Here is a 72089-nt window from a genome sequence, read left to right as displayed (position 1 = left end):
GCATCACACTACACTATGGTAGTGTCCTTTGTCTATATTTTGTGTTAATTTCAGCGGGCAAATGGAACTCCAACCTTTTAAAGGGGTACACACCATTATACAATTAGAAATGGTCTGGTTAGGAGAGCGATACCTGAGGTACTGGAGACCCATGGAAGCATCCTCATGTGCTACTGTATATGACCTATGTGGTGTCACTCATATGTTGAAAGTAAGGGCATTATTTGCACAAAAGTGGCGCACAAGTGTTTTTTTATATTGGTGTACAGCACTGGAGTTGCAGTCACACAGACTATAAAGAAGGGACGAATATAAGATTATATCCACGTTCTTGGAATTCTATTTATACTCGGTGAAGAGTGTGACACTGAGTGGATTATTGCACAATATATATACAGCACTGGATTTATGGTTACACAGCAGATAAAGAAAGGAAGAATATAAGGTGTATTCATGTTTTTTGGTACTTTATTCATTTACACCATGAAAGTGTGACACTAATTTGTATATTTGCACTGTTGATTATGTTAACTTATGTTTACTTATCTATGAGCGCTGATATATATTCAATTTGAGCACATTATGGTATTGTTTTGGTGTAAGATAAGTTTATCTGCCTTTCACTATAGCTATATGGCAGTGCGACACTGTTTATAGTCATCTATTGGCTTGTGCATGTGGGAACAGATAGGTGTCAGCAGCAGCTAGCACAATAATAATATATATTTTTTTTGTACAAATAGCCGTGCAGGAGTTTTATATTTATTATTTCATACAGATGTTACAACTCGGTCTTGTTTCCTCTGATGTCTGTGCTTTGCCTTGGTCAATCCGGTATTGAATGTAAGAATGGGGGGGGGGGGCTGGTTGTGTGCAGTAAAACCTCAGAGCTGATACTAATTGCTCTTTTGTCTGGTCTCTAGGGCATCTAGCTGGCCACTGCTGCTCAGTCAATAAGCACTGAGATAAAATCATGAATTCATCTCTATTGCTTACAGGAATGGTGGCTTCTCCCTGTTGTCTGTACAGTGTCATTCTCATTACTCTGTCATACTTGTTGCACATGAAAAATTGCAGAAGTATCGCTGGCAGTGATTTCGGCATGCAGCACTTGTTGAGTTGCCCCCGTGAGTATTGGCATCTATCAAAGCCCTACTCCAGGGGGCGTGGCCTGGACCGGCATGTGAGTAGCAGCTTTCTCACAGAGCTTGCGCAGGTTACCCTGATTTGATCCTGTTCCCGGCTTCACAGTGCTGTCTAAGGCCTCTTTCACACTGGGGCGGCGTCGGCGGTAAAGCAGCGGCGGTATTCGGCTGCTAGCGGGGCGGTTTTAACCCCCGCTAGCGGCCGAAAAGGGGTTAAAACCTCCTGCAAAGAGCCGCTGCAGCAGCGCTATGCCGGCGGTATAGCCGCGCTGCCCCATTGATTTCAATGGGCAGGAGCGGTGTAGGGGCGGTGTATACACCGCTCCTACACCGCTCCAAAGATGCGGCTAGCAGGACTTTTTTCAGCGTCCTGCCAGCGCACCGCTCCAGTGTGAAAGCCCTCGAGGCTTTCACATTGGAGAGACTGCAGCAGCTGTTTCAGGGCGATTTGCAGGCGCTATTTTTAGCGCTGTAACGCCTGCAAAGCGCCCCAGTGTGAAAGGGTCTAACGGATATAGGACTACTCCAGAACCTAGTGAGACCTCGCTGAGTTACCCAAACTGAATGAATCCATGATGGTATTGAGGGGAAAGAGCAAGGAAGAGGTGCAGCGTGCAGAGCTCCAAAATGGCGCTGCTGTGGGGCTCCAGCAGCGCACACAGCGTGGCGCCAATAAAACAAAAGAAACTGTGAGTAAACCTCCCAAAACCCCTAAGAATACCAGCAGAGACCCCCCCCCCACCCTAAAGACATCCGTTATTATGCCCAGAAGCTAGCAGGGTCCCTGAATATTACTGACCCAGCCGAGGAAGCGGGGGGTGAGCCTGAGGGGGAACTCATTACACAAGGCAATATCGAGGAAGGAGTTCCTGAGTGAACAGATGCAAACCTCATGGATGCACAGTCAGAAGAGCTGGAAGATGGCAGTGAGGATGAAGAGACTGAGCAGCCTACACTAGCTGAGATCCTGAGAGCTGTTAAGAAATGTAAAGCCTCAGTTAATACTTTGCAAGAACACTTTGGTGGGTTGAAGGTGGAAGTGTCTTGATAAGGTAGGATATACAAAAGATCAGAGAAAGAACCACTGCTGCTGAAAGCAGGATCAGTGACATAGAGGACAAGCTTCCCCCTCTGATAAGAGACTCACAAAATAACACCAGGATGGTTGCAGCTGTAGATCAACGTGCTGATGACCTCGAGAACAGAATGAGACATAATAATGTACGAATTGTGGGTCTCCCTGAGAAAATGGAGGGTAGAGACCCCACTGATTTTGTGGAAAGATGGTTGCTGGAGGTGTTTGGGAAGGAGGCATTTACATTCCTATATGAGGTGGAGAGAGCTCACAGAGTCCCCCTGCGGCCCCTTCCCCCAGGGCATCCCCCTCGTCCCATCCTAGCACGAATGCTACATTACAGAGATAGAGAGATCATCTTGCGTCTGGCCAGGGAAAGGCAAAATGTACAGTTTAATGGGACACGTATCTCCTTCTATACTGACTTTTCCTCGGATGTGTAGAAAAGAAGGCCCCGTTTCACTGAGGTTAAGAAATTACAGGCACCTTATGCTGTGCCCTACCTGGTGAGGCTCTGCATCACGGCAAGAGGCCAGGCCCATTTCTTTGAAAAAGCAGCCAATGCATCAGATTGGTTGGATACAAATGAGAATGCTTTTTGTCAGGCCAGGAGGCCGGCGGCTGAAGAGGATTGACCTGCTCCGGGCCTCCAGGTAGTACCGGCTCACAAGTGCCAGGGCAGTCCCCTGTTTAACTGCTGCCTCCCCTTTTTTTTTCTACATTCATGTTCAACGGATATCTGATGTGCTGGGAACAAGAGCTGATTTTTTTTTTGCTCTCTATCTCCCTACGGAGAGCGTGTGTGAAGCAAATTCCTACCCTGTAATTAATGTGTCACGAATTGCCCAATGTGGATCCCCGGCTGGTGGTTGTGATGCCAGCGGGAGACAGGACCTGTTGTCCTACTAACTTACCTGCTGTTCAATCCTGCATTGCAAGTCTTCCCCTGAGTGCCTTTGGGTTTGTGGCAGAGACCAGGGCATTACAACATCTGCATGCGGACATATCTAAGGCCGCAATTCAACAGATTGTACACAGAGTTTAGAGTGCCATTGCACTCAGCAGTTCAGATTGTTTGGAACTTTTCATGCAGTACAGTACAGAGATCACAACACTTAAGCACTCAGACATTATGTTTGTTTTGCCCTGTGCGGGCTACCCTTCACTGGGCCTGGAGAGGGGGAAGGGTTCTGGATTAATGAGGAATGTGGCATATTTTAAATGCTCAGATATGTATCTACCATGGCAGGGGGGGTAAATGTGCTAACCTCAAGCGCACAATCGTTTCCACATCTAAGAAAATATCTCCCTGCTATTTGTGCATTGCAAGAGACTTACCTCACCCCTGACTCCCTGCCTTGCCTCAAATTCAGGTGGGTGGGCAAGGCCTATCACTCCTCTCACACCTCCTTTTCCAGAGGGGTGAGTGTATTGATACATGGCTCACCATACTACCAGGAACTGGATAGTGTGATGGACACCGAGGGAGGATATGTCATTTCTATATTGCCGCCTGTTTTCTTTGAAATATATACTTGCTTTTGTATATATCCCACCTTCGTATAGTCATCAGGTCCTGCGGGCGGTGCTGGAATTTCAGTTGGGCCATCTGGATGTACCTATGTATGTCTTGGGAGACTTTAACTGTTACTTGGACCCCCATTTAGACAAACATCACCCGGTTGCGTCAGGGCGAGGCATATGCTGAACCGCCCTGAGAAAACTGGTCGAGGAGGTGGGCTGGTTAGATGTTTGGAGGAGTAGGAACCCTGGGAAATGTCAGTTTTCATGCTATTCAAAATCACATGTCCTTGTCACGCATTGACCTATGCCTCTGTTCAGATACAGCTGTCCGATCGGTGGCAGAGATAAACTATGCGCTGAGGGGGATATCAGATCACTCTCCACTGATTCTTGGTCTGGAGGTCTGTCCCCCCTCGACACTACTTAGAAGCTTAGAAGCCCTGGAAGCTAAATGCCTTCTGGCTCAATCTTCTACTGTCTCAGGCCCAGATAGCACAGAAAATTACTGATTTTTGGTGTGATCAGGCAGGGTACCCAGATATGGGGGTGGCATGGGAGACATTCAAGGCCTTTCTTAGGGGGCTGTTTATTAGAGAAGTGAATGCATTCAAAGGGGCGTCTAACGCACAAAGGGATGGAGTGGAGCGATTGGTGCATGACCTGGAGATCAAGTTTGTCGCTACCCCCACTGAGGATCGTAGGGACGCATGGTTATCTGCTCAAGAAGCGCTGAGCTGGCTCACCTCCTCTGCGGCTGTGCGGAAACGCTTCCTCAGCAAACTTGCCTTTTACGAGGAGGGTGAATATACTGGTCGCCTTTTAGTTAAAATTTCTCATTCTCAACAGACATCAACATCCATCGGTGCCTTAAGGGCATCTGATAGAAAGGTGACCAATTCCCCGGATAACATTATGATGATTCTTAGTTCATGTTACTCTGATTTATACCGTTCTCAGCAAAATTACACTAACGACTCCCTACATGCATATCTTGAAGAGGTAGAGCTACCTACTCTGTCAGACACGGCTAGACAACAACTGGATGCTCCTCTGACTCTAGAGGAGCTACAGAAAGCGGCCAGAATGTTCCCCAACTCCAAGGCGCCGAAGGGGATGGTATCCTAGCAGAGGTGTATAAGCAATATGGTGAATAGCTATTGCCTAGACTGTTGGGGGTGTTTAATGAAGCCAAAACAACTGGGTGCCTTCCTCCCTCTATGAATATATGAATAAAGCCATTATAGTCTTACTACTAAAACCTGGCAAGGACCCCTTAGACCCAGCTCATATAGGGCCAATATCCCTTCTGCAATCAGATGTGAAAATACTGGCTAAGGTTCTAGCCCTGAAACTGAACAAGGTTATATCTTCCATAATTCATTCGGATCAAGCTGGGTTCATGCCTCAGAAATCTACGGCCATAAATTTACGCAGGTTATTTGTCAATCTACAATCCACTTCCGATAATATGGGGGACAGGGCCCTACTCTCTTGATGCTCACAAGGCCTTTGACAGTATCGAATGGTCCTATTTATGGGCCATCCTGCACAAATTTGGGTTTGGGTCAGACTACATAACCTGGGTACAACTATTATACAGCTCTCCGAAGGCAGACATTAGAGAGTTAGGGAGTGTATCCCAGTACTTTAACCTATTTAGGGGCACCAGACAGGGATGCCCCTTGTCACCTCTACTGTTCACTCTGGCCATAGAACCGCTGGCTGCCCATATTCGCGCTAATGCAGACATCAGGGGCTTTCAGTACGGAGAGCTCCATGAAAAATGTATGCTTTAAGCAGACGACACCATGCTCTTTTTGGGAGACACGTCAAAGTCCCTGGAGGAAGCTATGGAGGTTTTCCGGATGTTTGGCCGATATTCAGGTTTAGTGATCAATTGGACCAAGTCTTCTCTCGTGCTCCTAGATAAGAAATCGGGGCTGCAGGTGACAACTCCCCTACTAGACATCCTTGTTTCCTCGGAGTTCAGGTATTTGGGCATACAGGTTACGTCTAACCCTCTAGAATATATCACTTTAAATCTGTCTCCTTTATTGAATCGCTGCAGGGATTGGGTAAAGGTGTAGTCTAGATTGAAACTATACCCGGTGGGTAGGATAAATTTGATCAAGATGATCTTGATGCCACAGCTTCTGTATATACTCCACAACTCCCCCATGGTGGTCCCACTAAGGCAATTTAGAGGTATTAATTCCATTTTCAGGTCCCTTATTTGGCTAAACTCAACAGCAAGAGTAAAATTAGAACATGTTACAGCGTCCTAAGGAGGCGGGTGGGATGGCACTTCCAAATCCATGGCTGTACTATCTGGCTTCCCAACTCCAACACATAGCTAGGGTTCTGAGCCCTCCTAGTGCTCCGGTGCTGAATTTGGTGGACCCTACGGCGCACCTTCTCCGGTTCACAACTGGGGGGGGGGGAGGTGGCGGAGGGCCTGGAGGCGCTGAGGTTTTCCAAATCAAATAAGCTATTTCCTACTTACAACTTGATGCAGAAAATGTGGAACAAAGCTAGAGCTTTACAACAAGTAGAGGGTTTCACCAGGTATAGCCCCATCTGGGGAAACAAGCGATACTTGGAGTTGGAGAAACTACAATACGGTACGAGATGGCAACTTTACGGGATCACACACATGACTCAAATATTTACAGACGGAATTTAGACTCCTTGCCTCCATGCAGTTCTATTGTTTCCAACGCGCGGTTAAGGCCCAATTGGACAGTGAGGCGTGGACCACACCCATTTTCAATTACATGAGGGAAGTAACCTCATATAAAGGCTTAATTTCATGCAGCTACTCTATGCTACTTAACAAATTCCTTCCTGACAGCACAGCAGGGATCATATCCAAGTGGGAGAAGGATATAGGAGCCTTTGAGGAGGACCAATGGGAAGAAGCTCTTTCGGCAGTTCGCATATGCTCCTTAAATGTGGCCCAAAGGTTGCCCCATTTATATATACTCCTGCGAGTCCATTACACGCCAGCTAGACTGGTGAGACTGGGTGTGCGAGATGATCCTTCCTGTACAAGGTGTATGAGGGACCAGGGTGACTTGATCTACATACTATGGAGGTGCTCTAAATTGCATATCTACTGGAAGGAGGTGCTGGAAACCATTACCTGGGTATTTCGGGTACAGCTTATTGGACACCCTAAACTGTGCTTGCTGGGAATTATAGACAATATCCCTAAGGAGGAACCCTCTAGACTAGCGATAGCTCTCTTCCAGGCTACGAAAATGATCTTGAGACACTGGAAATCAGTAGAACCGCCCCACGGTAAAGGAGTGGCTGAATCAAATGGGTGACACTATTAGGCTGGAAAAATACATTTATCAACACAGGGGGAGTGTGAAAAAACTTGACAAAATCTGGGCGCAATGGCTAGACGTTCCTGGATTGGCTCCGGTTGATCTAATTATGGACCAATTACTTCTGTAGAGGGGAGGTGACAGGCACTGTAGGGTGTATGGCACCCGGGATATCCACTTTTCATAGAAGGCCTCTGTTCAAATGGTTTATTTTTGTCCGATCCAAGAAATGTAATGCTGTACTGAGTAGAAATTATTTGTTGCTACATACCAACGTTTTGAAGGTGTAAGTTTAATATGTACAAGATTTTGCAAAATGTACTGCTTATTTTCATCTATTGTTCTTTCAATAAAACTCTATTTGATTTAAAAAAAAAAAAACCCTACTCCAGGCATTTTTTTAAAGCCCAGCCCTGGGGAAAAAAATTATATTATCCTGCTCAAGCTATGTAGGAAAAGGGTAATAATAAGTATGCAGTGCTGGTGTATAGTAAGAAAATCATTAATAATTACAAGCCAGCTCCCCTGGATTTCCGGGTGCTGTAGGCATGAGAGCAGTAGCTAATGGCATTTAAGGGCTCCAGTCACATCACACCCCTTCCTCACTTCATGCCCATTCACAAACAGTCTTGTGTTATTTTTCACATAATATGAGGGGTTATGGGATTGGAGGATGAGTGAGGAAGGTTGGTATGCACATGATTTCTTGTCCTCCAATTACAAAATGCCTTGTATTTTCTAGATAAAAAAAACTTAACTAAACATTCTTTAAGATTTCTTGGCTGTTGCTTGGCAACTCAAAGTTTTAGCTCCCTTCATAAATTTTCTATAAGACTAAGGTCTGAAGACTGGCTAGGCCATTCCATGACGTTAATGTGCTTCATTTGAGCCACTCCTTTGTTGCCTTGGCAATATGTTTTGGGTCATTGTTTTGCTGGAAGATCCATCCACGACCTATCTTCAGTGTTCTGGCTGAGGGATAAAAGGTTCTCATCCAAGATTTTACAATACATGGCCCTATGCATTAGCCCCTCAATGCAGCAAAGTCGGCCTGTACCTTTAGCAGAGAAACAGCCCCAAAGCATAATGTTTCTACCTTCGTGCTTGACTGTAGGGATGGTGTTCTTAGGGTCATAATCAGAATTTTTCTTCCTCAAAACATGGCGTGTCGAGTTAATGCCACCGAGCTAAATTTTGGTCTCATCTGACCACAGCACTCTCCCAATCCTTCTCTGAATCATTTAGATGTTCATTGGTAAACTTCAGACTGGCCTGTACATGTGCCTTTTTGAGGAGGGGGGCCTTATGGATGCTGCAGGATTTCAATCCATTGCGGCATATTGTGTTACCAATGGTTTGTTTGGGGACTGTGGCCCCAACTGCCTTGAGATCATTCACATGCTCCTCCCATGCAGTTCTTGGCTGATCCCTCACTTTTCTCATGAGGCAAGATCTTGCATGGAGCTCCAGACCGAGGGCGATTGATGGTTATTTTGTATTTCTTCCATTTGCAAATAATCACTCCAACAGTTGTCTCCTTCTCACCAAGCTTCTTGCTGATGGTCTTGCAGCCCATTCCAGCCTTGTGCAGTTCTACAATCTTGTCCCTGGCATCCTTTGACAGCTCTCTGTTCTTGCCCATGATGGTGAGGTTCTCTGTCCACAGAAAGAGATTCTGTGGACAGGTGTCTTCTATACACATAACAAGTTGTCCTTAGGAGCACCTTCTTAAATTGACAGGACTAATCTGTGTACCACATGAGCACATACACTAGCCAGTCTGTGGGAGCCAGAATTATTGTTGGTTGATAGGGGATCAATTACTTAATTTACTCACTGAACTGCAACTCAATTTATAACATTTGTATCATGTTTTTTTTTCTGAATTTGTGGTTGAAATTCTCTCTCTATCATTTAAAATACAATTTTGATAACAATTAAAGACCCTTCATTACAAGTGGGCAAACTTACAAAATCTACAAGGGATCAAATAATTATTTGTGCCAGCAGCAATACACACAGCATACTTATGTAGCCATGGTGTTGCAGCTAGTAACAAACAATCCGCCAAATCGCCCCACTGCCAGACTTCATGCATCCTTTCCAGAGACAACGAACAGTCTTTTGCAAGCTTTGTTTTTAGAGCCCTTTCACACGGTTTGCAGGCTCTATTGCGCTAATAATAGCGCCTGCAAACCGACCCGAAAGTGCCCCCGAGGGCTTTCACACTGGAGCGATGCGCTGGCAGGACGGTAAAAAAAGTCCTGCCAGCAGCATCTTCGGAGCGGTGAAGGAGCGGAGTGTATACCGCTCCTGCCCATTTAAATCTGTGGGACGGCGCGGCTATACCGCCGGCAAAGCGCCTCTGCAGAGGCGCTTTGCGGTCGTATTTAACCCTTTATCGGCAGCTAGCGGGGGGGAAAACGGCCCCGCTGGCGACCGCATACCGACGGTAAAACGCCGCTAATAATAGCGGCGTTTTACCACCGATGCCGCCCCAGTGTGAAAGGGCTCTTATTGTTTTATTGGGGGGTACAACTTGGATAGGGATGGGAATATGGGATGTCCATAGTTTAAGTCTTTGCCATCATATTTAAGGATTTAATATACTTTGATATTGTTAGAGACAGAAGCTAGAATGTGCATAGTACATTTGAAATGAATCTCCTGCTGCATCTCCATGCAGACTGTTGCTGCTCCTGCGGCTCAACCTCCGCAGACTACTATCTCTAATGCCGCGTACACGCGATCGGACTTTACGGTATACTTGGTCCGGCGTACTGATTTCGTCGGACAATTCGATCGTGTGTGGGCTCCAGTGGACTTTGTTTTCTCAAAAGTTTGACGGACTTAGATTTGAAACATGTTTCAAATCTATCCGACGGACTCGAGTCCGGTCGAAAAGTCTGCTCGTCTGTATGCTAGTCCGACTGACAAAAACCGACGCTAGGGCAGCTATTGGCTATGAACTTCCTTGTTTTAGTCCGGTCGTACGTCATCACGTATGAATCCGTCGGACTTTGGTTGATCGTGTGTAGGCAAGTCCGTTCATTCGGAAAGTCCGTCGTAAAGTCCGCTGGGCAAAGTATGCCGTAAAGTCCGGTCGTGTGTACGTGGCATAAGAGTTCTCCATCATCCACCATGTGTTTGATAGAGACACCACTTTTGACCATGTAAAAGCAGAGTTCTTAGATCTCTTTCACCTCCTGCCCATAACTTGTTTCCTCCTGTACACTTGGTTCCTCCTGAACAAACTTGAAGTTACTACTTGAAATATGACACATCCTCTTCTATTGAATAGTAGGGGCCCACTCTGAATAAGCCTCCGTACTGTGGCTCTGGTTGCTCGCTGCCACTAGGCCTGCAGAACCTCTCCCGGAGGCCTAGTAGGTTAAAAGCATATCTTCTAGGAAATATGGACTACTGTTCCCAGCCAGCCCAACTTGCAAAACATGGGCCCGCAGAACACATCGACTTGACACAGATCCCCACAGTCTCTTGTCTGATTCACAGACTCCTTGGCACTTCCAGCCCTTGGCACCTCCAGCCCTCCACTGTGGTAACACTCACTGACCTTCCCCTTCCAACAGCCCTGAGTCCTTGATGAGGAACTTTGACTGGACCATGCATACCGATAGCTTCACCTGCTCCTCTGCTCCAGGAGTTCCCTGCCATCCGACTGTGTGGTGGCAGAGACATTGCCAATGACCGTGTATAGGCAATGTTCCCTCACAGCTCTCCCGGGCCTTCTTCTGCGATCGGCGCACCCCCCCCCATATGGGATGGCCTCTTGCTGCTATCTAACATGCCATTCCTTACTTCACTCAGCCGACTTCTCCCCCCAGTGGCATATCACCTCAGCTTATATATGAGGCCCGCCCCTGCCAATACCAGTTGGGGATTGGTCAGGGCTCACATAAAAGCTAACTGCCACTCCAGTTCCAGGCCCAGCCCCTCTTCTGGAACATTCTCCTCAGAAGCAGGGGAGGCACCTCAGAACTGAAGTGCAGAGGGTCACACCCACTGCTACTCTGACCACTCCTAGCCCCCAGGTCAAAACAGACAGGCCTAGCATGCAGCATAACCCTGCCTAAATTTGCTTGTGCTGGAATAACCTAGTAAAAATACCTTACTAGCACCTACCTATTGGTAGAGGGTGCTACATTTCTTATTACCTCTTTCCTACACAGCTGGTGCAGGAATTACAATACATTTATTTCTCAGAGTTGGGCTTTAGTCTCTCAACTGTGGTTAAAAAAGCAACTCCTGTGCAATGCTAGCCTCCTCTCCAGTGCTATTCTGCATAGTAATCCATTTTTACCCCTAGATGTCCTCAGACTTCCGGGTTGAATACTGCCCAGTGTTCTACAACATACTGTAGAAGACCCAGGACATACTGTGAGACCAGGGTGTCAAGGACCCTTCCCCTGCAAAGGTATCATCATGGTGAATAGTCGTCACAGTGTAATGATGCAGAGAGGACCACTGAAGAGCGCTCCGTGTGTCAAGTCACCAGCCTAAAGTTTTTTTGTTCACAGCAGGAGCCAAAATATATGAATTTCCTTTCCTTAATGTGCATTTCAGAACTCTGTGATACATACAAAAGCAGGGCAACACAGTGGCTTACCTTAGGTTCACACTGTAGTGGGTCCAGGAATGCCTGTAAATCGCACACTTTCCCCAATCCACAAGCAAAAGGCATTTCTCTTCTGCAGAGGTGCAGGATGCCATTAATTCTTAATAGTACCCCACCTTTTTGGGTGCATGAAACCACGTGTGGCCACATTCTTAATAAAGGGTCGGGGAGTTTTTCCCTGCAGGTACAGCAGACCATTCAAATGAGTGGGTTGCTGTACCCACGCAAACGTGGCATGTGGGACCTGCACAGATGTGAACCTAGCCTTAGTGATTAGCACTTCTGCCTTTCAGCACTGGGGTTATCTGTTCAAATTCCAACCAGGAACTACCTGCATGGAGTTTGCATGTTCTGCATGTGCTTGCATGGGTTTCTTCCCACACTCCAAAGATATGCTGGTAGGTTAAAAAGCTCCTGCCTAAATTGTCCCTGGTATGTGTGAATGTATGTTTGTGAGGTAAGGACCTTAGATCACAGGGCTCCAAACTGTTCAGTATGAGGGCCTCATTATATATTCAACAAATATTTGTGGGCCCCAAAAAAACATTTTTTAAATGAATGAGTCCACTCTTTCATCAGGGACCCCATTGAAATCTTCCTTACATCAGTGTCCCCATCAGAGTCTTCCTCGCATCAGGGTCTCCCTTACATGAGATTCCCCTTTACATCAGGGTCCCCATCAGAAAAACGGAGACCATAGTAGGTAGCCTCTGCTGACCTAAATTCTCAATCTGTGCATTTTGAAGATGTGCCACTGACACTAGCTGTGGGCTGAATAAAATCTTATAGTAGGCCAAATATGGCCCACGTGCCATAGTTTGGAGACCCATGTCTTAAGCGGGCCATAGATGGTTCGAATCTCTGCTGGTTCAGCAGGGATCGGACGAGATTTGATCCATCTATGGGCAGGCTGATTGTACCCAAGTCAATCCATCGATCAACCTGGGTATAACCAGCATTTTAGATTTCTAGCATGTGATTTTTGCCAGTGGCTATTGCCGGTAGCAATAATCATTGTGTTCACCCCGCTGGGACGGTTCCCCCACTGGGAGAACACAATAGCTCCACAGGAGGGATTCCCCCCATCAACTCATGGTTGCAGGAAAGTAAATTGCATAATCTATGGCCTGCCTTAGATTGTAATCCACTTGAGTGCAGGGATTGATGTGACTCTATAATATATGTATTTTTGTGATAATGGTAGAAAGGACAAAGAGGGAGGGGGGGGGGGATCTCCCTAATGGGGGCACAGCAATAAAAGCATGACAGGTGCTCCTATCCCTCTTTAGTTCTACTATCAGCTTGTCATCACACGGGGCAACGCAATGCATGTGGTATGAATGGAGCCTTCTGTTCTGACTGCTGAGCTGAGTGTAAAGAGGACTTTTTATTCCTCAGTGTGTCATGTACCCCGGGAATGAAGCTTGCTTGCCCGTTGCATGGAGTCCTACATATTCTAATACTGTATGTACGGGGTCTCCCACATTATACCCGCAGCAGTCTATAGAGCCAGATATAACAAGCAGTCACTAGTCTCCATCTTACTCCACTCCCCCTATACCCAGCCCCTCCCCTTCTGGTCTGCTCAGGGTCTCCTTCTTCTGACGTAATACGTAGGCGACGAGCGTAGGAGTTCTCTTTTCCACGTGATTGACGAAGTGCAGCGAGTGAGGCCGGAATCATGGCGGACAAACCTGTAGTGCCCAGCGATTTATTTCCTCATATACTGCGCTTCCTGCGGGACAACCAGTTCATAGGCGCCGCCAAGGAGTTCAGCAAGGCCACAGGACTGGTAAGTGTTGGAGGGGATGGCTGGAACACGTGGTCACCTTCTCCTTTATGTACCCAGTCTGACACGCCACAGGTAACACATGGCACTGAGTGTGCTGCGATCATCATCTCCCCTGACATCACACAGCTCGGCTTACTAAGGCAGTGCTGGGCCTTTCTGTACTCCTACACAGGGAGCTTTTATAGGTAAAGGTGAATTCATGTTAATGTTTAGTTCTATTGGTCCATGTATGTGCCGTAGCTGTGGGATCCCCCTGGAAGCTGGAAATCCCCGTAGTAGACACAAGATGCTCCACTAGCTTCTGGGTCCTGTGCTAAATGGCTGGCCTGTTGTGTACCGCAGAACTCACCAGATCCCAGGCGCCATGGCGACTAAAAATTGCGTCCTGGGCTTCTGTCAGCCGCCCACATCCGCCTCCCACTCGCTGACCGCGCTATAGCTGAAAGATGGGCACGGCTGTCCAGTTCTGGGGGAGCATCTATTGATGTCCTTCCAGAACTCCCCTGTATGGTGTACATGTGCTCTGTGATTGAGGTAAAGGGCCAATCACAGCTGATCATATGTAAACAAATGCCAGTTATCTGCATTTCCATTCCTCAGCACTGTCACTGTGTGAGGAAAAGAAAGTCAATAACCGGTTATCCTGTGACCAGGGACATTTATACTGATAAAGTTCGGCCCCTTCCTCCTTAATCTGCCGCCGGGCCAATCACAAATTCGCGCATGCACAGTAGGGAGCTGAAAGGCTTCACTGCCGGGTTCCCTTACTTGGAATGGCGGCGGCTGCACCGACAGTCGATCCGAAGATCAGCTGGCATGCCAACATCGCAGGCTCCCTGGACAGGTAAGTGTCCACATAGTAAAAGTCAGCAGCTACAGTATTTGTAGCTGCTGACTTTTAATTATTATTTTTTCCCCAAGGCGAAAGTCTGCTTTAAAGCGGTTGTATACCCACTGAAATTTTTTTTTTTTTTCTTTTTTTTTTTTTTTTTTTTTTTTTTCCCCTGTAAAGCAAAAGGCATAATGAGCTAGTATGCACTGCATACTAGCTCATTATGAAATACCTTAGAACGAGGCGTCGGTATCTTACCTGGTCCACGCCGAGGGAGCTGTCATGTTGCCTCGGTGTGTCTTCCGGGTATCATGGTTCCAGTGCTGTGAGTGGCTGGAGCTGCGATGTCGTCACCCCCGCACATGCGTGTGGGAGATTTCTTACCCGGCAAGGTCCGGCAGTTGCCGGGCCTTCAGCCGAGAATCCCCTGTGCGCATGCGCCGCTACAGTCAGCGGCGCATAGCAAGGGGAATATCTCCTAAACTGTAAAGGTTTAGGAGATATTTTTTTTACCTACAAGTAAGCCTTATTATAGGCTTACCTGTAGGTAAAAGTTAAAAAAAAAACACTATACAACCACTTTAAACACCCTGCCACATTACTTTTCTATACCATTGAGGTAATTTTTCCTTCACTTCCTGTTCACTGCATGAACATGATCAGAAGTAAGAACGAATCTCCCAATGGAAGAGAGATTCTCCTCCTTGGGCTTATTCATACCATATCTGTTCAGATCATCCGTTACATAGATCAGCACAGGCTCAGAGAAAGGGCACATGGGAAAACAATTGTTCTATACGCCTTGTTAACGCCATAAAACTACAATGAGGTGAAGTTAAAAAATGGGGTTAAAAAAACTAAAATGAGCCCTTTTGTAGTACAAAAAGAGCACATCGCTACTGTAAATATTACTTTCACAATACTACAGTAAAAAAAATGAACCCCTTACAGTAGTGATTATGTTTTTTTTTTTTTTTTTGTACTATAAAGGGCTAATTTTAGTTTTTTTTTAACCTCATTAAGTTACTAAACGTCTTAGACCTGGTTCACATCTATGTGTTTTTTGGTGCTTTTTGCAGAAATGCACTACAGTTCATTTACATGGTTTCCTATGAGACACGTTCACATCTATGCTCTTTTCAGCTGCTGCGTTTTTGGAAAGGGTTCAACTTTTTTTTTTTTTTTTTACACAAAACGGTGCTTTTTTGGTTCAATATACTTCAATGGAGAAGCTGCAGAAAAGCATATAATGTGTTTTTGCAGCAATTTGTGTTTTTTAATCTGCCCAACAACAAATTGGGCAAAAAACCCCCCGCAAATCGCAGCAAAATCACATGCACAAAAATGAAAACGCACCGCAGAAACAGATCAAAAGCAAACTGCATAGGTGTGTGCTGAGCCTTATGCTGGTCACATGGATCAATTTTCAGACAAGAATATTCAGACAAAAAATCTTTGTACATTCGCTGAGTGAAAGAATGTTTGAAATTTTCACTTGTTTTTAACATTATGTTTTTTAAACTAATGTAATTTCTGAACGAAAACCACATACACTGTCTGAAAATTTCCAAACTTTCCCGTCACTGTGGTTGAAAACGAACGTCGATTTGACACCATTAACGATTAGAAAATCGAATGAACGTTCTTAAAATTACATTTTTTTTTTTTTTTTTTTTTTTTTTTTTTGAAGGAAGACATTGTTTGTTTTTTTTTCATAAAAACATTTGATCTGAGTCTGATTTTTACCAGATTTACCCTCTAATAGTATATATCCTCTAATAGTGTATATACAGTATCTCTCCTCTAATAGAGTATATACAGTATATCTCTTATGTCTGTTATTCTCAGAGTGGATTCGATATTTTGCTCCCTATCCATATAACAATAATCGGTCAACTAATCGATTATGAAAATAATCGTTAGTTGCAGCCCTATAAATAAGGTAAATGCTGCGATGCATTGTAATGGTGCATCCCGCTGTGCCTAAAGGGTAACCACTAACTGGTCCCCGGACAACCGAGACACTCGTGCACATCGGTGGATCATGATGGGGCTCAGGTAAGTATTCAGGGATCTGGGGGACTGCTGCACACAGGTTTTTTTACCTTCATGCATAGAATGCATGAAGGTAAAAAAACCTTGAGTCTTTAGAACCACTTTAATGTTTGGGTTTATATCTACAACCCCAATTCCCAAAAAGTTGGGACGCTGGTTAAATCTACATAGAAACAGAATGGAATGATTTGCAAATCTCCTAAACCCATATTTTATTCACAATAGAAAATATCAAATTTTTAACCACTTCAATACCTGAGGTTGGGTTCACACCTAATACTGATGCGGCTCACAGCGGGGATCCAGTGCGTCCCTGGTCTCCATTTCATGGACAAATCGGGCCAAATTTTTGCCTGAATTCGGCCCTGAAACTGAGCCAAAGCCACTCCGCAGCCACAACAGAGATATGTGGACCTGGCTCCATAGAGAGCCAGTCACAATCTCCTGTCATGCAAATTGGATGCGAAAATCCACATCCAATTCCCATAGGTGTGAACCCAGCCTAACACTTTCACCCCCTTCCTGCTCATGCCAATTTTCAGCTTTCAGCAATTAAATTACTTAAATTACTTAGTCATGCAACACTTTAGGCCCCTTTCACACTTGTGTAATTGGCAGTGCAAAGTCGAATGACAAGTCGTACCCCGTGAATTCCAATAAGTACCATTCATATCTGTGTGACTTCAAAATAGTCACTGCACTACAACCTTGTACCTTGGTCTGACTTTAATGCGAGTTGAGGTCTATAGACCTCATGATTGCACAGGCATTGCTTCAAGTTGCGGCAAAGTCGCGTCACGTTCAGGTTGCACAAGTGTGAAAGGGGCCTTACTCAAAATTTTTATAATGAAGACAGAACTTTCTTTTGGTGGTTTTTAAGCACCCCTGGGTTTTTGTTTTGCTTTAAAAAGATTCTCATTTTTCTTGGTTTGTCATACTATTTTGCAAATAAATAATTTTTCTTCATAAATTTATCAATACTGATGCCAGGACAGTACAAATACCCCCCCATGACCCCTTTTTGGAAAGTAGACAGTCAGAGGTGTTTAGTAAGAGGTGTTGTGATTTTTGTTTTTGTCATAATTTTTTGGGAAAATAAAGAGTTTTTTTTTTGTTACATACTGTGACCAAAGCAGTGCAGTGTTACCGTAGTGACACTGTACTACTTTGGGGAGGTGATCAGAATTTTTAAAATTGTTAGGTTTTTTTTTTTGTTTGTTTTTTTTTTTTTTAACAGTGATGACCATGGTTATAAATCAATCTTCTTCTTTTTTTTTTTTTTGAATGGCATCCCTTCATAGCCATTATGGACCATTGGGAGAGCTGTGATTGGCCACAGGTATGTGGCCTGCGCTGTGATTGCCTGGCTGTACCATGTGATCACTGTACACAAAAATGTACCCTTTTAAGAAAATGTAAGGTACTTTTTAAATTGCTGGCAGCAACACATCTCAGAGTTGGCACAGGGCAAGAATAAGCTGGCAAAGTAAGTGATACTAACAAGGAAGAGTTTTTTGTAACTAATTAGGTTAATTGGCAACAGGTCAGTTACATGATTGGGTATGAAAAGAGTATCTTAAAGAGTCAGCGTATCTCAGACGTAAAGATGGGGAGAGATTCACCCATCTGAAAAGCTGTATCTAAAAATGGTCAAACAATTTCAGAATAATGTTTCTCAATGTAAGCTTGCAAAGACTTTCAATATAGGGCTGCAACTAATGATTAATTTCATTAGTGCTGCAACTAATGATTATTTTCATAATCGATTAGTTGGCCGATTATTGTTTGGATTAATCGGTTACTAAACTTAGAAAAAAATGTGGTGTATAATTTAGTTAATATGTAAAGCTTTAAAAAAAAGGCAATTTATTCTTAAATATCTCTATGCAGTGGTAAATATAAATAACCAACTATATGGTTAGGGAGCAAAATATCTAATCCACTCTGAGTATAACAGACAGAAGAGATATATACTGTGTATAGTATTAGAGGAGATGTACTGTATATACTATTAGAGGTGATATATTGTATATGCTATTAGAGGATATATACTGTATATACTATTAAAGGGTGAATCTGGTAAATATCATCATACTCGGATATCAAATTTTTTTATTTAAAAAACAAACAATGTCTAACTTCAAAAAAAAGTAATTTTAATGGGAAAATTTGGACATAATAGAAAACTTCTTGGTCAAAGGAATTTTCAGACTGTGTGTGTGGTTTTCGTTCAGAAATTACATTCCTTTTAAAAACAGAATGTTAAACAAGTGAAAATTTCAAACATTCTTTCATTCAGCGAATGTACAAAGATTTTTCATCTGAATATTCTTGTCTGAAAATCGATCCATGTGACCAGCATAAGGCTTGGTACACACCTATTCAGTTTGCTTTTGATCTGTTTCTGCAGTGCTTTTTGCTGTGCGTCTTGATTTTTGCGCACGTGATTTTGCTGCGATATGCGTTTTTGCATTTTTTTTGACCAATTTGTTGTTGGGCAATTAAAAAACACAAATTGCTGCAAAATTGCATTACGTGCTTTTCTGCAGCTTCTCCATTGAAGTATATTCCATTGAAGTATATTGAACCAAAAAAGCACAGTTTTTCTGTTTAAAAAAAAGTCCCCGACCCTTTCCAAATAAGCAGCGGCTGAAAAAAGCATAGATGTGAACGTGTCCAATAGGAAACCATGTAAATGAACTGAAGTGCGTTTCTGCAAAAAACACATAGACGTGAACCAAGTCTAAGACGTTTATTAACATAATAAGGTTAAAAAAAACTAAAATTGGCCCTTTATAGTACAAAAAAAGCAAATAATCACTACTGTAAGGGGTTTATTTTTTTTACTGTAGAACTGTGAAAGTAATATTTACAGTAGCGATTATTTGCTCGTTTTGTACTATAAAGGGCTCATTTTAGTTTTTTTTTTTTTTTTTTTTTTAACCCCATTATGTTACTGGCCGATTAATCGATTATGAAAATAGTAATCGATTAATTTCATAATCGATTAGTTGTCGATTAATCGATTAGTTGTTTCAGCCCTAATTTTCATAATCCATTAGTTGGCCGATTATTGTTTCAAATAATCTATTAATCGGATGATAACCTTAAAAAGTGTGGTGTATAATTTAGGTAATATGTAAAGTTAAAAAAAAAGGCAATTTATTCATAAATATCTATGCAGTGGTAAATATAAATAACCAACTATATGGTTAGGGAGCAAAATCTCTAATCCACTCTGAGAATAACAGACAGAAGAGATATACTGTATATACTATTAGAGATTAAATCTGGTAAATAATATCAGACTCAGAGATCACATTTTATATTTAAAAAAATAAAAAAAATTTAAAGTCTGTTTTTCAGACAGAACTGTAATATAACGTGTATGACAGACTCCCTTGTCATAGGCAGGTGATCAAAGCTACCTGCACTTGCTGTCACTTGTGCCAGCCATACAAAAACAATGTCTTCCTTCAAAAAAAAAAAATTTCATTTTAAGAACGTTCGTTCGATTTTCTAATCATTAGTGGGGTCAAATCGATGTTTGAATTATCCCATCACTGTGGGTGAAAACTAAGGAGCAGAATAGAAAACTTCTTGGTCAAAGGAATTTTCATACAGTGTACAGTATGATATAGAGCGCCCCTATAACATGGTAAAAAAAAAACTTCTGCCTTTAGAACCACTCAATTCCTGCCCAGGACTATATGTCCCATGAGGCATTGCTATTCACAAGTTCTCAGGCACTTACTGACATGTATGGACGGTGTACTGAGCTGTATGTGTGCTGCATTGTATTTCCTTGTATGTAAACAAATAATGCATTCTGTATGCAGGCCAACTAATCGCCTGACCGATTAATCGATTTTGAAAATGGTTGACAACTATTTTCATAATCGATTGTCGATTAATCGATTAGTAGTTTTGGCCCTATTTCAATTTATCATCATCCTCCTTACTTAATTTCAACATATTTCAAGAATCTGGGGAAATCTCTGTGCGTAAGGGACAAAGCTGAAATGCTGTATTGAATGCCCACGATTTTCAGGCCCTCAGGCGAAACTGAATTAAAAACGGGCATGTTTTTGTGATGGACATCGCTGCATGGGCTCAGCAATACTTCCAAAAATCACGGTCTGTGGACACAGTTGGTCGTGTCATCCAAAAATGCAAGGTACTGCTCTATCATGAAGAGAAGAAGCCATGTCTGAACATGATTGATATGCTGCCATCTTCTCTGGGTCAAGTCTCGTTTAAAATGGTCTGTTGCAAAGTGGAAAACTATTCTGTGGTGAAATGAATCAAAGACCTGCATCTCTGATGGTATGGGGGTGCATTAGAGCTGCACGATTCATCGCTAAAAAATCTTGTTTGCAGCTTCCTTGGCTGAAAACGATAGGGGGGTTTACTTACACTTTAAGAGCAGCATATGCTCCCATCTAGATGATGTCTTTTTCAGGGAAGGCCTTGCATATTTTAGCAGGACAATGCTAAACCGCATACTGCATATGACAACAGCATGGCTTTGTGGTAGAAGAGTCCGGGTGCTTAACTGGCCTGCCTGCAGTCCAGACCTTTCACCAATGGAAAATATTTGGTGCATCTTGAAACGAAGATTACAACAAAAGATCCAGGACTGAGCATTTGCAATTCTTTATCTGGCAAAAATGGGACAACATTCCTCTCCCAAAGCTTCAGCAACTGGTCGTCTCAGTTCCCAGACATTTACAGAATGTTACAAAAAAGAGATTATACACCGTGGTAAACATGGCCCTGACCCAACTCTGTTTTAAACATTTGATATGTTTTCCATTGTGAATAAAATATGGGTTTAAGAGATTTGCAAATCATTGCTCTCTTTATCTTTTTATTATACAGCGTTCCAAATTTTTTGGAATTGGGGTTGTACTTTATAAGTTGTAGTACATCACCTTATTGCAAAAATACTTTGTTCTGTGCGTGATAGAACATATAGTAGTTCCCTGATCTTTAGTAAACCCAGTCTGTAAAATCCCATAAATTTAAGTTTAATGTAATTTCAAAAATTCTTTAATTTTTTTTTTTTTTTTTCCTTTTAAACCTGCAACTTTCATTAAAATAATACCCGGTGATTCTGCCATGTAGGTCCTGCTTGAACTGCTTCCCTAGATTGTCTTCCAGTCACATGACAGTGAAGGGTACAGGTGGCTGTGTTGAACCGCATTACACTAGATTTGTCTGTTTGAGTTACCATCAGAAAATCGGTACAGAGAAAAAATGTACGACCGGCAGAGGTATACATGCATGTAGACAGGAAGTGGCTTAACTGCTTGCCGCCCGCGTAACGTCAAATGACGTAGCGAACTTTGAGCGTTGATATCTGAATGAGGCCTGCAGCTACAGGCCTCATTCAGATATCGTCTTTTACAGCTGGCGATTCCCTTCACCATAAGAATGATCACAGTGGCTGTTCGTTCTTACAGGCAGCGGGTGGGGACGTTCCTGCCACCCTCCTGTGCTTCTCCCGACTCGCCCCTGCCATTAGCGAATCGGAGAAGGAACCAACCGCCCCTAGATGCTGACCATAGAGATTTCCGGCGGACCAGATGGTCTCTGGAATCTCTCTATGATGGTTTGGAGGCCAGGCGTGATGTTATGACGTCACGCCCGTCCCCTGCATTTGAAAAAATGCCGCCACCTCCGCTGGGAAGCCGAGTTATGTTTTTTTATTTTTTTTATTTCAGGCTTCCCAGCCTAGAGGTGAGATCTGGGCACTTATTGACCCCATATCTCGCTGTAAAGAGGACCTCTCAAGCACTATTCCTATTACAAGGGATGTTTACATTCGTTGTAATAGGAATAAAAGTGATCAAGAAAAAAGTAAAATTTAACAATAAAAATAAAAGTTTAAAGCGCCCCTGTCCCCGCGTGCTCGGTCGCAGAAGCAAACGCATACGTAAGTCTCACCACATATGTAAACGGCGTTCAAACCACACGTGAGGTATCTGCGAACATTAGAGTAAGAGCAATAATTCTAGCACTAGACCTCTTCTGTAACTCAAAACATGTGACCTGTGTAAAAATTTCAAGCGTCACCTATGGGGATTTTTAGGTACCGAAGTTTGGCTCCATTCCACAAGCGCGTGCAATTTTGAAGCGTGACATGTTTGGTATCTTTTTACTCGGCGTAACAACATCTTTCAATTTATATAAAAACAAAAAAAGGGCTAATTTTTTTTTTTTTTTTTTTTTTTTTTTTTTGGAGGGGGAGGATGCGTTTGAAAAATTGCTGCGCTAATACCGTATGAGATAAAAAGTTGCAACGACCGTCATCTTATTTTCTAGGGTCTCTGCTAAAAAAAAAAAAAAAAAAATCATATAATGTTTGGGGGGTTCTGTGTAAATTTTCTAGCAAAAAAATTATGATTTTTACATGTAGGAGAGAAATGTCAGAACTGGCCTGGGTGGCAAGTGGTTTAAAGAGGCTGGAGGAGTTCCACAGCTGTGAGATGCAACAAAGGATTAAAAAAGTTGGAAACGATGAAAAAAGTAAAAATGCATCATTTGTTTGATTCCCAGTGCCGCAACAATCTTAATTTTATCCAGTTAGGGTTCAGGTCTAGTGTTATCATATTATTTTTTTTTTTTTTTAAGCTACTACAGTTAATTTTGCTATAATAAAATGAATGTGCCAGAACAGCTGTTGCCTGTCAAAACACAGGCTTATGGTGGCACCATTAGGGTGTCTGAGGGATGCCTCAAAGTGGCCTACTACTGTGTTTGTACTATATTTATAACCAATTTCCTTCTTCCCCTTTTTTTTTTTTTTTTCAACAGAAAGACAAGGACAACAGCCCCGCCAGTCTTGTGGATATATACAGTGATTGGCTAAAGTGAGTGGTTATTATGCATGTTTGATTAAAATGTTGTTGGATTTTACTTCCTGTCACCATAATACCAAATAGAAATTAGGGGATAGTATAGATAACAGTCGAAACCTTGTAAATTCTAACTCTATCCATCTGTGTTATAAAGTTAGTCTGTGCGGATCCAACCATTCCGTGCCCTATTTGTAGCAGAGTGAAAAAGTCTGGAGTTGCGCTGTAAAAACAAATGAGCTCTTTTTTTCTGTCTCACCGTAGTTTTCACCGTAACTTTTTTGTTTTGAGAGAATATGGTACACAGGTTTACAGATTTGTGTGCCCCTGTACATGAAGGCGGTTTAGAACTATTGCCCTGCGTTTTTTACATTTGTAGTTAACATCTGTAGTTATTTGTAAATAACCACCCACCCCTCCCCCTCTTACAGATAGCTAAAAAGACCATTGATTTCAGTGGCAACTTACGAGTGTCAGAAATTGCTGTTTTCTTGCGGAACCCTAAAGGCTGGCTGTTCCAGAACATCTAAAATAAGCGAGGAAAAACGTCATTTCACATGCGTGTGCAATTTTTAAGCGTGACATGTTGGGTATCTATTTATTCGGAGTAACTTCATCTTTCACATTCTGCAAAAAATTGGGCTAACTTTAATGTCTTGGTGTCTTTTTTTTTTTTTTTTTTCCCCAAAAAAAGTGTTAGAAAAATTGCTGCGCAAATACCAAGCGAGATAAAAAGTTGCAACGAACGCCATTGTATTCTCTAGGGCAATGGTCATCAACCCTGTCCTCTGGACCCACTAACAGGCCAGGTTTTATGTATTACCTTTGGGAGATGCAGACTAGAATACTGCAATCACTGAGCAGCAAATGATATCACCTGTGATGTATTTCAGTTATCTTGCAAACCTGTTAGTGGGCCCTGAGGACACTATATAATGTTTTGGGGGTTCTATGTAATTTTCTAGCAAAAAAATTGTGAATTTTACATGTAGGAGAGAAATGTCAGAATTGGCCTGGATGGGAAGTGGTTAAGGGGGTAAATCCTTCTGGGGCTGAAGTGGTTAAAGAGGATCAATGTCTAAACACTCAAATATTCGCCATCCATCCTGTAATTATAATTTGATTATAGATCAGAAAATCTTACCTTTATCTTTATCCAGGGAACTTCGGAGCTATCCAGTGGCTAGTCTTAAAGGTGTCTTTCCAATATGCAATTTCTTAGGTACATGTATATTTTTTAACGTCTTTTCCACCCTTGCATTCAGATCCCCTGCTCCTAAGAAAAGGAAACTACTTGCTAATAACCTGCCCACTAAAAAGCCTGCTAAGGAATCCAGCAGTGAAGACAGTTCTAGTGAAGATGAAGAGCCACCTGCTAAAAAAACAAGTATGTTTTTATATAGAGAAATGGTAACAAATGCAAGTATGAATGAGTAGTATGTTCATTTAGAGATGAGGTGTAATTCCAGTGTATGTGTCCAGTTTGTTGACCATGATAAATGCAGGGTTTAGTTAGTTTCCTATCCTTCCAAATGTATTTATTTTTATTTTGATAAAATGTTTAAATGTTTGAAGTACTAGGACTAGGGGGGTGTGCAGTATGTAACTATGTAAAATATCTGCATATTGGAGAAAAAAAATTAGAGGCTATCACGTTTATCAGGCAATCGAGAATCAATCCTCCCAGTTCAAGCTGGCAGCTGCAGGTTGGTCTCTGTACTGAAAGTGTGTTATTATTATTATTATTATTATTATTATTATTATTATACAGTATTTATATAGCGCCAACAGTTTACGTAGCGCTTTACAACTTGAGGGTAGACAGTACAAATACAATACAATTTGATACAGTAGGAATCAGAGGGCCCTGCTCCTTAGAGCTTACAATCTAAGAGGGAAGGTCAAGAGATACAAGAGGTAATAACTGTGGGTGATGTGCTGATTGAGAAGATAAATGTACAGTTGTTAGGTGGGGGCCAGATAGGCTTCTCTGAAGAGATGAGTTTTCAGGGATCGTCTGAAAGTGGATAAAGTAGGAGAAAATCGGACGGATTGGGGTAGAGCATTCCAGAGGATGGGGGAGGCTCTGGAGAAGTCCTGAAGGCGAGCATGGGATGAGTTGACAAGGGAGTTTGAGAGCAGGAGATCTTGGGAGGAGCGAAGAGAACGATTAGGTTGGTATTTTGTGACTAGGTTAGAGATGTAGCTAGGGGCCAGGTTGTGGATGGCTTTGTAGGTTATAGTTAGTATCTTGAATTTAATTCGGTGACTGAGTGGCAGCCAATGGAGGGATTGGCAGAGGGGTGTAGCAGACGCTGAGCGGTTTGTGTGGTGGATGAGCCTGGCTGCAGCGTTCATGATGGACTGAAGTGGGGATAGCCTATTTAGAGGTAAACCAATGAGGAGGGAGTTGCAGTAGTCAAGGCGGGAGATGACCAGGGAGTGGATTAGAAGCTTTGTGGTGTCATTGGTTAGGAAGGGGCGTATCTTGGAGATGTTGCGAAGACAGAGGCGGCAAGCTTTGGATAGTGATAGAATGTGGGGTCGAAAGGTTAGTTCAGAGTCCAGGATTACACCTAGGACCTTGGCGTGGGGAGATGGGTTGATAGTTGAGCCGTTGATCTTGACAGGGAGATCAGGGGAAGTGGCACCTGAGGGAGGAAATATCATGAGCTCGGTTTTGGATAGGTTGAGTTTGAGAAAGTGATGTGACATCCAGGCTGATATGTCTGCTAATAAGTTGGTAATGCGTGAGGAGACAGATGGAGAGAGCTGGGGGGTGGAGAGATAGATTTGGGTGTCATCAGCGTAGAGATGATATTTAAAGCCGTGGGAGGCAATCAACTGACCCAAGGAGGTGGTGTAGATTGAGAAAAGGAGAGGTCCGAGAACAGAACCTTGGGGGACCCCAACGGAAAAAGGAAGAGGAGAGGAGGAAGTAGAGTTGTAAGTGACACTGAAGGAGCGGTGGGATAGGTAGGATGAGAACCAGCGAAGAGTACAGTCACAGTCAGTTATGCAGTGTGATCCCAACACAGACACTGTAGCGCATATATGCAGCCTCACAGACCCACTTCATTGAGGCCACAAAACAGTGGGATGTGCATGTATTTGATGGACATGGATTTACTAAATGTGATTTGTGTATTTTTTTTTTTTTTTTTTGCTTTGTTTTTATGTAGCTTATTATTATTATTATTATTATTATTATTATTATTATATTTTTTTTTTTTTTTTTTTTTTATCTAGTACCGGCAGCAGCCAAAAAGCCAGTGACTAAAGTGCCTCCACAAAAGAAAGCGGAAAGCAGCAGTGAAGATTCTGACTCTGAAGAGGAAACAAAGCCGCCTCCTGTAAGAAGCTTACCTTAATGAGCTGTTCCTGCATGGGACTAGGGGGTTTATATGCAGTCTTCTACCTCCTGCCCTCCTTTTTTTATTTATTTTTGAACTGGTAGTAGTAGGCAACTCACTCACACAGCAGCACAACACAAAATGCACTTTTTGTTGCCCCTGGCAGGAAAATATGAGTTATGAGTCCATTTTGGCCTTCATTGTGGTGCATTGGAAACCTATTCATAATAAATGAATTTCATTAACACACAGGGTTGATTTACTAAAACTAGATTACAAAGCCTGGTGCAGCTCTGCGTAGAAACCTTTTAGGTTTTTTTTTTTTTTTTTTTTTGTCAAAGCTTTATTGAACAAGCTGACTTTAGAAGCTGGCTACCATGCACAGTTGCACCAGATTTTTTTTTTTTTTCACACAAGTTTTAGTAAATCAATCCCAGTGTGTATCTTAACTGCTTGCCGACCAACTGCCGCAGTTTTACTGCGGAAAATTGGCACGGCTGGGCGAAACGTTACCTTGCTTCGCCTTTTGGCCACTAGGGGCGGGCGCCCGCAGCATGTGCCTGGAGCCGATGCGAGTGCCTGGTGGGCACAATGACCACCGGGCACCCGCGATCACTCAAAATCCCGGTTCTTTCAGGGGGGTAGAGACAGTGTGAACCTTTCTCTCGGTGCTCCCTGCACCAGCCAATCAAGACTGCTGAAAACTGCAAGCTAGAGAGAAGATACAGGCAAGGGACTTCACGGGTGTTGGAACGAAGAACAGTATTTTTACCTTTTTTAGTTCCGATTTAAGCTTTTATGAAACTTTGCTGAAGGATCTTCCAGGGGTTTACCTGTGTCATCAGTGGCACCAACAGTCTTTGAAGCTATGGCTGGGCACCAAAGCTTCAAATATCATACCATTGTGGAATTATTGATAAAAATAAGGGTATGGATTAACTTTTGACAGAGCATTTAAGTGGTATGAGGCTTCATCAGATTTAGAAAATCGAAAGTGCCTGAAGGCTGCATTTCTGGTATTAGAGATTTTACATCTGCCTCAAGTACTTATGTTTAATCTGCTTGTTTAGTAGCATTATTATACACTGGTATTGTGCACTTAAGCTGATTTAATTGTATCTGCACACAGAAAAAGACTACACCCCTGGCAAAAGTGGCAAATGTGAAAGCTCCACCTCAAAAGAAAGCGGCAAAAGATTCAAGTTCAGACTCCAGCAGTTCAGAAGATGAACCTCCCAAGAAAAAACAGGCCCTTCCTGCCAAGTCCCCTGTGGCAAAGTCCCCAGCACAGCCGTGTAAGAAGTGAATTTATTTATTTTTCCCTGCTCGTGTGACAGTACCTCCAAAACGGTTCCTTAACCCCTTTACTCCTGCCGACACAAGCACTGCAGTGGGGGCAGTGTTGGAATGTGAGGAGTTGGAATGCTGAGCAAGTTAAGAAAATGTTTGTGGGATTTAAGTACATTTTCATGTAACTGTGCTTTTAACGTGTTACCCTAAAAAAGAAAAAAAAAGTTTGTTCCCTTAAAGCATGAATAACAGCACAGTGCTTGCAGTGTTTATCATGTTTATGATTGTTGCTGAGCCCTAACACCGTGGTTAGTTTACGTGCCTCCGTCGTCGGCAGCTCTCCTCTGCTCTCCCCTCCTGCTGCTATCATAACTACAATAGAAACATGCCATCCCCTCTGTAAAATAACATTGTGCCCTAGTGTCTGTGTTGTATAAAAAAGCTGGCGATCCATACCTTTTTATATCAGAGCATCTCCCGGTGCTCACGTGACTCCTCGGCTCTCTCCTCCCCGGTTGAAGTCCGCAGGAGTTATCGGCCCCTTCCGCTGTAGCTGTCAGCCATGGAGAGGAGAGAGCAGAGGAGTCACGTGAGCGCCGGGAGACGCTCTGATAGAAGGTACTCTCTGCTGACGTCATGGATGTCAGTCCAGTCATCACGACAGTCCGGTTCCGCCAGGTGCCTGGACTGACACCTGTCTCAGCCGCTAAGAGCCTGAGCTGGCCACTCCGCCCCCTCCACAGCCCAGCGCTCAAGTGAGCGAGGAGGCAGAGCCGAGAGCTGTGACTGACAGTCTGCAGCTCTCTGCTCACGGAGCTCTGAAAACCAAGTGATCGGCGGTGTTCGATCGATTATGCTGCTGCGCTATGTCTGAATGGACACATGAAGCTGCGCTCGGGTGCCCTCATAGCAAGCTGCTTGCTGTAGGGGCACTCAACAGGAGGTAGGGGCCAGGCTGCTCTATACAAAATCACTGCACAGAGCAGGTATTTATAACATGTTTGTTTTAAAAAAAAATGACTTTAGTATCCCTTTCAGGACTATTTAATGCAAAGAATAATTTGCAGTTTTCAGTAGTCAGGAGTTGGCTGGTACCATAAAGGCAATAGACAGTGCACATATAGCATCACTACAAGTGATGTACTCTACATATATAGCTACATTTTTGTATTAATGTTTCAGAAAGTTATTTCATGGGGGTGGCTAATTCACTCTTTATTTATTTTTTTTTAACTTTATCTTTAAAATCTATTTTCTTTTTCAGCTACAGCAAAAATAACTCCAGCAGCAAAAATAACTCCAGCCTCAAAAACCCGGAAATCGGATACCAGTAGCAGTGAAGAGTCAGATGACAGCACACCGGCAAAGGTAAAATGGTGCTTGTGTCCTTTATCGCAATTTTTTTATTTTCTTTTTCCTCCTATCAATGAGCAATTTTGTATACGTAACAGGTCCACATGCATTGGCTCTCATTCTTCTATACACAAGATAAATTTCTAGCAAGTTTAGCACTTTTTGATTGCAAACATGATTGTATAATTTATTTGTGCTATACTGCTTTCATCCGTTTGGTCAATTTTGCGAAAGCGGCCAACAAGTGGTTTTAACTCCGATGTAACTACTGCAGAAGTGGCAGTATTGGTATGTATGCAAACTCCGGAAAATTTTTTTCTTATTTTAGAAGAGGTTTGGCAGCTACAGTTGCTTGATCACATATACCCAGTGAAGTGAACAGCATTAGATGATACACAGAGATGAAACAAATCTCCTTAAGTTTTACATGTATATCTGCTGTCTTCAGCTTTCTACACTCTTTAGAAAGTGCACATCTTGTTTCCTCATTCAGCAGTGGGAGGGGAGTCTGGTGGGCATGCACTGTGTGAGAGCTAATTTGGAGGAAAGGCACCCCCCCCCCCCTACAAAAGCAGAGGAACGAAGAAACTTGCAGGGCTGTTATCTGAATAGACAGGCTCTCTGCTAATCTTCCTCTAAGCTCCCTCCCTGACACAAATTTCCAGCTGCTTTTTTTTTTTTTCTCCTGTGTCGGCAAGCTTGTCAGAAGTTATGCTGATAAGAAGAACGGAGTAGCAGAAAGATACAGCACTTAAAACTTTGGAAAGAGAAGGAAACTCTACAGATATGTGCCCAGGTCAGATTTCATGAATGGAGTTTAGAACCACTTTAAAACTGAGTTCCACCCAGAAAAATTTTATATATTCACTGTCCTTTCATAGTATTAATAAACATTTGGGGGGGAAACATATTATTTTTTTTTTACTCACCAGAAAACACCCTGTTATGAAAGTGGCAGATTGGGAGCCACTACATGTCTGCGGGGCTCCACATCACTTCCTCCCTTGCCTGTGCGCCTGGAAAATGTGGAAAAATCATTTCCCAGGAGTCAGTGGGCAGTACTGTGAGCAAAAATCGCATTTCCCAACAAAAAATGATGTGATTTAAGGTGGTTGCCATAACAATGGGGCGGGACCTTCCTCCGTCGCTGCCCGTTATGGTAACTTTCTAAACAATCGGCGCTACAGCCGCCGCTGCATCGCGCATGCGGGAGATGAGAGGTGCACGCTTACCCCGACTTGCTGATGCCCCGACTTAGTTGGGGTAGGCGGAACACTTGGTGGGGGTGGATCAGCCACACCTCTTGACCTTTGAGGGACACGTCTGCTGACCTTTCGGGGTGGTCCCTATTACAATACCTGAGTCCTAACCTTGTTCTTCCAGGGTTACCCAGCATGCACCTCTCCATTGCAAATCCAGGAAGAGGTTGAGATTGGGCTTCACATGCCAACAATCCTCATGGCAATGGCCAGAAGAGGATTTTCTAAATGGTATAAAAAATATATAAAATTAAGATCCACTAGCAAACAGTTTTTATTGGGGTTATTAATGCAATATGTTGCATTCCTGTTTCAAAGTTGTCAGTACCTGGCTTGGAAAGTCATGTGAAGCAGTGATACAGGATAAATGATAAACAGTGCAGCGCTGGACATAAATTAATAATTATACCAACAAATTATAATAAAGAATGTTATTACAAAAAATGTAAATGGCAATGTGCTAATAAAATACTGTGAGCAATCAAAATATTCAAAAAAATTAACCATCAGTATAAGAAAACCAATTAGTGAAAACAATATAAGTGTTCATAGCACCTAAAATAAATTACAAAGAATGTTCTGATATAATAATAGTCCAAGAAAAGAAGATCCCAAAAAAAACTGTAGAGTGAAGAATGTGAACTCCAAAATCCAGTAATCCACTTGCGAGTGACGCCCACCATCAAAAGAAAAATGGAGGCTTACCAGAAAGCCTGCGACCGCCCTTATTCACGGGGGTCAAAACAGGCTTAGTAGATCATTTACTGTTTGTCTCACCTTTCTTCTCAGAGGGATTTCTCAAAGGGAAGGTCTCTACTCATCATAGGCACCTGGTGTTGACTTCTCTGTTCTATGTAGAACTACATGACAAACAGTAAAGTCTTCAAAGAGAAAGTTATACCCTTGCTGGACTGTACGCTGAGCGTACCATCCTGTCACCTGTTTTTCCTGAGTGCTTCTGGCCATCACCCATAAGCCATCGTGAAGGGAGGTCTGAGGAGCCATAGATCTTATCCTGGTAGGACATCTACGGTGATCTACTAAGCCTGTTTTGACCCCCGTAAATAAGGGCAGTCGCAGGCTTTCTGGTAAGCCTCCATTTTTCTCTTTTGGTGGTGGGCGTCACTCGCAAGTGGATTACTGGATTTTGGAGTTCACATTCTTCACTCTACAGTTTTTTTTTTTTTTGGGATCTTCTTTTCTTGGACTTTATTATTATATCAGAACATTCTTTGTAATTTATTTTAGGTGCTATGAACACTTATATTGTTTTCACTAATTGGTTTTCTTATACTGATGGTTAATTATTTTGATTGCTCACAGTATTTTATTAGCACATTGCCATTTACATTTTTTTGTAATAACATTCTTATCATTTGTTGGTATGATTATTAATTTATGTCCAGCGCTGCACTGTTTATTATTTATACTATCTTGCCTTGTATCTGGGTTATAGTGTTCAGCAGCAGGACTCCTATCACGGATATTTTGTTTTTATAATTACAATTTTATTCACTAATTGTTCACCTAGCGCAACTCTTTTTTATAGTGATACAGGATGCTAGGTCTATACTCCGTTTCCCAAGTATGAGGAAGGGACCAAGGAGACTCCTGATGTCTCCATTGATCGTACTGGCTACTCAAAAAATGCTGTCACATAGGAGTCTATCGGCACCTTTGATAGCAATAAAGTTGAGTGACGAAAAAAGTGTAAAAACACACACACAATGTGGTTTGTTTTTTTTTTTAAGCCCTCTTACACATGCATGTCTTTCTAGGGCCATAATTTATGGTCAAAGCCAAGTAGATGAACTATGAAGGCTTTTAAAGCATTTCCTATGGACAGTTTTGTTTTTTTCCAGTGTCACTCAGTGTTTTCAGTCTTGGATTATCAATCTTCATGCATTTTAGTATGTGTGCGAAAAATAAAAACATGACTGACAGCAAATTGTTAGTGCTAGAAATTGTTTGTTTTTAGCATTGATGCTTGGGCACATCACTAAGATAATGCAAAGAATAATGGTTAGGGCCAGGGCAAGCTGTCGGCATTCAGGTTTTGTAGATGTACCTGTAGAATTATTGTTATGAGATGAGCAAAACCTTTATTTTGGAGAAGTTTTTCGCCATTTAGTGAAGGGTGTGGTGTTTTTTTTTTGTTTTGTTTTGTTTTGTTTTGTTTTGTTTTGTTTTTTTTTTTTGTTTTTTTTTTTTTTTTGTGATTCTGCCAGTAACACACTTCATGTCGGATGACCACACTCACTCACTGTGCTGTCTTTTTGGAGGAGCAGCATTGTCCTAGGACAAGAAGCTTTATGATTACAGAATACATTCCACCTTTCATCAATCATGGGGAGAGGTTTTCTGTAGTTCAGAGGTAGCCTGGGCAGGGTGGATCACACTACTTATGATTAGACTGCATAGGACAGCACTGGATTTCCAGCAAGGTCAAAAGAGTAGATCTTAATCATACAGGGCAAGAAGTCGGAGACTTTGGTTTATATGCCTCTACCTTCACATAATTGGACACCGGGAAAAGCTTTGCTGGAACAACCCCAGTGCTCCCTCACATAAAACCCCTCTTGACTATGGAGAAGTTTTCTTAAAATGTTCTTTTTCTTCATTAAACCAACTGACACTTTTATTAAGATCCAACTGCTTATTCGTTGTCGCAGGGGTCATTACGTCTCTAGATTCGGGGGGCCCACGATGTACATCTTTGGAACCATACCCAGACCCAACAGCATCAAAGCTGACCTGCAAAGTTTGTTTAGGGCACAGGATCCTGCCTTTGGCACGCAATGAGTGTAGTTGGTCGCAGGCTGCTATTCAGGTCCAAATGTAGAAGACTGCTCTTGGGTTTATGTCCACCGTGAAGGGGGAATTTTGATCCCCTCTAGGGGGCCTACATCATGGATAAGATATAACAGAATTTCCCTGTATTTGTGACCGGATCCTTTTTTTGTATACATTATTTAGGTGTTATTCACTTTGCTGTGTTCCCCCTGTGTAAATGCCTAGTAGTTTGGTGGCAGGTAACCTCCTTAGGCCTCATTCACAATAGATTCTTTTTCAGCTGCTCCTAGGGGGTGTCGTGTGTGTGTGTGTGTGTGGTTTTTTTTTTTTTTTTTTCTTCTCTAAACGGCCTGGCATGTTAGTCTGTGTCAATGCACACACAAGCTTTTAGAGGCAGGAAAAAACCCACTGCCAGTGCATCCAGAAAACTTGTTTTAAAGCTAGGTACGTTTAGTGCTTGAGCATTTAATTTTAATGGCTTGACGCCTGTAAATGCACCTAAACGTGTCACACACTTTTAGCTTTTTGTTTTTCATCGGGTTTTTTTTTTTTTTTTCCAAAACACTGCTGCCGGGAGGTAAGGGTTCTAGGTTCTAGGAGAGTTGGAACTAAGGCCTAATCCTAAGGCCTCATATGCACACAGAACGCTTAGCTTTATAAATGTGGCAGGTTTTTCTCCCACAGCGTTGCTGCTTGGATGGTGACATATTTGAACTACAGTGTTACTCCCATATTACCACCACTTACAATGTTCTTTTTCTGTTTTTCCAAACACTTATAAGTATTATGTGCTTTAAATCAAACCAAAATTAAACATATATTATCCAATACATAAAGAGTCCTTCAAAAGTGCTGCAAAATACTTTATCAATTGTTGTGACTGACGTGCTCCTATGTTCCTTCAGTAATCATTTGTGACTTAGTGAGACACCTCCACCATTCAGATTGGCCACTCACCAGATGCTTATTTAAAGATGCGCCTTTGGTTCATTCAAGGGATAGCCACTCCACCTAAGTAACACTCCTCACCGGCTACACTTGGACTCTAGTGTTCCTCATATAAAAGCATAGGAACAAAAAACGATCATAGCGCAATATGTTTAAACTATTTATTTAAAATCCAAAGAGAGTATCCACTCACATTTAAAAGTGCCCTCGAGCCGGCACGAAGCTTATCCAGCAGTTATGGACGGGTGTTTGGCTGTTTGCATGGTCCGCCTAGTAGTACTGTGCGGCCTCCACATTTAGCTTGCGCTTCAAGCCTCGTTCCCGTTCGTGTCCGGTCACGTGATGCAAAAAAAATCTCCCAGCAGCCTCTACGCGTTTCGCATCATAGAATGTGTCATCAGGAAGCTGTGAAACGCGTAGAGGCTGCTGGGAGATTTTTTTTTGCATCACGTGACCGAACGGGAACGAGGCTTGAAGCGCAAGCTAAACGTGGTGGCCGCACAGTACTACTAGACGGACCATGCAAACAGCCAAACGCCCGTCCATAACTGCTGGATAAGCTTCGTGCCGGCTCGAGGGCACTTTTAAATGTGAGTGGATACTCTTTCTTTGGATTTTAAATAAATAGTTTAAACATATTGCGCTATGATCGTTTTTTGTCCCTATGCTTTTATATGAGGAACACTAGAGTCCAAGTGTAGCCGGTGAGGAGTGTTACTTAGGTGGAGTGGTTATCCCTTGAATGAACCAAAGGCGCATCTTTAAATAAGCATCTGGTGAGTGGCCAACCTGAATGGTGGAGGTGTCTCACTAAGTCACATATGATTACTGAAGGAACATAGGAGCACGTCAGTCACAACAATTGATAAAGGATTTTGCAGCACTTTTGAAGGACTCTTTATGTATTGGATAATATATGTTTAATTTTGGTTTGATTTAAAGCACATGATAATACTTACAATGTTCTTTTTCTGTTTTTCCAAACAATCACTTATAAGTGGTGGTAATATGGGAGTAGCGCCTTCACACACATTAATCAGCATTTCCAGCCCATCTCAATGAAGGGTCTTTTTTTGAATGCAGCAACTTTGACACATACACTTTTAAGGGACTTTTTTAAGGGTCTTGGAGGAAGTAGTGGTTTTGCGCCAGTGACACACACACACATTAACTTATATTTGAACTACAGTACCAGACCGCGAGATTGTGTTTCCAGCACGATACTATCACGCTGGTTCTCGGCGACAGGGTACTGTGCATGTCGCGCTGGCTCACTCATTGGGAAAGGAAAACTTTTTTTTTTTTTTTCCCTTTCGCCTTGAGTGACAGGCAGTGCTGACAGCTGTTTGGTATGAATCCTGAGGGGGAACGCCGCGCCAAATTTTAAATGAAAAAAATGGTGTGGGTTCCCCCCCAGGGGCATACCAGGCCCCTAGGTCTGGTATGGTTTGTAAGGGGAACCCCCTACGCCGGAAAATCGGCGTGGGGGTCCCCCCAAAATCCATACCAGACCCTTATCCGAGCACGCAGCCCGGTCGGTCAGGAAAGGGGGTGGGGACGAGTGAGCGCGCCCCTCTTCTGAGCCGTACCAGGCCGCATGCCCTCAACATGGGGGGGTGGGTGCCTTGCGGGAGGGGGGGGGCGCCCTGCGGGCCCCCTCACCCCAAAGCACTTTGTCCCCATGTTGATGAGGACAAGGGCCTCTTCCCGACAACCCTGGCCGTTGGTTGTCGGGGTCTGCGGGCGGGGGGGTTATTGGAATCCGGGAGCCCCCTTTAATAAGGGGGCCCCCAGATCCCATCCCCCACCCTATGTGAATGAGTGTCAATAAAAAAAAAAAAAAAACACAGTACACAGGTTTTAAGAGTCATTTATTAGGCAGCTACGGGGTCTTCTTCCGACTTCGGGGGGGGGGGTCTTCTTCCAACTTCTCCCGGTGTTCCGCCTCTTCTCCCAGGCCCCTCCGCTATCTTCTTCCAGCTCTTTTGCCAGCGGGGGCCCGGTCTGGGGGCCCCCTTATTAAAATGCGGTGAGATTGACACACTATCGCGGTCACCTACTGTATATGCACTTCTCATCATTTCTGCTGGGACCGCAAGAAGTATGTCTGCTGGTCTCTCGGCTGCCTGCTGTTCCATTGTTGCAGGACGTTAGTCAGCACCTGGGGCATTGCAACTTAATAACCATACACGTTAGGGCCTTCTCATTCCACATCTATTTTGTGAGTACCCCTCAGGGATTCCCTCACTTAGCAATGGTGAAACAAAGGCGCAGAGGAGCTGAGAAAAGATGGTCTATAAGAACTCCAGCAAAACACTCAGGGTGATGGCTGTTCCCTAGCACTGGCGCAAGGTCCCATATTGGCATAACCCCCTTCTTCTTATATTTTTAGTTCTCCCGTCATTCACGTAACAAGATGACCTGTCCAAGGCAGGTTTCACTGCAACTATGTCTGTCTGATTTTGCCCTTCTAGAATCTTCAATCTCCAGGGCCAAAAATCGCTCTTTACCTCTCCAGCACCGGAGTCTATTCTTAATTTTGACCCTGTAACTCCTAACCTCCTTCAAAGAAGATATTGCAGAAGGTGAGGTGTACACAGAAGAGGAATTTTCACCTCCTGTATTTTGAGGCACCAGTTGAGACTTGATGCCACATTCTTTCTACTGTGAGCTCACTTATTGGTGTGGTGCTTGCTAACCTTTGCCCAGCACCACGGGAATCTACTCAACCTAAACAAGCTCCTATGGGCACAAAAAGTCTAAAGAACTTTCCTTTGCACACACAAGTTAACTGCTTTGCATGAGGTTTAGCAAAATCCTAAAAAGGTTATTCAAGTTCTTTGCCAGATTACATTATATGGAAAAGGAATGTATCTGAAAGTTGGTCTTACCGTTTCTGTTCACAAAAAGCTTCTCACTATAGAGTTTGGTCGATGAATGCTTTGAAAGCTAACTTTGCTCTTGCTGCTCCTGCCGTACAACTGGCAATTGCAACTATGTCCGTTTTGTCAGACTGTTGCTTACTGTGCTCTGCTCATGAATGGAGAATATGGTCGTGTCTTTGAGTACCCTGTTATGCTGGAACAATTGCAGTTCATGCCTTTAGCACAGCTTTTTTGTGTTAATGCCCTGGAGAATGCACTTTGCCAGTTCTCTAGGGTGGCACTGCTCTCTGCATATTTGCAGAATTTTGTGGTTAAAGGCTGGGTCTGCTGAAGCTGCTTTCAAAAAAGCACCTTTACTGATATGGTAAACACCTGGGAAATGTATCAATTAAGGTACCGGGGTGTGGGGGGGTACGTTTGCCCCACAAACAGCTTTAGCCTGCTACAGCTACTACCTTTTCTCTCAAAGGATCAAAGGCAGATCCATCGTTTGTTGCAAGCCTTGGGACCTGTCAGAGGTCAGACATCCCAGACCTCTGGGTTCAGTCTGTCATTTCCGTTAGAAAGAAATTATAATTTTGTAGCCATCTCCACGCCTTTATTCAATGTACATGTGTCTGCATGATCTGTTATCGCTTCTCTCAGATCGGTGGACTTTCAAGATGCCTGTCCTCACAATCCCATGTTTTCCATACACCATCGCTTTTTACATTTTTGCTCTGGAAGATCAACATTTTCAATTTTTTGCTTTGCCGTTCGGGTTCTCCACTACACCAGGAGTCCTCATTAAAGTGCTTGCTCTACTCCTGGCCCTGCTAAGATCTCAGGGCATCCCTATCATGGAGTACCTAGACAACCTACCTCATATTGCTCAACCAGGGTCCTGTCCTTCAACATTCAAAAGACAAGGCCGTCCCTTCAAACTTTCGGATGACTGATCAACTTCTGGAACTCTGCCCTCCACCCCATTGTCTGAAGTTTTGGGGGCTAATTTTGGACACGATCCAGGCCAAAAATTTTCTTCACCAGGAAAAAAAGGTTGCCTCTCTGTTCTCTTAGGTCTAACTGTTGGACTCTCAGGTCAAACAGGCACCCCTCAACTCTTCTGTTTGAGGGTTCTGGGCCTCATGGTGGTCTCCTTTTTTTGAGGTGGTTCCCTTTTGCTCTGTTCCAAACAAAACCTTTTTAGCAAACCTGATCCTCTTCATGGTGCAGAACCACAATACAACTCTGTCTACTTCCCAGAAGTGGAAAATTGGCAAGGGGACTTTAATTAAAAAATCCCTGGAATTAGGGGAGTTGTCCCTCCACCCTGAGATCTTACTGATGATTGTCACCAAAGGAGATCACCAGATGTGGATATCACAGGCTACAGAGCCAACAAAAAACTGGAAATGTTTATAACCAGGTCCAGGTATCCTTCGCATTCAGACTGGGGTATGCATTCCCTCCAGTGAAGATTCTTCCTTGACTGCTTCACAAGATGGAGTTAGACTAGATTCTGGTCATCCTTGTCGTTCCAAATTGGCCCAGGAGAACTTGATGTACAGACTCCTGGTGGACAGGCCTCCACACAGGCGAGACCTCCTGTCATACGGCCCTCTGTTCCACCTATTTGAAACCCAGATTCTAAAGAATAGGGTCATTGCTGAACCTCTTTCACACCTTGCTCAAGGTGGGAAAATCTACCGCTTATCGTATCTACTGTTGCATCTCGATGGCCTACTTTTGGTCGGGGCAAGAGCAGGCATCTCAACCCCAGAAATATTCTATTTTTTCAGAAACTGGCCTTCCTCCAGCTTTATCTGGCTCTTGGTACTCAAACAGAACAGATTTCTGCTTTGTCCATTCTATTCCAGAAACCTTTGGCTATGCATTCTCTTGTCCAAGACCTTTTTGTGTAAGCAGTTCGTGTGTTGATCCCCTGTTCTGACTTCCTGTCTCCCTGGGATCTGAATCTGGTACTTAACGGTTGTTTAAAAACCTCCCTTACCATTTATCCCATTGGAGGATCTTGGGTTTAAGGTGGCCTTTTCAGTGTTTTTTGCCTCCATCAGGTGTATCTTTTGAGTTGGTGGCTTCTTCTTGTAAAAATCCTTTTCTTACCTTGCATGGGGACAAGGTGATCCTGAAATCCAAACCCTCTTTCTTCCACTAGGTGGTAGTTTCACCTTGGTGAGAATATCGTCGTCTCCCCCCCCCCCCCCCCCCCCTTGTATGCTTTCCCAAAACACATCAATGAAATTTCACTGCACTGCCTGTATGTGGTCAGAACAGTTGGTCTACCTTTGCTTGTAGCATCTTCCTTCAGTCTGTCCTCCCTAAAGTCCCTAAAAAGGGATCATCCTACTTTCTTTTACCATTGCTAGGTGGCTCAGGCAGCTCATTTCCAGAGCTTATGCCTTCAAGGAACAGGTTCCTTCCTTCCCCGTCAGTGTTTTTTTTCACCAGATCTGGTGGTGTTTTTTTGGGCTTCCCAGTATCGAGCATCAGTTTCACAGCATTGCAAGATTGCCACCTGGTCTTCTGATAATACATTCTCAACGTTTTTACTGGATGGATCTTCAGGCCTCTGCTAATGCAAATTTCTGACTTCAAGTGGTGGTTATACTATTGTGGGTACATTTAACCTTTTTGTTTTTGTGGGCCTGTTTGTGATGTTGCTGCCTTGTTTATTACTTGGGTTCATTCCATTGTCTGTGACTTGCTGTGTACTGTATGGTTAAGATAATAATAGGAAATTTGATTTACCACTAAATTTACGTATCTTAGAGTACAGTACAGGACACAAGTTCCACCCCTTTTTGCTAGCTAAATCGCTTGAGTGGTATGCAGTGGGTGAAGTTATAAGGGTGCACTTGGGGCTGTTATGTCCTCTAAGATAAGGGATTTACTGGTAAGTCACAATTCCCATTTCTTGCACTTAAGAACATGCATAAATGTGGTCTGCATTTAGTTCGGTGTTTAAAAAAAAAAAAAAATGCTTGTGTGCCTATAAAACGCATTTTATTTTTTTTTTTTAGGCAGCCGTGTGCAAGAAGACTTAAAACTTTACTGAGAGACATTAATGGGACTGCCCTAGATTTAATACTGAGTGACTAACTTGAAACAAGCATTGGAGATTAGGAGTGAATTTAGCACTACTGAATGTGTTGCTTTTCCAGATTTATGTCTCAAGGCATTAACAATTAGCTTAAACTTAAAAGGCCACCAGTTAACATTTTCAGAAGCAAAGGTCATAATCAGTACATGTATATTTCAGTACAAGTTTACTGTAACCATTGTATGGCTTAAGAAAAATTTAACTTGTTTAAAATTATTTTGCAGTCTATTATAAAAACTCCTCCTGCCAAAGCTGCTGCTGCTCCCGCAGTGAAATCCCCTGCAGTGTCCAAACCTGCAGTGAAGAAGGTGGCAGGCAGCAAGGAAGAAGGCTCCAGCAGTGATGACTCTTCAGACAGTTCTGAGGATGAGAAACCTGCAGCAAAACCTAAACCAAAGCCAGGTGAGAAATGATGGCCTATGACTGTTTAGATGTCAAATAGTCAAAGCAAAAAATACACACACACGCAGATAACCTTTGGAATATATATATATATATATATATATATATATATATATATATATATATATATATATATATATATATATATATATATATATATATATATATATATATATTATATATAATTTTTTTTTTTTTTTTTCAAATGTTATCTGTTGAACAGGAAGCTACTCTGCGGTTTATTTGGTACAATACTGTTCAGGGCTTTTGAGCTAAGCTGAAATCTGGGGTATAAGAAAACTCCCTCCTCCTCACTGCAAGGGTTAACTACTCATTTTTCCTAGAAGATGATGAAGGCCATATAATTTCTTGCTACCCCTACAACCAACGCGCTCTTACATCCTAGGTTGTGGGTTGATCCTCTGCATCTTCATATCCAATGTGGGACAGCTGGTGCTACATTGTGCATGATGACATAAGAGCTGCGACTGACTGGGCAGTGAAGATTAGTGGCTTCAGTGGATTGGTCTTGGAGCACAAAAAGTCTTTGTGGGAATAAAGTATATCACTTTATTCATTACCCCCCCCCCTCCCCCCACACAAAATAAGCTGTAAACCTTATAGGTATGTGATTCTCCTGTCCAGCATGGAAACCACTTATTGCTGTGTAACAATTTTTTGTAGGTGCATACAGTGCTGTACCTCCGCCTGCATTCCACAAGAAAGTAGCCACTCCAAAGGCTACTCCCAAGGCAAAAGCTAAAAATGCAGAAGGCAGCAGTGATTCCTCAGATAGTGAGGAGGAACAGTCAGCAAAAAAAGGTATTTTCTTTGTCCCATGGATTTATTCAGTTACCTGTCTGTTTCATTGGGTTGCTGCACACCCATATAATGAATAACACATTTTTTGATTGGCTGGCAAAACTTACTGCCTACAGGTGGCAGGCACATTGTGTGTTGACTAGTATTGTCTAAATCATTGCAAACGTTCTTCCTTTCTTTCTTATTGTATTCTCTGTACTCTGTTTTTCTATTTGTAGCCAAGGTCACTCCAGGAAAGGCCCCTGCATCATCTAAACCTGTGGCAAATAAAGCCAAAGCGGAGTCCAGTGATTCAGACTCGAGTGATGATGAAGATGAGAAGGCCGCTAAACCAGGAGTGAAAACACCGGCTGGCAAGACTACTACAGCGAAAAAAACTGTACCTGCTAAGGGTGCTGTTAAATCTGTGCAAGCAAAAAAGGATTCCAGCTCTTCTGACAGCTCTGGTGAGTGGGTACATGTGTGGCATCAGATTCAAAGTATCTCATCACATTGTTAAACAAATGGTGCTGATGTTACGCAAAAACTGAACTAACTAAGCAACACAACACTGTGGAAACCGTTTGTCAAGCTGTTCACAACTTGCAGTTTAGACTAAATTCTCAGAAATTTAGCTGTAAAATGTTTTGCAGCTTATGCCTAAAACCATAAATCATGTCGGTAAACAGCTTGTCTGTACTGAGCCCAATGAAGAATTTGTAATGTGTGCTGGATTTTACCAGGTATAGGTCAAGTTGCTGCTGTGTACAGGTCCTCTTACATGTATGTGGCAAAAAGTTTGGCATTAAACTTCAGTATCTACACACCTAAGACTTTTTCATAAAGCGAACACAGAATGTAAACGCGTAACTTTTTTTTTTTTTTTTTTTTATACCCAGACTCAAGTGATGATGAAGAGGTGAAAAAGGCCCCGACTAAGCCCACAGCAAAAACGCCGCCAGCAAAACCTGCTGCCAAAGAGACACCATCCAAAACTCCCACACCGGCACCAGCCAAAGCTGCTGCTGCCAAAAAAGATGCCAGTAGTTCTGACAGTTCCGGTAAGATGGTAATTTTTTATTTTTTTTGTTTCCTTAGGGGAGGGGGGGGGGGGGGGGCGCGCGCGCAAGACTTAAGCATAAGTTTTTTTTTAAGCCCGGGTTCACACTATAGCGAACAGACATCGCATGTGATTCGCACCCACACTGCGGGGCCGATCACGTGCAATGCAAGTTCAGCCATACTGTTGTATGGCTGAACTTGCATTGGATTTGCACAAAAAAGGTACAGGGACCTTTTTTTATTTATTTGTATTTTTTTTCCCCTGCGCTGAAATCGGATCGCATGGGTGTTCTCACCTATGCGATCCGAATCCACAGTTCGCTCTGTGATCTGCTCTGGGGGTTGTCATTACATTGACACCCGTAGCGGTTCATAGAGAGCAGTGTAAACTGCCTGTGGGAGAGATGCGAGAACCAGCGCTGGTTTCTGCATTGCTACAGTGTGAACCTAGGCTAAAGATCATTCTACTTGGGCCCTCCCCCTTTTTTGAAAAAAAAATTGTTGAAATTGGACTTTTTAGCTAGAAAATTCTTTTAAACCCCCCAAACATTTATATTTTTTTCTGAAAGTGGAGGCCCTTTAGTAAAATGATAGCAGTTGAAATTTTGTTTGTTGTGCGATAATTTGCACAAGTCATACTTATCACACATTTTTAGGAAACAATACATTAAAATGAATTTGTGTACACGAAACACAATATAAACCTTTTTATTGTATTGTAAAAGCTGTGGGCTTGAGTCGGGCCCCTGGCTTCTTACATTGTATAATGTATTCCTCAAAATCTGCACTTCATATGAGAGATGTGTTCTTTACTTGTTTGGAATGTTTCTTGCAGGGTTTGCCTAATCTGATCTAGCATTAACTCTGGCAGCTGTGATCAAAGGTTTGGCATTCTAGCTTTTGGGCCCTATTCACACCTAGCTTTTTTTGAAACGCGCATTTTGTCCTGTGACGTTTATTGGTCCTATGTGTGACAAAGTAGCTCATGGAGCATTTTCTAGTTTTTACTTTTTTTTTTTTTTTTTTTTTGCTGTTTGTCACACTTTCTTCCTGCGTTCAATTGTTAATGGCACCCTAAGCGTGATGTGCAGAATCTTGCGTTTCTGCTCGCACCCTCAGAACACGCAGATGTAGTGCTGTGGTGGTTATATGAAAAAAAAAGTTTCTATTCTCCATGCAGACTCCAGTGATGATGAAGAGGAGAAAAAGACTCCAGCTAAACCAGCAGTGAAAACTCCACCTTCAAAGCCTGTTGCAAAAGCAGCCCCTGCCACCAAAAAGGGCAGCAGCTCTGACAGTTCTGGTATGTTGGCATTAAATCAAGAATGACAGAATCCTTTTATTTATACTAGCCTATCCTGTGCAAAGCCAAGATCATGATTGTCAGAATTGAATCTGGCTCCCTAACAAAAAGCTGCCATCACACAGTGGTTAAAAGGTGACTGCGTGAGAATCTTGAGAGTCTGGCAGTGTTAATTTTGTCGACTAAATTTAATACTATTTTAGCCAACTAAAATACAACTAAAACAATTAAGATGACTAAAATGGCATTTTAGTCAAGAGTAGGACTAAAACTAAATTGAAATTTGACGTCAAAATTACCTGTAGTGCATGTTCAAACCCTAAAACCATAACCTATTCGATTTTTCATTCCAGCAGTATATAATGAGTTTTGGAAATTTGTAGAGAAATGCCATAATAATGCATTACAATTTAACTACACCCATTCGATTTTGGTCGACTGAAATGTACTGGAGATGTTAGTCGACGAACAATTGCAGAACACTAAAATGGGACTAAAACTAAATCGAAATTTGCTGACAAAATAACTGCAGTGTGTAATGTTTAACCACTTCACCTCCGAAAGATTTACCCACCTGCATGACAGGCCATTTTTTGCTATACGGCACTGCGTTACTTTAACTGACAATTGCACGGTCATGTGACACTGTACCCAAATAAAACTTGTGGTTCCTCCTCCCCCCCCACCCCCCCCACAAATAGAGATTTATTTTGGTGGTATTTGATCGCCTCTGGTGGTCGTTCTTTGATTTGGTTTGCGGAAAACTATAGCAGCTACAAGCTGATGGGATTTTTTTTTTTTCCAAATTTTACTAGTAATGGCAGCGATCAGCGACTTTATAGCGCAAATGTGATATTGCGGCGGACAAATCAGACACCTGACACTTTCTTTTTCATACATCATGGGACACAGAGTCGGGCTAATATTCATTACCTGCTGGGTTATACTCCATTAGGTGAATGAACACTGGTAGCCCAAAGGTCTTCAGACAGGAAGTGATCCCCTATATAACCCCTCCCATACAGGAAGTACTTTAGCTTTTTATCAGTTTCTGCAAGGTGGATGGCACGGTTTGTTTGAGCTCTCTGAGCTCCAGGTCTCTAGTCTCAGACTGTTCTAAAAATGAATCAAGGGATTGACCAATCGGATCCATTTGAGACAGCCTTGCAAAGAAGACTCGAGATCCTGCAAGGTTTTGCCTGTAACGTGGCCTCCGGGCGCTGGACCCTGCGGAGTGGAAATCCTGAACACTACAGCGCTAAGGCATTTCCTGCAGGGTGCTGTACAGGTCCAAGGGAGTGGACCCTAAACATGAAAGGTACCCAGCCCTTGAAGGTCCAAGTGACAGGAACCCGCTGTGAAGGGTGAAGATTGGGCCCTTAGATTCGAAGTGGCCCTGCGCCTAGACGGGTAAGTGAAACCCCTTTATTTTATTATTGTGGGGTATCCCAGTGATAGTAACAATCAGTCAAGCAGCTAAAGGCTGAACACCTGTGTGCGGTGACCATACAGGGGAGTTCTGGGCTAGCTGTGGGTGTTTGCAAAGTGTACCTTTTTGCTTGTCTGGCTGTTTTTGTTTTTTTTTTACCTGTATGGTGGCGCACAGCGGTGCGCCATTTCGTCTTTGTTCCCCATGGCACACGTGCGCTTGCAAGAGCGCCACTGGGCTAAAGAGTTTGGCGGCCATGGTGCACACGGCTTCGCCGCACATGCATCGTGGCCTTTATCTGGGCGAACGTAGATTTGCGTTGTACACTAATACAATCACGCCCGCTCGCCAGCACCATGTACATGCATGCGCACATGCATAGAATGTTCCGGCGCACACCCAGCTTATTTAAGCTGTACAGGCCAAGCATGTGGTGCTTCAAGAAAGGCAGCTCTGGGACACAGAGCAGGCTCTGAACAGACACTTGCAGTGGTTCATTTTTCCTTACCCGGGTCACGTAAGTCACCAGGTGTTGCTTGGCAGGCTAAAGTTGCTTAGCAGAATTGTTGCATAGGGGCTTAGTGAGCCCTATTAAAGGGTCTCCCTTCTGAGGTGTATTAACTACACCCAAGTACTCTTTGTTTGCGGCATTGAACGTCTTACAAAAAGAGTGGGACTAACACCATAGGGAAGGGCACACCTATGTCATCAGTAGTTCCTAGGGTTGTCCCGATACTAGTATCGGTATCGGGACCGATACCGAGCATTTGTGCGAGTACTTGTACTCGCACAAATGCCCCCGATGCCAGATCTGATACCTGGAACTGGAAGTCGGCGGGCGGAGAGGAGATTGGTCTGGTAGCAGTGGAACACGAGGGTAAGCTTGCCGGGGCAGGGATGCAGGGCGCCGCTGCATATTTCGGAGCCGTCACATTCGGTATAGGAAGTGACATTCCGTTTCTCCGGAGGGTAAACATCGCGATGCCCATCTTGGTACACCCTGCACTCGGCTGCAGTAAGCCAGCAGCGGACATCTTGTTACACCCAGCCCATATAGTTCAGGCTGGGTGTAACAAGATGTCCGCTGCTGGCTTACTGCAGCCAAGTGCAAGGTGTACCAATATGGGAATTGCAGCATACTTACTAGATGTTAAATGATATGACTGATGAGAAGCAAGGAAGGATTTTGCAATGCTATATGCCATTGTATGCCATCATTCATGTAATTTATTATGCAATTGCCAATCAGTGCTGCATTTCAGTGCCCATTAGTGCCTGCCCATAAGTGCCGCCTACAAGTGCTGCCAATCGGTGCCCATAAGTGCTGCCTATAAGTGCTATCAGTGCCATCTATCAGTGCCATATATCTGTAGGGGCCCATCTATAAGTGCCGCCTATCAGTGCTATCTATCAGTGCCCATCAGTCAGTGCCACCTATTTAGGTTGCACAGACTTTCCCACTACACCCCCTGTTGGGACAGGCAGTGTATGCTGATTGGAAACATCCTGACAGGACTTTTTTGCCTCCTACAAGGTTTTCCCTTTTATATCCCATGGATGAAAAGTTTGTTAAAAAATGGAGCATGCCAGCCGTAGATGCAGCAGTCTCTTCCTTTAAACAAGAACTTAACTTGTCTGGTAGATTGAAAGACCCTGTTGACAAGAAATTGGAGTTATTATTAAAGGCTTCCTTTTTCTTTGGCCAGTTCAGCTATTCAGCCAGCTGTTGCAGCAATTGGTATTTGCCAGTCCGTAAAGGATCAGGTCAAACGGCTGGATAGGCCTAACCAGGAGAATGATCTGCCTGAAAGTAAGACCGATAATCCTCGAGCGCTGTGTTTTGCTGTTGATGCTTTCAAGGATTCAATACAGCATGTTTCTCTTGTGTGTACAAACTTCAGACTTTTATGGCTTAAGAACTGGTCAGCCGAGCTTCCTTGTAAAGTTATTGGCAGGTTTCCTGTTTCATGGGGAAAGTTTATTCGATGATCATTTGGACAAATATATCTAAAAGATTTCTGGAGGGAAGAGTTCTCTACTTCCTGTGAAGAAAAGCGGCAAACGTCCCTTGTTTTAAAAACCCAGGGACTGCTTCCTCAAATGTCTCAGCGTCAGGGCGGTTTTGCCGCCAACAGGACGCCAGGGCCAGAAAAGGCACTGGGTCCAAAATTCTTCTAAACCCAGCACCAAGCCATCCTTTTGAGGGGACACCCCCACTCCATTGGGTGGGGGAAGGCTGCTGCACATTGCAGACATTTGGAAAACAACAATTCAGGACGAGTGGTTCACCTCAATTATATCTCGCGGTTACAAGCTGAAGTTACGTGGGTTCCCCCTCAGTAGTTTCAACGATCCAGCGTTCCCTCGGATCCTCAAAAAAAAAACCTTCTTGCTTCAGGCACTACATCATCTAGTACATCAAGGAGTGATTGTAGAGGTTCCTGTATTCGAAAGGGGCACAAGGGTTTTACTCAAACCTGTTTACCTTCAGAAACCAAACGGGGACACAAGGCCCATTTTGGACCTAAGGTCCCTGAACAGGTATCTATTGATACAGTCTTTTCGAATGGAGTCTGTCCGCTCAGTAGTAACCTCACTCCAGAGGGGAGACTTTTTAGCCTTCATCGATATAAAGGGCGTGTACTTAGACGTACCTATCTTTGTGCCTAATTAGAGGTTCCTACATTTTGCAGTAGAGGAACGTCATTTTCAGTTTGTGGCTCTACACTTCGGGCTTGCTACAGCTCCCCGGGTGTTCACAAAGGTCCTAGCACCAGTACTGGGTCTTTTAAGCGCCCAAGGGATCCTGGTGCTCAGGTATCTGGACGACATCCTGCTCAAAGATCACTCAGTACAGGCTCTAGAACAGAGCATGATATACACAGTGAGGTATTTGAAAACCTTAGGTTGGATCATAAATACTGAAAAGTCAGCCTTGAGACCAGCTCAAAGTCTAAGCTATTTAGGTCTGATTCTAAACATGGTCCAAGCAAGAGTATTCTTCCCACCCGTAAGGATCTGTGCCCTGAAGGATCAGCTGTGTCAGATAAGAGGCACCAGACAACCCTCCATTCGGCTCTGTATGAGTCTTCTAGGGAGGCTGGTATCCTCTTCAGAGGCAGTGCCCTATGCCCAGTTCCATTCCGGGCCTTTACAACAAGACCTCTTTTTGACTTGGAACAGAGGAAGAAAAGAGCTGGATTATCCAATGTGCTCATCTCCTCAGACATGCTTAAGCCTAAACTGGTGGTTGCAGGATCAGAACCTGCGAAAGGGAAAATCCTTTCTCCCAGTAACTTGGAGAGTACTGACTACAGATGCCAGTCTCTCAGGCTGGGGAGCGACCCTAGACTTGCTCACCGCTCAGGGGAAATGGTCAGGGACAGAGCAGACCCTGCCCATCAACGTCCTAGAATTATGGACAGTACGTCTGGCCCTGCGGTCCTGGACGGTGGAGCTTTGGGACTGCCCCACCAGGGTTCAGTCTGACAATGCCACGACAGTGGCCTATATAAACCACCAAGGCGGTACCAGGAGTCGTTCAGCTCTGAAGGATGTGAACTACATACTAGCCTGGGCAGAGGGACTTGTGCCAATGATATTGGCAGTCCATATCCCTGGAGTAGAGAACTGGAAGGCAGATTAGCTCAGCCGCCAGCAGATCTGCCCAGGAGAATGGTCCCTACACCCAGAGGTGTTCCAGGAAATTTGCCAACGTTTGGGATGGCCAGAGGTCGACCTAATGGCATCCAGGTTCAACAACAAGCTACAGCAGTTTGTGCCTCGACCAAGAGATCCTCTGGCAATTGGAGCAGATGCTCTGATAGTTTCATGGACCCAGTAATCCCTGGTTTATGCTCCGATCCCTCTCCTTCCACATTTGTTGCGCAGGATTCGGAGAGGGGGGGTTCCAGTCATTCTGGTGGCACCAGCCTGGCCCAGAAGGCCCTGGTTCCCGTAGATTGTCAGACTGAGGATAGGCCATGGACGCTTCCACGTTGCCCCGATCTACTGTCTCAAGGTTTTATATTCCACCCCAATTTCCAGTCTCTAAATTTGACAGCATGACTATTGAAGCCAGGGTGTTAAAGGACCGTGGCATCTCGGGACCAGTGGTGTCTACTTTATTGAATGCTAGAAAATCTGTCACTAGGAAGATTTATCATAAGGTCTGGAAGACTTATATTGCTGGGTGTGAAGCCAGAAAATGGCATCAATGGCAGTCAGCTGTGGAAATCAAATTTGGCTTTGAGTACAATCAGAGGTCGTTTCGGCCCTATCAGTATTCTTCCAAAGGCCTTTAGCCTCCCATTCACTGATCCAAACCTTTATGCAGGGGGTAACTCGCTTGCTTCCCCCCATTATGTCACCTATGTGTCCTTGGGACTTGAACTTGGTGCTGTCTGTGTTACAGAAACAACCATTTGAACCTATTATGGAAATTCCATTAGACTTGCTGTCATGCAAGCTAGCCTTCCTGATGGCTATTACCTCGGTTAGAAGGGTGTCGGAGTTGGCGGCCCTTTCATGCAGGGAACTGCACTTGATCCTTCAAGAGTTGTGTTATGACCTGTTCCATCTTTTTTGCCAAAGGTTGTGTCTGCCTTTCATTTAAATCAGGACATTATTTTGCCTTCTTTTTTTTTCTCCCAGTCAAGGTTTATCTGTCAAGATCTGCGGAGATCTAAGGATCAGACTTTTTTTTTTTGTTTTTTTTTTTTTTTGTTTTACCAAAAGGATCCAAGAAGGGGCAGGCAGCTTCCATTGCCAATTAGGTCCGTCAATTGGTCGTTCAGGCCTACGGTCTGAAAAAAAAGCTCCTCCCTTTAGGGTGAGAGCTCATTCTACCAGGGGTGTAGGAACCTCCTTAGCTTTTCGCCATCAGGTATCTGTGGCTCAGATTTGTAAGGCTGCTACCTGGTCTTCAGTGCATACGTTAACAAAATGTTATCAAGTGGATGCTCAAGCAGCAGAGGATTCGGCTTTCAACCGCAGTGTACTGCGGGCTGCCATATAAGTTATGATGGCTATTGTTTGGCAGGGTGTCTCCCTCCCCTCAAGGCTATTGCTCTGTGAGGTCCCAGCAGGTAATGAATTTTAGCCTGACTGTGTCCCATTAAGTATGAAAAAGAAGAAAATAGGATTTTTAGTTCATACTTGTAAAATCCTTTTGAGTACATCATGGGATACAGAGATCCCTTCCCTCTAATTTTTTGCGGATTTAGATCTTGCTACAAAACTAAAGTACTTCCTGTATGGGAGGGTTTATATGGGGGATCACTTCCTGTCTGAAGACCTTTTGGTCTACCAGTGTCCATTCACCTACTGATGGAGTATAACCCAGCAGGTAATGAATATTAGCCTGACTCTGTGTCCCATGATGTAGGAAAAAGGCATTTTACAGGTAAGTATGACGCAAACATTTCTTTGGGGGGGGACTAGTGATTGTATTACTTTGATCAGTGCTAATAATATGCTGTCACTGTACTAATGACACTGGCAGGGAAAGGGTTAACAGGGGTGATTAAAGGGTTAACTGTGTGCCTAGGTTGTGCTAACTCACTGTGGGGGAGGTGCTTAGACTAGTAGAAGGCAAAGATCTGTGTTCCTGCTTTGCAGAAACAGGATCAATACCTTCCCTTTCTGACAGAATGACGATCTGCCTTGTTTACATGGGTAGATTGTCGTTCTGCCTATGTCCTGTGTAATCGGTGGGTGCCAGCAGACATGGAGTGGTCACAGCGGGAGCAGGTTGCCGGCAAGGTGCGCGCGCTCCAGACCCGGACGTGTCAGATCACATTCTAGGTACGCGATCTGGAACAGAGCGGCCACCCTGCTGAAGTAAATGTGTGGTCCGCAAGTGGTTGACAATGAATGGTGTTTGGTGTTTGATCAATAACATGTTAGTCCTTGGCTGCAGCTGTTAATATGCAGGCTGGGTGATAGTGCTTCAGCCAGGGAGGATTGAGTGAAGGAAGGAGAATCAAGGAGGCATGCATGAGTCAATAAGAACTGGAGCAGCAGAGGCATAAGTGGTGGTTTTGAGACTGTAGAAGGATGGGATAGCGTTGCATGTCATTCAGTAGTGAGTAGATGAGCGAAGCAGGCATTAGTATTTACATAATCTTAAAAATATAGTACTGATGACATATATTTTATTTTTTGTACCTTCCAAAATTGCTTTGACGTTCTCACCCGCATGAGCATAGCACAGGTTCACTTTATTTTCCCATCCCACACGTATTGCTTGCCTTTAGGCCTAATGCATACTGGACGTTATAAAAACGTCAGTGTTCGCTGTAGAACGAGTTTTGTAGGGGTTTTAGAGTTTGCAAAAAAAAAAAAATATATACTCCCACGAAAGCTTATGGCTTAAAAAGCAGATAAATGCAGAATAGCTGTGTTTTTCAGCGTTTTTAAGCTTTTTTCAGCATTAGAGCGTTTTTACAGCTGAAAAAATCCCCTTAAAACCCACTAGTTATGGGGGGTTCTTTCAGCCAGAAAACACCCCTGCCAAAAAAACGCGGATTACAGCCTGTGTGCATGGACACATAGGATAACGTGCTGGGGAGTTTACTGGCTGCAGAAAAAAATGCCTGAAGCCAAAAACGGACGGCTATAATAACGTCCAGTGTGCATGAGTCCCATTTGTTACCTATCTGTTTTCTCATTATGACTTTTGTTACCCCAGACTCTGACAGCGAGGAAGATTCCACTAAGAAGGCTGCCAGTAAGCCCGCTCCAAAACAAGCTGCTGCAGCAAAACCAGCACCGGCTAAGCAGATGGAGGCTGCTAAAAAGACACCAACTAAAGCTTTAACCCCCAAGTCTATAGGAGCAGTAAAAAACAAGGTAGCTAAACAGAGCAGCAGCTCCGATTCTGACAGCTCAAGCAGCGAAGAGGAAAAAAACACTAAAACGGTTACGTCACCTGCAGCTGTACCATCTGCCAAGAAACCGATTCCTGTGAATAAAACAAAAGCCAGTAGTAGCTCTTCATCAGACAGCTCCAGCGATGAAGAGGAGAAACCTAAACAAGCAGCTGTGAAAAATGGAGCCAAGTCCGTCCCAAAGAAAAAAGAAAGTAGCTCTGAAGAGAGCAGCTCAGAAGAAGATAAATCTAAGAAATCTGCTACCTCAAAGTCCCCATCAGCAGCTAAACCCGCCACCACTCCCAAGAGTGCAAAGTCCACACCAAAATCTTCAGCCAAGAAGGGTGAAGAGAGTTCAGAGGAAAGCTCGTCCAGTGAGGAAGAAGTTAAAGTGAATGGTATGTCAGTTTCTTATTTCTATTATAGTCTTTACCACTTGAGGACCAAGCCTTTTTCTGGCACTTTTTGTTTACAAGTAAACTTTTTTTTTTTTTTTTGCTAGAAATGTACTTGGAACCTCCAAACATTTTATAGATGGAGATTATATATTTTTTTTTTTTTTTTTTTGGGGGGGAGACCGTACAGAATAAAATAGCGATCGTTGGAAATTTTTTTAATGTCACACCGTATTTGCGCAGCAGTTTTGGAAAAAAATACACCTTAACCACTTCTCTACCGCACATAGTCAAATGACGTCCTTGACTTTGTGCGGTGATATCTGAATGATGCCTGTAGCTACAGGCATCATTCAGATATCATTATTTCCAGCCGCCGATTCTGTGCACCATAAGAACGATCATAGCGGCAGTTCCGTCTCTTGATCGTTCTTATAGGCGACGGGAGGGGACATCCCCAACCTCCCGCCGCCATCCGGTGCTTCTCCAGGCTCTCCCATGCCATCGGGGGCCCGGAGAAAGAATTGCCCGGCGCCGGATGACTGGTGACCAGATGGTTATCAGTCATCTCTGACTGTCGGAGGCCCGGGCGCGATGTTATGAAATCAAGCTCGGGTTCCTGGATGTCAACAAAGCCGCGATTGCGGCTGTCAGCATGAGATCGGTGAATTTTTTTTTTTTTTTTTTTTTTCACCGATCTCATGCTTTCCAGTTTGGAGGAGAGATGTGGGGCCTTATTGACCCCATATCTCTCCATAAAGAGGACCTGTCACATAGATTCCTATTACAAGGGATGTTTACATTCCTTGTAATAGGAATAAAAGTGATCAAAAAAATAAAAATGTAAAAAAAAAAGTGTAAAACTAAAAAAAAAAGTAAATTAAGAAAATAATAAAACTCTCCTGTCCCCGGTAGCTTGCGCTCAGAAGCGAACGCACACGCAAGTCCCGCCAACATATGTAAACGCAGTTCAAACCACACATGTGAGGTATTGCCACGTGTGTTGGAGTGCGTGCAACAATTCTAGACCTCCTCTGTAACTCTAAACTGGTAACCTGTAAAAACTTTTAAAGCGTTGCCTATGGAGATTTTTAAGTAACACAGTTTGGCGCCATTCCATGAGTGTGCGCAGTTTTAAAGCGTGACATGTTAGGTATCTACTCGGCGTAACATCATCTTTTACATTATACAAAAAAATTGGGCTAACTATACTGTTTTTTTGTTATCTTTTTAATTCATGAAACCGTTTTTTTTTCCAAAAAAAAAGGCGTTTGAAAAATTATTGCGCAAATACCGTCTGAGATAAAAAGTTGCAATGAATGCCATTTTATTCCCCAGGGTGTCTGCTAAAAAAAACATATATAATGTTTGGGGGTTCTGAGTAAATTTCTAGCAAAAAAAATGATGATTTTTACATGTAGGAGAGAAGTGCCAGAATAGGCCTGGTATGGAATTGGTTAATGAATCCTAATGCAAAAACACACTAACCCGATTTTTTTTTTTTTTTGTAAGATTATAAAAGATGTTACACCCAGTAAATGGATACCTAGAAATGTTACGCTTTAAAAATCTGCACGCTTGTGGACTGGTGTCAAACTAGGACAGAGGAGGTCTAGTTCTAGAATTATAGCTCTCGCTATAACGTTTGCGGCGATGCCTCACATGGTTTACGTAATTTATATAAGCGTTTGCTTCGGCACACGAGCGTGGAGAGAATTTTTTTTTTTTACAATGTCCCTTTAAAAAAAAACACTTTCCGCGATCACTTCCCTTTCCCTCCTACTAAAAGCGATCCAGCGGCTAATCGACTGCTCAAATCTGTTATGAGAGAGCCGACTAAAAATAAATACTGAGGTTATGGCTGATAACTTCAGCCATAATCCAGGTAAACCACTTCAAAGCCGCAGTGTGTGTGTGTGTGTGTGTGTGTGTGTGTATGTGTGTATGTGTATATATATATATATATATATATATATATATATATATATATATATATATATATATATATATATATACTTTTTTAGTAGGTTGAGTTCAATATACCCACGTTAACTTTGGTTATACAGGGATGATGCCTGCAGCTGCATCAAAATGGCTGCTGGATTGCTTTTACATTCGATGGGAGGGGGACTAATAGACCCCAGATGTCTCCATAAAGAGGACCTATTGCTATCATAAGGGATGTTTATATTCCTTCTAAGAATAAAAGTGGTTTTAAAAAAAAAAAAAAAAAAGGCAAACGCATGCGTCGGTCTCACATCAGTATGTAAAAAGCGATTGCACCACACGTGAGGTATCACCGTGAACATTCGACTGAGAGCAATAATTCTAGTACTAGACCACCTGTGTAAATCTAAAGTGGTGATTTGTAAAGGCTTTTAAAGCATTGCCTATGGATAATATAATTTATGTAGTTTGTAGCTGTTTCACTGGCGTGCGCAGTTATAAAGTGTGACATGTCTGGTATCTATTTACAGAGCATAACGACGTTTATATTTTACCAAAACAATTGGATATTATTTTGTGCAATAAAAATTCAGTAAAGTGTGTGGTTTTTTTTTTTTTTTTTTTTTTTACATTGCGTTTGAAAAACCCCTTGACATAAAAAATGTGATTAATCACTTGCCGACCTGCTTACGCAGATATACTGCGGCAGGTTGGCCCTCCTGCGCGAACTGACGTACTTGGCTTTTATTGCTTCTGCTGAATAATCTCTCTGGTGCTGTCTACCACAGACTCATTCTTTAATCCAGTGCCAGATCCTCTTGTTGACTCAAGGAGTCATCCAAACTACTGCTTGTAAACCTAGGCCAACATGGACGCACCTTGCTGACATGTCATGCTTGCCGGGCACTCCTTAGTATGTCTGGACCATGTGGTGCTCATATGTCACTATGTGAGCACCACGCTGTCCAGGTGTAAGTAACTACCTGTTGCCACACTGAAAATGACCAGATGTGCGAGCAGCAAGATTTTTTGCATAAATAGCCATTTTCTTCCAGGAAAAGTTAAAACTTCAGGCACAAAAGCTTTCCTTTTTAAATATGTTCAATAGTTAAACTAGCTGCTGCCTTAGATCTACTTACTTTAACATGCAGGTTTTACTGAAGGTAACCTCTGTTTTTGCAGTTAAAGTCATCTGCTCTGTATGACTAGCCCAGGTTTGTGATAGGTTAACTTCAAAGATAAACTGTTTGTTTTTTTGTTTTTTTAAGTTTTGGATCCAGTGGAGAGAGATTAGAACCCCATCCAGTTTTTGCTGTCTGCCCCCATTGGGGAAATTCGCCTTCTCGATTTGTCATATTTACTGTCATCAAAAGTGAAAGAACCCCAAGTTTTGGGTGATCCCCAGAACAGTAATAAAGGGGAAATCTTCCAGTGGTGACACCTAGGGATTTCCTCATTTTGAGGTGATTCCCTCCCACCTGACCTTTTGACTATGGGGCAAGAAGTAAAGGGAAATCTCCCAAATAGAACATGGATGGACAAACAAAAAGGCGGTTATAAACTTCTAAATTGAAAAAAAAAGTTTTGCCTTTTTAGTTCTACTTTTTTAAATGGTTTCCAGCTACAAAAAAAGCCTAAAAGATTAGTAGCATTGTGTGGTTTGTGGCAATCCTATAACAATACTTCACATGTTTTCAGGTAATTCTGGAAAAAGGAAAAGGGAAGGTGATCAGGGGCTGACACCAGAGAATAAAAAAATTCAAGTGAAAACTCCAAACACGTTCCCCAAGGCTAACAAGAAGGTGAGAAAATGAGGGCAATCAACAGAAGAGTGACTACCATCATGAGTGTGGACTGTGGGAGATGAATGTATATGCCTTTATATTAAAGGTTTTATTTTTACCATGTTGCTGTAGACGTTGAATAAAACCTACAATTGTGTACATAGTCTTCATTGTGTTTTTGATGCAGTCATGGGCACTTAAATGTGACTGGAATGAATGGTGTTCTGCTAGTTGTAACTATAAAAGCATAAGCTTGGATAAATATACACAATTAAAACGAAGCACATTTTTTACAGTTTTGGGGGTGCAGCAGATTTAAAAAGTATGGATGGCCATCAGCACATCACATTACCTTGTAGCTCCCTATATCTTTACAATGGCAAAGGTTGTGTTTTTTTTTTTTTTTTTTTTTTTTCCATGTAACTTATTTGTACAGAGAAGGGGGTCTCCAAACTTTCTAAACAAAGGGCCAGTTTACTATCATTCAGACTGGCCAGACTGCGGCCAGTGGGAGTAGAAAAGCACCCCATCATTGTAGGTAGGCAGAATAGTGTCCCATCATTGGTGTCGGTAGGCAAAATAATGTCCCATCATTGGTGTCAGTGAGAGGAATGGTGCCCCTTTGTTGGGGTCAGTGGGAGAAACGGCGCCCCATGGTTGGCGTCAGTGGGAGGAACGGCACCCCACCGTGATGAGAATGATGCCGCATTGTTGGTGTCAGTGGGAGGAATGGGGCCCAAGGGCCAGATAAAGGCAAGGAAAGGGCCGCAGTTTGGAGACCACTGCTATAGAGCACCTCCTGCTATGTTATGCATAAGAGCGAGAGTAGTTTTTTGTTTTTTTGTTTTTTTTTTTTGTTTTTGTTTTTTTGTCCTGTCCTGGGGTGACAATACTGCTACTCCATGGATACAGTAAAGTGAGTTGTCACCATAGGACAGGAAGTATTACTGGCAGAATTACTAGGTGAAAATAAAGGAACCAAAGGCCTTAATTTAAAAAAAAAAAAAAAAAAAAAAAAAAAAGCCAAAGCAGCCACTACATCTAAGAACTGGTAAGTTTTGCAACATTATGAGATTTATGAATTTTCATTTTCATATCCTAAGATTTGATAAGAAATGTGATCGTTGTTTCGCGTAGAGATCCTTGAAGATCAAAGTGCATTCTTGTTACTGGTCCCCCAGAGCTTAAGAAGTGCAGAAGTGAGCCAGTGGCCACTTTTCACGAGCCCTTTTGATCTAAGCAGGGATGTATTTTAAAAAAAAAAAAAAAAAAAAAAAAAAAGCTTTAATTTGCCCAGTGACAATTCATGTATATTTTGCTCTGTGTGACTGGGCAAAAAAACACATTGGGCTATTTTGTGTGCTGGACATAATGGTTTTTCATTGATTTTTAAGTGTGTAAATATCGCAATTGGGCACTAGATGGCGAACTTTCTATAATAACTAGTGGCTATAAGAGGTATTTTTTATTTTTAAATCAAATAAAATCATGTCCTGCAAAGTCAATAGCCTAATATTTGTTTTGCAAAAATATACCCCTAATGCCCCGTACACACGGTCGGACTTTCCAACAACAAAACCGTGGAATTTTGTTTGAAGGTTGTTGGCTCCAACTTGTCTTGAATTCACACAAATGTTGGCTAACAATTATGAACATAGTGACGTACTACGTGGTTTTTCAGCTCTTTAGCGCCACCCTTTGGGCTCCTTCTGCTAATTTCGTGTTAGTAGAAGTTTGGTGAGTGTTGATTCGTGCTTTTCTCTTTGCGTTTTTTTTGTTTTATTATTATTATTATTATTATTATTATTATTATTATTATTATTATTATTATTATTCTTGTTATCGCTTGAAAAAAAAGCCTTTGAAAATTTGTTTGCAATAACTCCATCAGTATCACCAGCAAAGCAGCTTCATTATTATCCCATTAAAGAAGAAAGAATTGTGTGCTACATTTGGAGATTTCCTAATTTGCCACGTCACAAATGTTCTCCTTTACGAGCGCTAGTTTACAAGACCGGTCGCTTCTGCTTCTGAGCATGCGTGGACTTTTGTGCGGACTTGCACACGATCGGAAAGTCCGACAACAAAAATTTGTTGGCGGAAAATTTGAGAACCTGCTAGCCAACATCTGTTGGCGGAAAGTCCAAAAACAAATGTTCGATGGAGCATACACACGGTCGGACTTTCCGCCAACAAGCTCACATCCAACATTTGTTGACGGAAAATCCGATCGTGTACAGGGCATAAGAGTTTGAATTATGCTACCTATGTGTGGATTATTATTTATTTTATTTTTTGGGGGGACTTTTTACTATGTTTTATCCATGTATGTAGTTGCCACATATTTCCTAAAATCTTTCCTTTCGAGTGAAGAAAAAACAAAGGACTGTGTGAACTGCCTGATGGCTCTGAAAAAGCTTCCGATAATGTCCTTTCATTTGTTTGTACTGAAATGCATATACTTAAGTTTTACATACATTTTAAATCTGGTTAACGCGTAAAGAGCAGAATTTAAAGAAAATGCAGAAACCTTATGGAACCCGTAGAGTGGCTAAAACCAATACGTATGACATTAAAGTGAAACGCCAGGGAATTTTTTTTTTTTTTTTTTTTGGACTAGCCACAAATCAAACAGGTTGCCTGTTATGACAACGGTCCTGTGCTCAGCTTGCTGCTTTTTACTGAACAAATCTTAATTTCATCCATCCCGGTTACTACACTTTTTTTTTTTTTTTTTTTTCCAGTGCTGCGACTTATGCCGCGTACACACGGTCGGACTTTTCGGCTACAAAAGTCCAACGGGCAATCCGATCGTGTGTGGGCTTCCCCAGACTTTCAGCGGACCTTAGATTTGGAACATGCTTCAAATCTTTGTCGTAACTCCGCCGGACCCAGAAATCCGCTCGTCTGTATGCTAGTCCGATGGACAAAAACCGACGCTAGGGCAGCTATTGGCTACTGGCTATCAACTTCCTTATTTTAGTCCGGTGTGTGTCATCACATACGAATCCGTCGGACTTTTGTGTGATCGTGTGTAGGCAAGTCCGGTCGTTAGAAAGTCTGAAAGTCCATTGAAAATTTGTCAGACTTTTGTAGCTGAAAAGTCCAACCGTGTGTACGCGGCATTAGTTTGACACTCATACAGTAAAGGCAGTGACATCTGTCATTCACTCGCCATGTCCTCTCCCCTTGCTTGTTCACATAAAGCCTTGTATTCTTTTCACAGAATACCAAGCACTCTGTCAACGAACAAGGGGAGATCCTGTGGTTTACCTGCCTCTCCTCTCCACTTGTCTGTTCAAACAGTGCCTTGTTTCTGTGAAAAGAATACATGGCTTTTTATGAATGGGTAAGTGTGGAGAGGGTGAATGGCAGGATCCTTTTACTATATGAGAGCTGGAACTCTGACAGCGCTGGAAGATGAGCTTTGTATGTAGTATCTGGGATGAATGAGACTAATGCTGGCCATACACTATACGAGAAATCGGCCAAATTCAGTCATTTAGACAGTTTGTTTTTTGGCCAGTTAATGGGCACAACAATAATCGTGATGTTTTTGAGCTGAAAAAATGACGGACAAGTTTGGAAATTTTCTGCTGAACAAACAATAAATTGAAAGGTTAATGTGTTTCCCGTCCGAACTGTCTGCACTAGGTACATGTAAAAAAACGAATTCATTTATGTCCTCTGAACGATTTATCGGCCATTACATAATGGCACTATCATTTGCGCTTACGGCCGAATATTCGTTTTTCAAAAATGCGTTCGGCCGATTTTTCGTATAGTGTATGGCCAGCATAAGATTTGTACAGTAACAGTGAGTTAGGCATAGATAAGTCCCCATTAGAGATAACTTATTTAGTTCTGCTTTAAGCCCCAAGAGATGACACCTATTAACAGTAACATTGATCTTTTTTTAATGAAGAAAAGTTAGTGCACCATTTCAGGTGGAGACTAAAGGAAATCAATCATGACAACACCAGACTCAGAAAACTCCTTAAAGAAGGTGCGATTCTGACTTTTTGCCTGCACATTAGTTGCACAGCAGGATCTCTGAATAGCTTCAGTTTTGTTTTTCTGTGATGGATGCACAATAATGGTCGTCAACTTTTTCAATCCCTTCCTGTCTTATCGAATGCAGAATCTTCGCCATTACTCTGTGTAAAGTAAAAGTAAAAACATGCAGGCTTCTTGCCATTCCCTATGTGAAAACTTTATGATGGTTAGGAGACGTTACATGGGTCATTCACAATTGTCCTGCGGCTGGTAAGCTTTGTGGAAAAGGACTGCATAGCCCTTCTCATGCTGCTTTGTGCAATCTTTCTGGAATGTGTCTACGTGACTCTGTGTCTAGATTAATTGTTACTATACACTACCACAATGAGACTGCATTCTGCTTAAAATGTCACTTGAACAATTTCTTAGTGTTTCTAAATACTTTTGTGCAATTTGTTATTTCTGGAATTTAAAAAGTAACCTTGAAAATGACTGCTATCTATTTCCTGTTTATATTTGAATTTTTGTTTTTGATACGGTATAGGATGGTCAGAAAAATGTTCCATTCCGAAGAGTAGTTGAAGAGGAAGTTGAAGTTGACCCTCGAGTTTGTAATAATTCATTTGAAGCAAAGGTAAAGTACAGTGTGTGTAGCATTTACAAGGAAGGTGCTTTGTGGCACAAAATAGTTCTGCTCATCCGTATAGTATTTCATTTGCTGCGTTCTTATATTTGAACATTCATCCCAGCAGACTGTTGGGTCTGTAAGGCTCAGTTCACACTGCAGCGATGCGGGATTCAGCCATGCAATCTGTCTGAAATCGCATTGCACAGAGATCACATGATTTGCAGTGCTGTGTGAATCGCATCCGATGTCGGACATCACACCAGTGGGTAGCAGGCCCTAAATAGCGGAGGCATTTAGGCCTGGCTCACACGTGTTTTTTTTTTTTTTAGTGCGTTTTGCAGACACGAACTACAATCCATTTAACATTGTTTTCCTATGAGAAACATTCAAATCTGCACTTTTTTTTTTTTTTTTTTTCCAGCTGCTGTGTTTTTGCAAGGGTCTGGGACTTTTTTTAAACGTAACAGTGTGTTTGCTTCAATGGACACGCTGCAGAAACACGTAGTGCGTTTTTGATGCGTTTTGCATTTTTAAGCGTGCCTAACAAACATCTCCCCTTTAACAAAAAATGCATAAACAACGCAAATCGCATTAAAACATTTTTTTGCAAAAATGCAACACACTGTAAAAAGAACTGCAGAAACTGATCAAAAGCAAACTGCATAGGTGTAAACTAGGCCTTGCAAATGAAAAACAAAACGTATTTCAACCTGAAATTGGACTTTCAGTTACTGGAAAACGTGACAAGCTGTATTACCTATAAAAGAAGTCGCCCTTCCAGGTGAGCACACGGACTAATAACCCCTCCACACACCAACGGGTGGCGGTCTGATCTGTGGTCGTCGTAATCATAGCGCAAAGATGAAAGGCTGAGCATGGTGCATTGGATAAGACGATATTTATTGCAGTCTTCAAAGCATAAACTATACAAATATCACAGCTTCAAACTGCAGGACAGAGGACAGTTAATGTTTCACATGGAATGTGCTTACCCAATAAATTTTGTTTTATCCACTACACCATTGTGTGGTCAGCCTTTATCTTTGTTCTCAAGCTGTATTACCTAACTGACTTAACTTAACTTCCATGACTGGTGGCAAGACCCATGTGCAACGATTCCTGGCTCTACTTCCCTGCTTTTCAGTTGCATAGGTTGAAAAAACACCTCATTTCCACTTAAGAAAAAAACAAAAATTAAACCTACAGTTGACTGTGGGAAATTTTCTCCAATGAGGGGAATTTGCATTTTGTGTTCTTGGGCTTTATTCACACTGGTATTCCTGCATTTAGTTTGCAAAACTCCTGCATTTACTTGCAGAAGTCACTCAGAAGTACAGGCATACCCCGCTTTAAGTACACTCACTTTACATACACTCGCGAGTAAGGACATACCTGTGAGTGTATGTAAAGTGGCTTTCACGCTAAAGCTGCAGCTGAGTAATCCGTGCATGGATAGTTCAGATTCCCTGCTACTTGGAACCACACTCCCTGACCCCCCCACTACAGCCCCTGACACCCCCTCTACAGCCCATGACACCCCCGAAGTGAAAAAGGGTATTGCTTCACTTTAAGTACATTTTCGTTTTACATACATGCTCTGGTCCCATTGTGTACTTAAAAGTGGGGTATGCCTGTATAAACAACTTTGCCTACCAAATCACATTTTTCCTGCTTTAAAGCAGATGTAGCCCTTGTTCACACTGAACACGACTTTGAAATTTGTGTGAGTTCATCTGAGCTCGTATGGTTTCAAAGCCACATTTCAGTCTGGCTTTGGGGGCAACTTGAAAGACAGCTGTGCGGGTTAATGCACAAATGTCTATTGAAATCTCCCCAGAAGTCACCAAAAGTAGTGCAGTAACTACTTTAGGAAATCGGTGGGGTGCAGCTCCAATTGGAATGCTCCTTTTGCCGGCAATAGGCTCAGATTTGAACATGTGATTTGACCTGTCAAATCGCACCAATGTGAACGGGGGCTTAGACGCATTTACCTTTTAGCTATGGTTAGTGTCTAGTCGGATCTTATATTATATTTCCTATATATATTTTTTTATATTATATTTCCGCCTATATATATTTTTTATATTATATTTCCTCTAATCACAGCTAAACTGACTGTACCAAAATGCAGGTAAACGCACAGCGTTAATGTTGCATTTTTAAAATCATTTCTAGAGCATGCTTAGTCATTTTTTATCTTCCTGTAGCAAAAAACCTCTTTTGAACGTCGTGCACCCAGGCTTATGAAAATAGGCAGCATTTTTTGCCAGAATTTGGCAGGAAAAAAAAGCCTCTTATGCTACAATATGTGCATATAGTGTTTGAGCTTAAATGCATTCTACTGGCAATAAAATTTTCAATTTTATTCTGGTCTTTGAAATGCATTTAAACAAGTGTTTTAGACATGTACGTGCATTTTTCTGCTCAAAAGCTCCTCTCAGAATGCGCCTTTGGTTCTTTCTTTTTTTGCCTGTAAACTCGCCTCTTCACATACGCCTGTAAATGCCTGTGTGTGTGGCCACATAGGCTAACATCAGTGCTTTTACAAGCATAAAAAGAAAAATAAGCTCTGTGAATGAGGTCTTTATTACTCATGTGATGTCACCAGTCTTTCAAAATTCTTCCGGGAGCAACTGCTGATAGGGCCATTCCTATTGACATAAGCAGAGCCCCAGAATTACATCTTACAGGCAAAGCATTGTTTTGATAGGAAAGAGATCAATTCACAATGGAGAGATAGATGGGTAGGAGATGGGCAGAGTTCTGTTAAGCAGTCAGGTAACCACACTGATTGAGACTTTGGTTCTTTATGACCTGGATGCAGCACATCTTAAGTCTAGGTTCACATTGATGCAATTTAACATGTCAAATCAATGGTACCGTCCGAATCCGTGTGTTCAGCTGAACTCATACGATTTCAATCCCGCTGTCAGTGTGAACCTGTGCACAGAGAAAATTGCAATTTTTAATTTTAATTTTTAATTTTTTAATGGTCTGAAGTTGAACACCAGGGCGGCACAGTGGTGTAGTGGTTAGCAATTTCACCTAGCAGTAAGAAGGGTCGCTGGTTTGAATCCCGACCATGACACTACCTGCCTGGAGTTTGCATGTTCTCCCTGTGCCTGCGTGGGTTTCCTCCGAGTACTCCGGTTTCCTCCCACACTCCAAAGACATGCTGGTAGGTTAATTGGATCCTGTCTAAATTGTCCCTAATATGTATGAATGTGAGTTGGGAACCTTAGAGTGTAAGCTCCTTGAGGGTAGGGACTGATGTGAATGTACAATGTATATGTAAAGCGCTGTGTAAATTGACGGTGCTATATAAGTACCTGAAATAAATAAATAAATCTTTGCCCTGAGCTAACTATATGGAGCAAATCATGAACTTATAAAGAAGGGTGATAACCCTTTTTTTGTATACCCATAGTTAATATATCTGGCATAATAACTATTAAGTGTGGTGTTTTTTTTTTTTTTTTTTTTTTTCAGTAAGCATTTTAGTATTTACCTTTTTTTTAAAGTGTTACTAAACCCATAATAGTAAAATCAGTCTGTTTATGCAGTAAAACATGCTTGTTACTTACTGTGGCACCTATGGGGTTAATCCTCCACATTGTGTAAAGGCTGTTTGATCCTGTCTCCTCTGATCCTCCCCTTCCACAGTCTCAAATCCATCTCCATCTCTAGATTTTTTTTTTTTTTTTTCCTCTCTTGGGAGGGCGCTTGTGATCAGCACAGGGCCAATTAGCACTGTCCAGACAGAGGATCAGGGGTCATGCAGCCTCGTAGGACAATCGGAGGAGAATGAAAACTCCTACAAGCTTTAACCAGTGCTCAGCTGGACACTGATGGTCACAAGACTGTTATATACCGCTGATGAGAAGTTATTTAGCCATTTATATCTACTGAAAGCAATTGCATTTCCATGTACTGTGGGAGACCAGATAGAGTGAATGCGGGCTCCTGGATTTAGTAACACTTTAAAGTAAATCCTAATTTCCATTTTCATGCTTGTTCTTCCTAGTTTTTGGAGTGGTTTTGTAAGTGTACAAATTCATAGATTAGCCCCTCTAGAGGCTATCAGTTGTCCAATGCTGGCCCTCTGTGTTCTGCTTAAGAGCTATTGATAAGAGATCAGCTACACAGAAATCATATTATTATTTTTTTTTTTTTTTTTTTTTTTTGGTCGGCCTACTTAAGTTTGTATTGGAAGAGCAAGCAGGAACCAAAAATAAGTATATGTGGATGGTCCCATATTTTTGTAGAATTATATATTGTACATGGGTAATATACAAGGATGTTCCCATGTTTTTGTAGAAATATAGATTATACATACGTTTTTAAAACCATGACCTCTTAAAATTTACATCAAAGTGATCTTTTGCATGTACGCCACATGGTTCAGTTTTTTCCAGTTAAGGCTGTATACATCATACAAAGACATTTTAGACTACTGTGGCCTTCAACCCTTGTTGCAACAGTTTGGAGAGGAGGTCTTTTTTTTTGTCCCAGGATGAACTGGTCAGGTCCACAAAGACAGTTTAATGAGTTTGGTGCAGAAGAACTCAAATGGCTTGCAAAGAGCCCTGACTTCAACCGCAATGGACCCATTTTTTTTTTCCGAAAGAATTGGAATGTTGATTGTGAGCCAGATCTTTTTGTCCGACATCAGTACTTGACCTCAAATGCTCTTTTGACTGGGCACAAATTACCCCAGTCATAGGCCAAAATCTTGTGGAAATCCTTCCTAATATAGGGGAAGCAGTTAAAGCTGCAAAGATGGAGCAACTCTTTATCAATGCCCATGGTTTTGGAAATGATGCCCAATAAGCTTATATGTGTGTGATGGTCAGGTGTCCACAAATGTGTATAAGTGTACATGTATTGAAAAGGCCAAACATTTTGCTTTTTAGAGGTCAATGTTTGTGTCAACCCTACAACCCTTAATGACCTTTTTTAAGTTTCAAGTAAATGTTATCTTGCAATGTTTTTTTTTTTTTTTTGCACTAATTTTTATATTTTTCTTTCTATTCCAGAAAGGATCACAAGGAGACTGGGGCGAGAGAGCCAATAATGTTTTAAAATTCACTAAAGGAAAATCTTTCCGTCATGAAAAGACAAAGAAAAAGCGGGGCAGTTATTGCGGTGGTGCCATTTCTACAACTGTGAACTCCATAAAGTTTGACAGTGAATGAACTTTCTTTTTTTTTTTTTTTTTTTTTTTTCAAACATGAACTTCTTTCCAGATGCCTGTACTTTAGAACTTTTTGTGCAGTACTTAACTTCGTCAGCATGGAAGTTTATCTGCCCAGGAGTTGTTGATGACCGAATGATCATTTTCTGTGTATATTTCAAAAAAGCAGAACTTTTTTTTATGTCATTCAAGAAAAAAAATACGTTTTAGGAAGATGCTTTGTTCTTATTTTTGCAGAAATTAAGATTAAATTGCCTTGTTTTGTTTTTACAACTTGATTTTTAAACATTTCGTCCTGATGTTTAGATTCCAAATTGAAAAAAAATTTAGAGGATAACCATCTTTAAAGTGGACCTGTTAAGACAGCTTAAACACAGTCAGTATAGATAACAAATGTCCTTTGATACTACTTTAATATAAAAAGATGATTTGTTCAGAGGCAGTATGGAAGCTGCCATTGTAGACCTCTCTTTTTTTTTTTTTTTTTTTTTTTTTGAAGATACTTATTGCTGATCTATATTCGGTGGATATGGTGCTTAGTCTTTGACCCAGAGTAAGTATATGCAGCAGATCAGTGTTCTGACTTGCCCTCTTGCTTGAGCATCAGTAAAGTCAAAGTGTTGACCTCTATTTCTTCATTGCAGGTGTGCTTTATTTCTTCTAGTAAAACTGCTGCACCCATATCTGCCAGCCTGTACACCTCTATGACTTTCATATCTATGTGTGAGTTGGATGTACTTTGAACGGTATTGCAATTTGTTGTTTTAGTCAAATAGACCAAAGATTGGTTAGCATTCTTATAAACAATGGACACAAAGGTGCTTGTTTGAGATGGGCTGAATTTTGATACCTCCAAACAACTGTGAAAGAATTTTTTTTTTTTTTTTTTTTTTTTTTTTTTTTTTTTAAATTGTGCAGGACCCTGGCTTTGTATTCCTAGACTCTGGGTTATTGGTTTGTGCTGTCAGGTGCCTGTCAAAGCTTTTGAGGACAAGCTGCCTGGGCACCTCCCCTTTAGCCCTACCTTACTCTGTGAAGTCTTAGTTATTTGCTAGATTTCTAAGATGGTAAACCTCTTCTCTCTTACAGAGAAATTCATTTTAGCCTAACTAGTTTATTTTGCCTTTTGAATTCTTCATTGTCTTCTACTACAACAATAAAAGCAATGTATCTGGATCAGAGCAACCTTGGTAAAACCCTGAGGGTGGCCTGTAACTTTGCTTCAGGTACTGGATCCCTCACCTTGGCACTTTATGCAATACATGTAGTCAGCTGCAGGGTACCAAACAGGTCCAGGGCAGTGGCCCATCCCTCCAGAAGACCCCTTTGAGGGTTATGCCCACTGTGGCCGCTATAGAGAGTCCAGTGTTGTAGACAGATAAGACAGGGTCTGTATGTTTGACTGTTACTATGTTTGGAATGTATTAATTTTGCAGTGTAAACTTTTCAAACTTGGTGTTAAAATGCAACCGATCGGAGCCTAATCTCAGGTGGATGACAAGGCATTAAATTACACCAATTTGCTGCAACTTCTCCAGCTAGAGGGGATGCTTCCTCCCTCCCATTTGCCATGAAGACTTTGATACAAGAGGAATGGGGGGGGGGGACTTGACCCCCTGTACCCTGCCTTATTGGCCCCCTGTATTCCATCCTGCTGAAACTTCTACCCTCGCCCTACTGACACCTGTCCTCCATCCTGCTTACCACTGTACCCTGCCCTACTGACTCCTGTCCTCTGTCCTCCACCCTGCTGTATCCTGCCCTATTGACCCCCCTGTCCTCTGCCCTTGTGACCCTTCTCTGCCATACTGACACATGGGTCCTGCTCTGCTGACCCCCACATAGGTACCAGGAAGCCCAGGTTTTGTTTAACCACACTCCTTAAGCCACTCCCACTATTATGATTTTGACCACACCCACATTTTGTGACGGCACAGATTACTTCCTTTGCCAAGTGTCCCTCATGCTGAAGTTCAAAAGTTGGGAGTAATGGACAACCTTCCGCCCTCCTGCTGAAGGTCTCTATTTCCTCATTTCCACTGAGCGGAGCGGTACGGTATGCTATTTTGGGTGTTTCCATTATGAAAGCGGCCCATACAACTGAACCGTACTGCTCTATTCAAGGTCCTGCTTCAGATGTGGGGCCATAGAAAATGGAACGGTTCGGTTAGGGCGGAGCTACTGGCGTCACACGATACATTCCACTGATTGGCTGACAGAAAACCCTCTGCTGTGCTATGCTGATGTCAAAGGAAAGCGCCAAACAAACTCCATATAAAGGAGAATTAAAGGAGAAGGATGCCTGCAAATAGCAGGGTTTGGTCATCTCAGGAACTATCTACTTTCCTAACTATAATAGGTGATAGCGTTATTCAGTGAGCTTGATGGATCAGTAAGGAATGAAAAGGTGTATAAAGATATTTCCTGTCGCATCATGGCAGCATACACGTTGGGTTGTGACTCCGCCTCCACAACCTGATAGGACCACATAGCTATAAATTAATGAATAGGCACCCGCCCCAGTATTCTTATTTTTCCTCACCTGTCAGGACCGCACGGATCAGCACCCCCTTACCGCTTCGCCTCAGCCAGGTTCTAGCCTCTCCTGGGTGGAAGTCCTTGTACAGCCTCTAAACGAGCTAAATGGAAGGAGCCCCACTCTAGTGATCTCAGGGGCACCCTCTTTCTAATTTTGTCTGCCTGACCACGGTATAAGCCTTAAACAGGCTTGATGTGCAGCAGCCCATATAAAGCCTTAAACAGGCTTGCTGGAGGAATGGCCACGGAATCCTCAGTTTTGGCCTCAGATAATAAGCCTTAAACAGGCTTAGTTGTGTGCAGCGGTCTCCCCCTCCTTTCCTCTCTACCTGCTGGGCTCTGTTGTCCTGCATACCATCCTCCGTGGGCGCCAAGCGTCCTTGGCGTTCTCGCGCATGCGCAGTGCGTCGTTCTGGGCGCTCCTCTGCCTTTTGCCAGTTTCCATGATGGCGCCAAGTGTCGCGCGAGCGCTCAGCGCTAATAGCGGCAGTTTTAAAAAGCCCCAGTGTCAGTTTTGCATTGCTGCTGCTGGATGACTGACCTGAGACAGTTCTTTTCCTCTGAAAACGCTCTACAAAAGGTAGGTGTCTTGTCCTTTTTGTTCAGCTGTCACCCTGAAACCCTTCTACTTCCTCTGCATATCTCAATCCCACTATCTCTGCAGGTTTCCTATCCACTCCTCCACTATGGAGACCGCTGCCCCAGTAGATCACCGCCAGCCTAATAGGTAAGGGGGGAAGACAAGGGTAAGTAGTGAAGATTGAAAAAGAGAGCACTACTAATGCTACCTTAATTGGTCAGCCCTATCAGGTCCTCAGGAACGTCTGCTTCAAGACAGAGAGACCTCGCATAGAAGAAGTCGCTACAGACACAGACGGAGCCGTTCCTACCACAGGAGAAGCAGCTCGAGAGGGAGCCGTAGAAGGAGCCGCTCTAGATCATATTCTAGACACTGTAAATCCCGCCATAGAAGGTCGCCTTCACGCAGACCCCGATCTCCCGCGTGCCACTCCGGTCCCTCCGGGAACGCCTGCTGGATCTGTGGTGCGGCGGCTCTTCCGGATAACCTGGCCTGTCAAAAATGTCTAGAGGAGGCCACAAAGGAAAGAATTTTGGATACCGGAATCTGCTGGAATCTTAGCTCCGCAGGCCTTGATGACGGATGTGGATTTCTCCACCACTGCCTCCCCAGCCCGGGCCAGCACGTCAAGGGAGCAAGACTCTCTGTCCGATAATGAGGGTCTGGAGGTATCGGCCGGATTCGACTTCTCTCTAATAGAACCGTTTGTCAAATCGGTCAAAGAGGCGATAGGATGGGAGGAACCCCAGGAAGCTCAATCAAAACAAAGGAAATATTTCCCTCATCTTAAGAAGGATCCAGAAGCCTTTCCGTTTATAGACGAACTGGATGACCTGATTAAGGAGGAAAGGCAAAGAACAGAGAAAAAGTCTAGTCTGAATAACAGACTTCTTAAACTATATCTGCTCAAGGAGCCTAAAGTGAACCCCCTGGTGTCCCCTCCGGTAGTAGACGCATCTTTGATGCGTCTAGCCAGGCACGTTACACTCCCGTTAGAAGACGCGGTAACATTCAGAGACGTGCTCGATAGGAAAATCGACACGGACCTCAAGAGGGCTTGCCTGTCGGCAGGCCTGCGATAGCACTCGCAGCAGTAGGAAGGGCCATCTCGAGCTGGTCTGCAAGCACAGAGAAGCTTGTATTGGAGGGTGCAGATCAGGAAAAAAATAGTAAAAGCTTTGCAAGAACTAAGCTTGGCGGGCGACTTTGTGGCAGAGGCCTCGGTCGATACCATTAGGTCTGCATCAAAATCTATGCTGGCTTCGGTAACGGCCCTGAAGACCTGGATGGCGGATCCAGCCTCCGAGTCTAATTGGTGTCGCATCCCGTTTGACGGAGAGAATCTCTTCGGAACAAAATTGGACTCAGCCATCTCTAAGGTGACTGGTGGCAAGTCTGGGCTCATCCCCTCGGATAGAAGGCCCAAACAACAGAGACCTCCTCCCTTTAAGCGAAACCTTCCGGAGGAGAGGTATTGAGACGCGAAAGCGTACAGACCGGGGAAGGAGTACCGAAGGAGCTGAAAGAATCCTCAGTCTTCTTTTATGAAGTTCTAGAAGCCCAAGACCCCCGCTTCTAGTGACCAGAAGCCTTTTTGAAGGTGCGCCTGTCTGGCCAGCAGTAGTGGGAGCAAGACTCTCCAGATTCAAGCTGGTCTGGGCGGAGACCATAAAGGATACCTGGACCCTGGCCACCATCAGTTTTGGCCACAGATGGTCCTTCAAAAATCGACCCCCAAGGGATCAATTTTGTCCAACCCGCATTCCTCCATCTCTGAGAAAAAAGGCTGTCACTACTGAATTACGTTCAGGACCTTCTCCAAAAGTGGGCAATAGTAAAGGTCCCGCCAGCACAAAGAGGCAGGGGATTCTATTCTCCACTTTTCCTCAGGGGACCTTCGGCCAGTTCTAGATCTCAAGAACCTCAACAAATCCATCCGGGTGGAGTCATTCAGGATGGAAAGCTTGCAGTCTATCCTCCAGGCCATAAATCTGGGAGACTGGATGCTTTCCATAGATCTCCAGGACGCCTACCTGCATATTCCAATCCATGTAGCATTCCAGAGATTCCTGCGATTCTCGGTGGGTCAGGGGCACTTTCAGTTCCAAAGTCTTCCTTTTGGGATCTCAACAGCCCCCAGAACTTTCACAAAGGTCCTACTACCAGCAAAAGCCTCCTTAAGAGAGAAAGGTCTAAGGGTACACCACTACCTAGACGACATCCTCCTCCTCGCAAAGAGCCGGGAGTCACTCGTGCAACATCGCGAGATCCTAGTATCCACTCTAATAAGTCTGGGATGGATAATAAATTGGCAAAAAAGCAACATCCAACCTACCCAAAGGATGGTCTTCCTGGGGGCCGAACTAGAGCAAATACAGTGGAGCTGCCACTGGAAAAAATGTCTCTACTAATCCAAAAAGTAAAGAACTCTATCCCGGCTCCGTTCTTACCAGCCAGAGCATGCCTCAGCCTTCTGGGTTCCCTATCAGCAAACATTCCAATGGTCCAGTGGGTGCAATGGAACACCAGACTCCTGCAAGCCTCCTTCTTGCGCCAGTGGGATGGCTGGTCCATGTCCCAACCGATTTGCATCTCAGAAGAAGCCAGTCTATCCCTGCAGTGGTGGACACACCCCTACAATCTCAGGAGATGCAAACAGATAGTCATTCCCCATCAGGAAGTAGTGACTTCGGATGCCAGTCTGGAGGGATGGGGGGCATACTACCTACATTATGCGGCTCAGGGCCGCTGGCACTTCAAAACCAAGGACTTGGTCTCGAACGTTCTAGAGATGAAGGCAGCCTTCCAAGCCCTTTTGGCATTCAGCACCTTTCTGACAGGGAAGCAAGTTCTCATAAAGATGGACAACTGAGTGGCTGTAGCCTACATCAACAGGCAGGGGGTACCAGAAGCGTCTCCATGA

At 43.0% G+C, this 72089-nt stretch overlaps 1 protein-coding gene across 1 annotated transcript; it reads left to right on the top strand.

Moving 5' to 3' along the window:
* The first annotated feature begins 13308 nt into the window (after window positions 1–13308).
* Window positions 13309–66077, top strand: NOLC1 (nucleolar and coiled-body phosphoprotein 1). Its single transcript, XM_073596627.1, has 15 exons — window positions 13309–13504; window positions 23211–23266; window positions 24517–24638; window positions 26501–26604; window positions 27734–27899; window positions 29159–29262; window positions 40460–40637; window positions 41322–41459; window positions 41678–41905; window positions 42338–42499; window positions 43681–43803; window positions 51924–52502; window positions 56145–56248; window positions 60771–60860; window positions 65891–66077. Exons 1-15 carry the CDS (start codon window positions 13394–13396, stop codon window positions 66047–66049), a joined length of 2424 nt encoding a protein of 807 aa, XP_073452728.1. The 5' UTR covers window positions 13309–13393; the 3' UTR covers window positions 66050–66077.
* Window positions 66078–72089: the final 6012 nt, after the last annotated feature.

Source organism: Aquarana catesbeiana, linkage group LG08 (assembly GCF_042186555.1).
Source record: "Aquarana catesbeiana isolate 2022-GZ linkage group LG08, ASM4218655v1, whole genome shotgun sequence".
NCBI classification, from domain to species: domain Eukaryota; kingdom Metazoa; phylum Chordata; class Amphibia; order Anura; family Ranidae; genus Aquarana; species Aquarana catesbeiana.
Note: the sequence above shows the minus strand (reverse complement) of the source record. Positions and strands in the feature narration are given on the sequence as shown.

Excerpts from the sequence above, each read along its gene's own strand:
- NOLC1 (XM_073596627.1), top strand. The coding sequence starts at position 13,394 with ATGGCGGACAAACCTGTAGTGCCCAGCGATTTATTTCCTCATATACTG. Across the intron at positions 40,638-41,321 it reads AAAACCTAAACCAAAGCCAG|GTGCATACAGTGCTGTACCT; the intron begins GTGAGAAATGAT and ends AATTTTTTGTAG. Across the intron at positions 60,861-65,890 it reads ATAATTCATTTGAAGCAAAG|AAAGGATCACAAGGAGACTG; the intron begins GTAAAGTACAGT and ends TTTCTATTCCAG.